Source organism: Ailuropoda melanoleuca, chromosome 6 (assembly GCF_002007445.2).
Source record: "Ailuropoda melanoleuca isolate Jingjing chromosome 6, ASM200744v2, whole genome shotgun sequence".
In the NCBI taxonomy this organism is placed as follows: Eukaryota; Metazoa; Chordata; class Mammalia; order Carnivora; family Ursidae; genus Ailuropoda; species Ailuropoda melanoleuca.
In genome coordinates, this window is record NC_048223.1 from 3,333,209 (window position 1) to 3,397,558 (window position 64,350).

The window sequence follows — 64,350 nt, forward strand, 5'->3', positions numbered from 1 at the left end:
TTCACATAAAAAGCTCTAACACATTTTAAAAGAAAATGTGTACTGTTTCTAGGCAAAAACTCAGGTTCTTTTTTTTCTTTCTTTTTTTTATTCAAGTGGCTTAATCTTGACTAATCTAGAATAATAAAGAATAATCTATAGAGGACGTTTTGTTTCCTTTTTGGTTTTTTTTGTTTGCCTTCTTTTGCCTTGTGAAAATGTGTAAATTCACTTTCTCCAAAAAATGTAACAGTTACGTTTTGATATTCTAGCTACAAATAATAAATCTTACTGGGATTCTTGGTATATGAAGTAAATGTTTATACTACTACTACTACTACTAATAGTCTCTATTTCGAGTCCCGACCACATGCTAGGTGCCATTAAATCACTGTTCAAAAAGCTTTCAATAATCATATTTTATCCTTAAAATAACTCTGTGATATATCTATCATTTGCTTCTCATTATAAAATGTCTGAGCTCCCTAAGTTTGGAGTTTCTGTCCTGTAGTTCAACTCACTGCCTGTGAATTCTTCTTTCAAACCCCTTTTGGATTAGGACTGGGGAAGCCAACACAAAAATGATGATACTCTGACTACTGCTACTGCTGTACATATTAAACTATCCATTGTCCCTAATCCAAGAGTCTCATGTCTTCTACCAACATCTATGAAACTATAGCAGGCTAATTTAGCTTGCAAATAGAGTAAACTCTCAGATTCTTCACAGTTCTTGACAACAATACAACTCTCCTACTTGAAGAGACCAATGGACCACTTGGAGGTATGTTGAATACATTGGTCCTTCCATGCTGGATGGCCAGCAGTCCATCCCTCTTAGAGAGATAGATGCCTGTTCTGGGTACGGGTTTGCCATTTTTACCTGCATGGTTTCCAGTAAGCATCAGTGTCTTGGGGTTTGTGGATTTCATATGGCACGACATCAGACCAGGGGACCTACTTTGCAGTGAAAGAGATATGGGATGAGCCCATTACCATAGAATCCAATAATCATATCATATACCAAACCATCTAGAAGCAGCCAACCTCACAGAAGGCTGGAACAGTTTTAAAAGTTTAAATTCAATACAGTTCAGAGGCAATTCTCTGAAAGAAAGGAATACCATCCTTTTGTATGTATTATATGCATTAAATCAGAGGTCTCAACATGTGTTTTCGATAATAAAAATAGCCTCAAGAACCAAAAGGCAAAAGCAAGAGTGACCCTATGTACTCTTACTTCCAGTGATCCAATGGGAATTTGAGTTCCATCCTACAATTGGGCTGTGCAGGAGTGGAGATCCTGAAACTCAAAACTAATATACTTTTACCAGTGGAATTGGCAATGCCATTATATCATAAGCTATGTCTGTCACCAAGGCACGTTGTCCATCAGAACCCCTTGTGTCTAGAGACACAACAGAGAAGAATGGAAGCTACCATACTAACAGGGTAAGTGACTCTGAGTGGCAGGAGAAGGTAGGGCTGCTTTTACACAATAGGGAAGAGAGGAACACATGTGGAACCCAAGTTTTCCAGTTGGGCACTTCTTGATACTCCCTTGTCCCGTTGACCAGATACATGTGGCAACACAAGCCTGAGGAAGGTATGATCATTGAGCATTCACACTCTCAGGAATGAAGATTTGGGTCACACCACCATATACGTAATCAAAATATGCCAAAGTGACAGGGAAGGGCAGGGAGATTTAGAACGGATTGTGTAGGAGGAAAGGGGTGAGTGAGTACCAGTTGCAGCCTAAGACCAACTGCAGTGTCTGGGGCTGTAGTTCATCACACAAATTTCACTCTTTCAAGTTTCCCCTCAGGAAGACAGACCCCAGGGGAACCATGGAGGATATTCTCCCCAAATAAGTATGAAGAAGTAAATCTGTGTGAAACCAGTGCTAGACTGTGGCAAGATGCTTCCAGCCAGAGATGAAACACAGAAGGGACTCCACAGATGGGTGAGTTTGGCTGAAACCTTCTTCAAAATGCAGTGTAAAACTTCCTTCATTTCTTTCCTCCCTGACAGGAGTATGAAGGCTCTCCCCACCTTCTCCAGCCCCTTCCTATTTGTACCTCTCAGATGTGTTCTCCAGTACATTTCTTGCGCATCTAATCCCATGTTGGTGTATGCCTTTTAGAGGACCCAAATTAGCACAGTGACATTGTGAATAAGTACATAAAGAATAAATGATAATAAAATAATAAATTATATTAGGTAGGCCACTACCAGCAATGTCAACAGTGATCTTCATCGGCTTTCATGGATGTGATCAGCATCAATTCTGTGAGTGTGTGTCAAAAATAGAAACTGACGGGGCGCCTGGGTGGCACAGCGGTTAAGCGTCTGCCTTTGGCTCAGCGCGTGATCCCGGCGCTATGGGATCGAGCCCCACATCAGGCTCCTCTGCTGTGAGCCTGCTTCTTCCTCTCCCACTCCCCCTGCTTGTTCCCTCTCTCGCTGGCTGTCTCTATCTCTGTCAAATAAATAAATAAAATCTTTAAAAAAAAAAAATAGAAACTGACTACCTTGACTTGCTCTACCACAGGGCACTTAAGTAGTTTGGTGGTGAAATTTTATCGTGATTTTCTTGAGCTTAGAGCCAAGATTAAAACTTTTGTGATCAAGAGGAACCACCCTCACGGTGCCTGGATGGCTCAGTCAGTTAAGCATCCGACTCTTGATTCTGGCTCAGGTCATGATCTCAGGGTGCAGAAATTGAACCCCATGACTACTCTGTGCTCAGTGTGGAGTCTGCTTGTCCCTCTCCCTCCCCCTCTGCCCCTCCCTCTGCTTGCACATTCTCTCTCAAATAAATAAGTAAATTCTTTTAAAACAAGAAGAACCACCCTCAGCCACTACTTTTGAATGCTGAATGGAGCTGGAAATAACTTTTTGCTATAGACCTGATAATACTTCATTGACCTAAAATTACAAGGCAAAATTATAAGTACTAATAACAGTACTTACATTTAGAGCCTATACTGCAAGAAGTTTGATGACCACTAATATTGTTTGAATCATAAGTTAAGTCAAGCTGCTTTATACACTTCATAGATGGCCAGAAGTTAAGATAAAAAGAAATACCTTCATTACCACAGTTTTGCAGGAGATACACATTTCAAGCTCAAACTAAGTTCCAATAGTCCAAGTTCAAAGGAAATTTCCACATCTCAAAATTCACTTAACTGTGTAAGTGAGGAGCTTCCCCTCAACCTTCAACTGGAAATGAAGAATCTGAAATGCAATAACATGCTAAGAGGCAAATATTTAGAGAAGAATCTAACAGGATTCTGGAAGTATCTTCCAGATGTTCATGGGTTAATATCAATATTTGGCAGATCCATCTCTGTGAAAAGACATTTTCAAAGATGAAATACATAATATCGCATTACGGATCAGCATTGACAGATAAACACTTGCAATTAATTTTAATGATAGGAAACACTAATTTGAATCCCAATTAAGCAAAGTACTATTTCTAAAGAAGAATTCCATTCTTCTAATTAGTAGATTTGTATTGTCAAAAACTCTTCAATTACTATGTTTTGAATGTTATCAACAAGCTTTGTGTGATTCTGTTTCCTTGCTTGCTATATACTGACTTCCATAATATTCTCAATTTTACCTCTTGGCCCACACAGCCTAAAATATTTATTATCTGATTCTTTATGGTTTAGGTTATAAGTATGCAAGATTGGAAAACAGCAACCATATACAAAATACTGGGGTTTTTTTCCTTGTATTCTGATATTAAGTACATACACTTTATTTCCCAGGGTTCTATTTGAAAACCATTCCATGATGCCTTCAAACACAAGCCTGTTTGCAACAAAATGGATGTGTAAATGAAAAAGTTCTATGAGGAGTTTCAGAAGGGTGCCATTTAGGGTTTTACAATTCAGACCCCCTAATCTCATACCACCTGAAGCCATCATTTGTGGCTTGACATGAGACAAAGTTTGAATTGTTCAGCATGCTCCATCATACTAGTAATCTTAATAGGGTACCATATGCACTATTAATCTAATCTGAATTAATTTAATTTTGCCTAAAATATTTTAGCTGTATTTAAAATACAAGGATATATCAATAATAGGAATCTAGAATAAAATATATGATTATACAGAAATTATATGTTTGGGCAGAACAGGGAGTTATTTACAAATTCTATGTGCCTTGCTCCTAGTTGTACTCTGGCATACTCAGATACTTTCATAAGTTAGTGAGGAAAAACACTAGGAGTGAAATAAATGTGAGGTTTACACTGAACAGAAGTTTAATAATATAACATATTAAATATACTTGGGCTCACATTAATAATCTTTAAATGATACAATGTTAGAACAATGGTACTACTAATAATGAGGCTTATAAGAAATATGCACACCCAAAATGAAGCTTTAAATTAAAAATAATGAATATTAGTTATATTACTCTTCTGGATGAATTTCAAGACTGTTATTAAAAGTATAAAACAAATTATATTGAGATGGTTAATGCTCTTTTTATTATTTTAGAAGATAAATGCTTTGCTAGAATTAAATTCATCTCAAACTTCTTCCTTCAGCATGCTAATTAATAGAACAGGATCATGATTTTGTTAATTAAAATAAGATACCTCAGGGAATTGAAATTAATTTTTATGTCCTAATAGATATCCTTATCTCACTAAATCTCCCAGATGTTTTGTTAACATTATATGAAAGTGGATAAAGGCATTTTTGGGCTGACTTTGGCAAAAATGAGAGGGAATTATCCATTTTAGGCTAATCACAATACATGAGGTAGATTAATGTAGTTTTTCATTAAGACTAACCTCCATGGATATGTTAGAAAATTCAGAATAAGCTTTCAGACACTATATATCTAAGTCATTTGTTCAAATGTGATCCAGTTTAATAGTTACTGAAAGCTATAACCATATGGCAGATGTTTTCTGGCCTATGTGAAATGAGTTGAGGGGCTCATTTCTGTTTCTATTGAACACATGTCCAGGTCACCAGAAATACCACCACAATTTGCACCCTAATTAGCCATCTCAAGCATGTTGTGGGCTACATGGTAATGGAACATGGGCTACTCTCCAATTTTGGAAATGAATCTATTCAGATACAAATAGAAATGCCCTTGTAGGGTCAGCATCAAGAGAGCTTGCATTTCTGTGTAGTGTAAATTTCAAAAACAAAAAGATGGGTTTTTTTTGGCTTAAGGTATTCATTTGATATTTTTTCTGAAAAATTCTTCTTTCCTACTAATAATTTTCCAGTTATAATATAGAACAAAGAGTATGTCATTGCGGTTCTTAACATTTTGAGAAAAACAGACCTCTCTGAGAATCTAACAAAAGCTACAAAGCCTACCCCATATAATTAAGTTATGTACATATACCAACATTTGTATACAATGTCAAAGACTTTACAGAATACGGTTGCCTTAATACAAGTAAAAATCTTAGAAATTATGAGAGAGATTTTTCACTGTAATGCATAGGCTAATATCAGTAAAGAAGTTTTTTCATTACAAAAACTGGCCCAATAAAAATACATGGTAAGAATTTTTTACAGATTCAATAAAATTGTGACTTCTTTCATACATGGAATGGTACAAAAAAAGTTCTAGATGGTTTCTTAAGTCGGTAGTCCTTTAACATCTGAGGTTATATCTCTCTAAATATATTTCTTTGGTCCCCGAGGCCATATATTCACTAAAAGTCACCTGTATTTTACATGAGTCCATTTTGTTCATAAATATCAATGCATACTTTGAAAGTGGGAAAATGAGCAAAGGAAACGTCATTTAAAATGCGGCAGAGAAGCCCTGAAGGGGGCGCTCTCGTGCACAGACGACTAGCTGCAGCCTGCATAACCAGCAAGAGGGAAGATGCTCCGTATCTTGACAAGGAAGGACACTTTCCACTCAGCAATTTTATCTCCTGCTTTTAAGAAAAATTAAGAAAGATCTCTCCCAGACCCGGGAACAACGCATTAACCACCTCTTACAGCCAATGAGAAACCTCCACAACCTCAAACTCTTGTTCTTCTCCATTGAATTTTTCTTCAAAATAACCCTCCTCATTTCCTCCTAAAATCTAATAAAACCTGTCTTTCCCTTTGTCTCTTTAGACTTGACTATGGTTTGTCATAGCTTGCTTGTTCCAAATTGCAACTCTTCTGCTGTTCCTAAGTAAACTCCTTTTGCTAGTAAAATAACTATTTTATTTTTAAGGTTGATAAAAAAAATTAGAATGTTTTTGACCTGCTAGAAAAATAATTACACAAGTATGAAAATGAAACTCTGGAAGACAAATAAGAATTTTCTTCTTACATTAAATTTATATACTTAGTTGCATATAAAGCACTTGGGAAAATCCATTCATTTAAGTCAACAAATCTATATTAAGTTAGAAAGAGACAGAGACAGGATGGAAGGAGTTCCTGTCCTTTTGCCACTATGTGTGAGAGATGTGCATGAGGAAACACGCAGATATGGCACAATGTGGTATAAGCCATGATGTGGAAGGACAAGATGGCACAGTAACCCTTAAGAGGTAAACCCAAGAGACAGTTTGGGGGTCTCTGGACCTAAGCTCCTGGAGGCCATGTTTGTATTTTACTGGATTCTTTTTTTTTTTTTTTTAAGATTTAATTTATTTATTTGACAGAGAATGAGACAGCCAGCGAGAGACAGAACACAAGCAGGGGGAGTGGGAGAGGAAGAAGCAGGTTCCCAGCAGAGGAGCCTGATGTGTGGCTCGAAACCAGGCCTCCCAGATCACGCCCTGAGCCGAAGGCAGATGCTTAACGACTGAGCCACCCGGTGCCCCGCGTATTTTACTGGGTTCTAAGCCTTATGCCCAGCATGAAGACTGGCCAATAGAACACCATATAATGGAGATTTTGTGTTGAAAACCTGATTTGTTCATTGAGGTGGTGGTGATGGTGTGTGTGTACAATTTATGGAACATCAGAGCTTTTTGACTGATCAATATACTTTTATAAAATTTGTTATACAAATCTAAAGACCAGAAGAGAGGTATGAACTAATGTGGATGTGGAGTTGATAGAGACTAAAACCACTGTGTGGATAAGATTGTTCAGGGAGACAGTATAGGGTGAGAAAAAAGAGAGAGAGATCAAGGATAGGATGGAGCATAGGTAACACTAAAATTAAAAGATAAGTAAATAAAACAAAATAAAAATTGTTATTAAAAAAAAAGATAAGTAAATACAGGAAATCCCCAGAAATGTAAAAAAAAAAAAAAAAAAAAAAACCCAGGGGGACATAAGGTCCAATAAGTCAAAGAAGGAAAGTGTTTTGAAACAAGGGAGTTGTTGACCTAGTCAAGTGCCAAGAGAGGTCAAACGAGTAAATTTCAAAGCATTTTTGGGTTTGGAAACCAGAGGGTCATGTGTTACCTTGGAAACAGTTACTTCAGAGGAGTGGTAGGTCTTTGAATTCGGCCAGATTGCTCTTGTCTAAGTAGAGAACATTGTGGGTAGGAGAGGAAGGGGAGAAGGCAAATATTGATATATTTCAGGAAGCGTCTGTTCAAATGAAGGAGACAAAGGGTCTGGTTGTAACAGACCCTGACATAAATGAAACAAATACTGCTTCAGATTTTCTTTCATGTGATAGTTAAGTGCCTGCACAAAGCATTTCACATAGATGTAAGAACTTCCTGCTGGTAAGGGCAGGTCAATTAAACATTACAATGAATTACTAGAAATGGTTTGCGGAACCACCTTTCCTCTAGGTTTATCTGTCCAAATTACTTGTGAAATGTGCCTGAGGGTAAGGAGATGAAGCACCTAAACCCTAGAGACCCTTTACAACTCTGAGCATTAGCGTTCCTTTTTTTTTTTTTTTAACTTTAATTAGCCTTCTGAAAAGCAGAAGGCTAATGTAACAGTTCTCAGATTCTTCCTGGTTATAAAGAATATAAAATATGAGGGGAAAATTAAACGGAGATAACATTCAAGCCCTTCCTTCAATTTCCTTACCTATAAATACAGTTAAAATCTACTACAATTTCCCCCATTCTTTCCTTGCCATTATTTGTTTGTCTCAACTTAAATAATTGGTTTAATTCAGTGAGTTCTCTTGTATGCTAATGTATGCAAATATAAATGTATTAAATCAGCCAGAGAATAAATTAGGTGCAAACTTGTGTTATCTGCCCCCCTTTCTCTGCTAAACATAACAATTTTTAAAACTGAAAACTCCCAAATGTAGCTTTTTTTACTTTGTTTAAACAAGTAAACTACCTACTCTCCTTTCCTTTGACACCCTAACAAAAGGGAGAGACCCTTCTGTGAGAGCCCCTGGAGTCTCCTACTTTGGTAAATCCATTTTATTAATAAACAAAAATAAAAACTGAAAATCTGCCCATTTGGGACAAACTAGATGGACCTTGAGGCCATTTTGCTAAGTGAAATAAGTCAGAGGAAGAAGAATACTGCATGATTTCACTTATATTTGGGATCTAAAAAAGTTGAACTCATAAAATCAAAGTAGGATGGTGGTTACCAAAGGCTAGGGGGTGGGAGAATTAAGCAGATGCTGTTTGGAGGTACAAACGTGGAACTGGTGGATAGATGAGTAAGCCCGGAGATGCGCGGTGCTGCATTACAGTCAACAATACTGCAGTATCGCCTTCAAAGTTGCTAAGAGAGTAGAGCTTAATGGTCCCCACCACGAAGAAGAAATAATTATGGGACGTAATAGAGAGGTTACCTTAAAGATTTGATGGTAATCATACCACAATCTATAAATGTACTAAATCAACACTTTGTACATTTTAAGCTTATACAGTGTTATATGTCAATTACATTTCAATTAAAAAACACATGCAATAAAGATCATATGAGAAAAAAATCTATTTCAAATTAATTTTCCCTCACTCTTTCAAGATGTCTTGGTGGCAGGGTCACTTAAAGGCTATCTGTGTAACTGAATAGGCAGAATTCACACCTTCACGTGCCTGGGCAAAATTACAGATCCCTTCTAGACTTAGCATTGCCATCAAAATGCAGAACTCATACAGTAAGTAGACAGATTATCCTTGCTTATTAATTCAACAAATTCCTCAAAGCTGTTCTCTTGATAAATGTACGACAGCAACCAAAAAGAGAGCCCCAAAAGAACAGACAAATGCCAGGTTTTAAGAAAGAACGTGAAAAGAATCTTTACACTGGGAGGTCACATTCTACTCTGGGTTTCTCACTTTCACTTTCTGAAAGAACTGCTTGTATCTGATCACATGTTTGTTTAATGAAGTGTCTGGCTTAAAATGAGTTAATGAACCTTTGTGGAGCAAAGGAAGCAACACTGCTTTTTATGTGAATAGCAAGCTGACTATTGCTTCATTTCTACTTAACTGTAATATAGTCTGGAAGGTTTATGCCAGTAACATATTAGAGGTGATTTTGTGTGAATATTAAGAAACTGATCATACAATTTTTAGAATTTCCAGGTCAGTTTTTCTTTTTTTTTCAAAGAAAATTTTGAAAGCAGATCACATCAAATTTCTCTGAAAGAAAAGAAAGAATCTGAAGTCTCCCCACCAGGCCTCACTCGGGCCCCCAAATCCTTCCCTGCCCCTCACACCTCAGAAATCCCAGAGACCTGTTCTTGGAACATGAGGATTTCCCAAGACACATTTTGAAATGCACTGATCTAGTTAGCCTACTACCTTCTCACAGTCCTCTCCTCTCCAGGCTTCAGGGATGTTATGCATCATAATCGCCTTCAACTGAACAGCAATCATAGAGCAACACTGGATCCAAATTTTGTAAAAAACACACACAGCAGTTTTAAAATAAAGGAAAAATTATTTGCCTTATCAATTTGCTGTGATTAACTAAATTAAGTTAAATATATATATTTGATTCTATCCCACAGCATCTAATGCAAAAGATGTTAAATGCATGTGAATTTCCTTCCTTCCTTCCCTATTTCTTCCTTCAAGTATTCCCTTTTACAAGTGAAATAAAACCCTAGTGATGTTCCCAGTTGCTTTTTTCCTAAAAAAGAAATCTTTATGGTCATAGTTTCTACGGTAAGAATCATTTTGTTGTTTCCCCAACCAGGGGTATAAATTTTCTGTAGAAAATGGTCTTTGAAAGACGTTTCAGGTGGTGGAGATTGAGGACCTACAACATGTTGAGACAGCTCCACTTTCTGGATTGATCTATGTGACCCTGGTGATGCCATGAAATATGAATTCACAATAGCTCCTTTTTATTGAGTATTGTCACACTGTAAGTAAAAGACACCATGCATGGAGTCCGGTCAGGTTCCTCATCCAAAATTTTTACTCAATTATAAGGCAGGAACCCCTCACTTTGCTGGTGGCACAGCACACAACGTCGCCATGTCTAAGAAGAGACCATTCACACTGTAGACATGGCAGATTTGTATATTGATTACAATTTTTCTGACAGATGAGAATAAAATCCCAGTTCTAACAAAATCACAAAAGGCCTGAAGATGGGAGTTACATGACAGGTATCTTCCTTTTGCCCCTAAAAATCCACTCTCTGCCCATCTCCACTTATCCTTATTCTGTTTTCTGCCCAGAGAAACTGACGTTTTTTTCTACAAAACAAAACTTTCATGTCTTCTGGCTTCTTGTTGAAGTTTAGCCAGGGAAGAGCCAAGAGATGAGAAGGTCAAGGGACGGTGAGGTCAGAATTGCTATCTCCCTGTCTCATCCCTTTTCTGGCAACCAACCCCACGTGACTGTCTCCTCCTACTACGTTCCTACTGTAAGTCACACACTTGACCTTGGGGGCTCACTAGTAAACGGAGGCGTATTCACCTTGGGTCCCCACATCACAAATTTAAAAATAAAGTCTTCATAAGTAAGATTCTTGATCTGGTTCTATTTTGAAGGTGTCATCTCTTCCTATTAGTACCCAGACTCCCAGGGGTCCCACCTTCAATCACATAGAGGCAGTTCACATGCTAGCCCTTCCACACGTTCATGTTCTGAAGCCAGGGCCTTAGTCCCACTGATTACACAAGTACATTCTTTTTCCCTCATAGGAGAAAAGGAAACAAAAGGACAATCTGGAATGGAGTATTTATGAGGAACAGGACTCTCCTAGAAAATCTAGCACATATGCTTATGTTTGTATTGAATTTAGAAAGAAATAAAAATTCTGAGACATTCTTTTTTTACTGTGAAAAACACCAATGCTAGCCCTTCCACACGTTCATGTTCTGAAGCCAGGGCCTTAGTCCCACTGATTACACAAGTACATTCTTTTTCCCTCATAGGAGAAAAGGAAACAAAAGGACAATCTGGAATGGAGTATTTATGAGGAACAGGACTCTCCTAGAAAATCTAGCACATATGCTTATGTTTGTATTGAATTTAGAAAGAAATAAAAATTCTGAGACATTCTTTTTTTACTGTGAAAAACACCACTCTACTATAAGAACAACAAAAATCTTGATTTGATGTTTATTTATAATGGTTAGTGTATAAAACAAACATCAAACCATATAAAAGTTTAAAATAATGAGTTTTACATCCTAACCTCCTATCCTGGTCCCCTTGGCTTTTTAACAATTTAATTTTTCCCCCTTTGGATGCATATCAGAAGATATTCTTAAAATATTTTAAAATATTCAAATATTTAAATATTATAAATACTGCAAATATTTATAAAATTATTCTGAAATATGTTTATGCTACAATTTCCTGAATTACCAATTTAAACAGTAGCAATTGATGCCTAACAATACCAAATTAGCTCTTTAATCAAATCACACTTTCTTTCACTGCACATTGTATACATAAAGATAAAATTGCTTTTATGTTCCCAAGGTAGCTATAATTTACCTTCTGCTTTTTATCCATAACCATGTCCTCTGTGTTTTATCCATAGGTTGATTATACAAATTGAGGACCAAAAATACCACTTATAATATCAAGGCATATAATAAATACTGCAGAGCCAAGTTGTATGGGGGGAAAATGCACGTTAAGCTACAAAATATGTGTCACTAAAGAGAAAATATTCTCAGCATCAAGGTCAAATTAATTCTCTTCAGACACTCAATCAATTGCTTAAAATATTACCACTTGAGTGTGCTTGTTCTTCCATCATGAACCATACATTCAGTTATTTATAATTTAAAATGACAGAGAATTAAAAATAAGCCCTAAATTATACACGAATACAGCATTATTTATGTTAAACTTCCAATGAATTCACTAATCTTAGGAAAAACTGATAATGAGAGAAATCATGGCTTCAGGAATGTTACCATGGTAACAGTTTGGCTTGGTTTCCATGGTTACAAAGAGTACAGCTGAGAGGCTCAAAGAATCACAATTTCCTTTGATTGGTAGATTCTCAAAAATGATGATTTGGAAAGTGACAGGGGATTTAAAAAGAAAATGATTTCCCTCATGAGGAACAAGACATTAAGTGTAATAATAGCACACTGATGGTCAGACACAAGACAGGTCTTTGAAATTTAATGAAACATCCCTTTGCTCCTTCATAAAAAAAATTAGAATATCTCAATTTATAACAGCATGAATCTGTAAATCAAAATCACTGCTCCTAATTAACTGGCCAAAATATGTTAAATTGTTTGTAAAGAACTTCTAAAAATTAGCATAAAAATTACTAGTTGACTTAAATTGTGAATGACCCAAAAGACTGAAATAAATATTTTTGACATCTCTGCATTGCGTTGTGGGTTTTAGCAGGAAAAAAAAGTATAATAGAAATACAGTTATAAGGGCAGTAAGAAATTTCAAGTCAGAGAATATCTCTGTAACTAGTTGTATGTACTCAGTCATAATATTTTTATTTTCAACTTGCATTTCTTCTTGCCAAGTATCTACCAGTGCTTACTATCAAAAATAACACAGAAATTGAAAACTACCTAAGTTACTGGTTGGGAAACCATGATTTTAAGATCTCTTTCTGTGCCTTGAATCCCGCGATTTTAAAATATTTTCTCCCAATATGAAGGGCAAATTGAAGAGCTGCTTAGGCAGGGTAGGAAAAAGTGTAAACCAAAGGTCGAGATACATAGCCCATCCCTACTACATCAGAGTCTCATAAGAAACAAGAAAAATATCTAAGACTCTTCATCTAGATTTCCCCAGCAGGAAGGATGTTTAAAGGAAAAATAAAATGAATTCTATTTCCCAGAACTGTGTCCAGCCGGGATGCAAAGCAGTCAAACACAGAGAATTAAAAAGCAAGGCAGATTGTCTGGGAGAGGGGAATGAAGCCTAGTGAAATGGGTGCACCAAAGGCTATGGGTCTAGACACCTTAATTGCAGTCTCTTAATCACCTTTACCATGCAGTGCCCCAATCCCTCAAACTCTAATGCCCACAGGCAGTACCTAGTCATTCTGGCAATCTTGCGGGCAAAAGCAAGTTTCCAACTGTGTTTCTGTCCCAGTGCTTGGGGAGCAAGCATATGGCAATGGCTGCTGAGGAAGTGCCAAGGAACTAACCTGCCTAATAGTCTCAGAAGCAAAGGAAGGCTCTAGGATCCCACTTTACTTGAGATAGAAGGTTATCTACCACAGAACAGAAACAGGAAACACAGCAACTTAGAGCATTGAGACTTGATAAAAAATATTTCACAAAAATGGAAAAAGGAACACAGAGACCAAATCCTCTGAATAAGACATCACAAAGTCTAGGTTGAATTCTTCTCTTGACTTTCATGGTCATGTGCTACATTAAAGTAATAGATAATAAAATACTGAGATGTTGAACTGAAGCTCTGTGAATTTCATATCAGGTTGGAAAGGAAAATCAAAGGAAACAGAAAGCCTTGACAGAGGTGGATGAAAGAAAGAAACATGTTAGCACTGCAAAAGGCTATTGAAAGAGGGGGAAAAAAGAGTAAAGCAGGGAGAGAAAGAGAGAGAGAGATGAAGGAAAGGGAGAAAGGAAAGACTACACTAGTGGAGAGAGAGGGAGAAATGATGGTGTAAGAGAAATGAAATTTCAAAAAATCAACTTTTAAAGAAAAAAAATTACCTAAGAAAAGCAAGAAAAATCTCTAACTGCTTTTGCTAAAGAAGAACTTAAAGAAAACAGAGATCTAAGATATCAATATACTAAGTTTACAATGATAAAATAGCTTAATGAAATGAAAACACAGAACTAAGGACCAAATTGAGGGAGCAAAAACAGCATTACGGGAATAAGAAATAATTTGAAACTAACAGGTAACTCAGGTAACTAGATTAAAAGAAGCTACATAGCAAAATGAATAATAGGAAAGATAACAGAGTCTTGAGATAATGTGAATTCAGAGAAAACAAAGTGCTTAAAACAATTAGAAAGAAGGTAATAGATACAGAGCACGTGATAATGAAGAAATCTAGGAGAATTCTTGTATCTGAAGTGGAGACCACAACTAATGGAACAGAAAAAAGAATATATTTTTAAAAGAAATTTTCCTTACATAAAAGAATATTTGAATGTAAGGATCAAAAGATTACGTGCTTCCCAAAGCAGTGTTACAAAACAAACAACCATCTAACATGTGATAGTCAACTTCTTGAACTGTGAAGCTAAAGAAAGAATTCTGCAGTCACTTAGGCAAGGAAAGCAAGGTATTTACGAAGCAGGGAATGCTTATTGTCTTCAGACAACCACATATATATTAAAAAAGCAATAGAAGCAGAGTCTATAAGGTTCTTAGGGGAAATGAAGCATAATTCATGAATGTTATACCCAGCCAATCTGTCAAGCAGGTGTAAAGACAACAGAAAGAAATTTTCAAATATGCATGAATTCATAATACACAATCCCATGAGCCCTTTTTAAAAACACAACATGAGGACACATGTAGCCACCGATCATGATATGGTGAAACTACTACGGTAAAGGGCTAAGCATTGAAAATTTTATATATAGAACTAAGACCAAATGTTATTAAGATACACAGCTATAGAAAATATCTTTACACTTTATTATAAACATATGCTCAGTATGTAAAGTTAGGCTTTATAGAAGGAGAATCTATAATTTTCAAGCCAAGAAAGGAAAAGAAACTGCTGGGCTTCTGGGGGGTGGTGGTTGTGTAGGAATATTAAATACGGTGATTAGTAGAGACTTTGTTTAAAAAGTGATATTTAGGCACAAATGTAAATGAGATGAGGGTGTTAACTACAAATATCTTGCAGAAGAATATTCTAGTTAGAGGGAATGTTCTGAGCAAAACTAAAGTAAAAGAAACCCAGGTATGGTCTAGCCAGTGGAAGAAGATCAAATGTGACAATAGAGATCTAGCTCATTCCAAGGTTTGAGGAGAGGAGTGATCTGATCCTATATTTTCAAAGGGTCATTCTTGCTGTTGCATTGAAAATTAACTATGAGACTACTGCAATAATCCAGTCATAAGATTATCATGGCTGGACTAAGATAGAAGCAGTGTTGGTAAGAACTGGTTGGATTCTTGACATATTTTGAAGAAAGAGTCAAAGGATTTCCTATATGAAACAGAAGGTATGAGATTTAAAGAGAGGAATCAAGAATGACCCACAAGATTTGGCCTAACTAGGGAGGTAAGATTATCATGGACTAGATGAGTAAAGCAGATTAGGAGTTCAGTTTGAACTTGAGTTTGAGATGTTGTTTTACAAGTAAGCAGTTCAGAAGCATAGCCTGAGCTAGAAATATATTTTGGAATAATCAACATATATAAAAGATTTAAAGCCTTGAGATTAGACAAGATCACCAAGGAAGTGAACGTATGGGGGAAAAAATGATTAAGGATTCAGATTTGGAGTGCTTCAAAATAGACATTTGAAACAGGAGGTATCACCAGCAAAACAGACCTGAGGAGTGATCAGTTAAAAAAAAAAAAAAGATAATGCTAAAAGCCTCTTGAGGCAAGTGTGTAAAAGAGGAGAGTATGATCAACGGTGTCAAGCATTGCCAGGAGGTCAAGCAAAAGAAGAAAAGGAAAACCAAATATTAATTCTTATATTCTATATAAGAATATAGAAATTATCTTTAACCTTAACAAAGGTAGTTATTTGTGGAATGGTTAAGGCAAAAGCCTGAGTGAAGCCGGTTGGGACAACATAGAAGGTAAGACATCAGAGGCTGCAAATCCAGAAATTTTTTTGAGGAGTTTTGCTATGAAAAGGAGCAAAGAAATGAGCTATGGCTGGTAGAGGAGTGGGTCAAGAAAAGAAAAATTTTAATGTGGAAGTCATCAGGGCAGTTTGCACACTAATGTGAAGAATGAAAACTTGATATAAGAGAAAGAAAGGAGGAAATTACTAGTTAAGTGCCCTTGAGCTTGCAAGAGAGGCTGGGATGCAGTGCGTGCTTGCTTGCAGGAAGCAGCGTGGGTAAATCATGTATGGCTACACGGAGGAAGACACATTATGTGCATGTGTGTGTTGTTGACAGGTAGTAGGAATTTTTGAAAGTCATCTTCTGACCGCTCCCATTTTCTCAGCGAAGTTGGATGCACAATCATAAGCTGAGAACAGGGTAGGATAGAAGGTATTGATGCTTGTTTGAGCGAAGGTGTGAAATAGTCATCCAAGAGAGTCAATGAAATGATAATCCGGCAGCATTGAGAGCCACTTGATTTTGAGATCATAAAGATAAAAGTGAAACGAATAAGCACTGTTTTGTGTGCTTTGTACGTGTTTAGGCACAGACCTAGAGTAGAAGAGTTGGACTTAACCAGGATTTTTTTTTTTTTGACTGAGTACTATGAAATAAATGTATATATTTAGGGATGTAATTATAACAATTCTCCATGGAATTTAGGCTGGGTGAACAAGAGAATGAGGACATCAAAGGGAGCCAACGATGGGTAAGATTGAAGGCATTGGTGCATCAAAAGTTTGTTCAGCAGAAGTCCCAGAGAGAATGAGCCAGAAATAGAGGATAGGATACATGAATTGATATTATGGAAGGGCTGCATTTACTAGTTACAAAAATATCTAAGATATACCCATAGAAGATACATCTTTTTTAAAGGTAGACTGAGGTTCAAATAGGAAACAAGATCACTGGAGGAAGGTAAAAGAGCATGGCATTGTTGGGATCATTTATGTGTATATTTTATTTTTCAAGATATAAGATAGAAGGAGTACTGGAAAGTGTGACAGAGAGCCAAGGTCTAAAATCAATGAGAAGAGAAAAGCAGTATCAGTAGATCCCAACAACTGAATGAACTTTGTTCTGTTCTTTTTTTTTTTTTTTTAAATAAACACTTTTGCCACTGTCTATGCAGGTTAATGTTGTGTACATCTAATAAATTCTTTCTAACAGTTGTATTCTATTCCACAGCGGGTATCTATCATATTTTGCTTATCCATTGCCCCAGTTATGGACACCTGAGTTGCTTTCAACTCTTCACTGTCATGAGTGTCCCTTTATGGACCTGTGGAAGAATTTCACTGAAGTATGTACTTTAGTATATAATCAAATACCACCACCTTCCTCTCTAGAGTGGCAGCACCAGTCTAAACACCACACCAGTTAAAAATGAGCATATTGCCAGGACCTAAGGATCCTCTTGTAGGTCTCTGCCTATTCACATATTTTTCTTTTCTCCCTAAAAGTAATTACAAATCTGATATTTGCTGTATTTTTTTTAAGTACAGTTTTAGTATCTATGTATGCCTTTGGTTTAGCCTATTTCAAACTTTATAGAAATGGAATCACCCTATATAAGCATTTTTTTGTGGCTTGTTTCTTTCATTCAATATCACGATTAAAAGAAATACACATATTTCATCCATATAGCTGTAGTTTATTCACTTTATGCGTAGTATTAAATTATGTAAGTATGCAACTATTTACCAAATTTTTGGTGAATGCACGTTTTCGTTGTGTTAAAGGAGGTCATCGAAAGGATGTAATCTCTGGGTGACCCTCAAGCTAGTCCCTGACAGAAGCTCTTTATCCCTCCCCCATCCTTGGAATGTGCATCCTGCTTGCCTTCCCCACAAGACACTGCCCCAAGAACACAGCCTTGAGAGAGTAAGGTATTGAGACCATCAGGACGGTATATGTGACTAAACCCAGTTAAGGCCTCTATATACACTTAAGAATCTGGCAGGAAGGTGCAGAGATTTACTTGTCTTGCAGTAGCCCAAGACAAGCCTTGGAAGTAAATTCCATTGCTTATTCAAACTACCACCTACCAATCAGGAGTGGTCTGCCTCTTCCTTTGGTCTCTCCTTGCCTTCTGTGGTAGGGGCCCAGTTTGCCAACCAATTGTTGTTTCCAATTTGGAGTTATAACGATGGCTGCTTCTATGAGTATTCTTACATATATCTCATGCTGTAGATGGGCAAGTGTTTCTTTGGGGTATATACCTAAAATGGAATTGCTAGGGCATTGAATCTGTGTTTCTTCAAACATGCTAAATAATGCCAAACTGTTTTCAACATATTGTAGCAAAACACACTCACTAGCAGCATATAAGAGCTTACATTGCTCCATGTCTGGCAACACTTGGTATTGTCAGTCCTTTTAATTTTTGCACTCTAAGAAGTGTGTAATGATATCACATATAATGTTTCTCTGTTTACTATTGAAGCTGAGCACAGTACAGGTCTCTTTGTATAAGATTTCATATGGGTAGAAATTCTAAATACATTGCCATATTCTAAATATAAAAGTATTCCCATATTATAAGCAGATTTTTTGAACTGAAAATACATACACAAGAGTTCACGCTAATTATTTTGGGGGAACCCTCCGGTGTGGGAGAAAAGATAAACTTCTACTTTATAATTTTCAGTATAATTTGAATTTGTTTTCCATACCAATGTGCTACTTTTATTTAAAAATATATAAATTAAAAATTGAAGTTCAAAATTATTTTAAAGCACATACATATTTAAATAAACACATAAGATTGATAAACAGCCTTTCATCTACCACCAGCCAAGTCTTTCACTGGATAAATCCACTAAGAGTCTCATGTCCAATATAGTAGTCACTAGCCACATGTGGATACTGAGCCCTTGGAAATCGGAGAAAGCCACACATTGAAATTATATGTTTGAAATAACTGGTTAAATAAAATATATTGTTGAAATTAACTTCCCCTGTTTCTTTGTCTATTTTAATGTAGCTTGTAGAAAAGTTTGAATTACATATGTGGCTCAAAATATATTTCTATTGAAAATATATTTCTATTGCCCTAGAATCTACTTAGTGACCTGAGAAAAACATGACTAAGGAGATTTCAAAAGAAAAAAACAAAACTATGCAAAACATAAATATACTTCACTTTAGGCAAACATGGAGTTATTTCTAGACATGCCCCAAACACAATAGCATACTTGTGTAAATCGTATTCAAATCACAACTGACTATAATTTGACGTTACGGGCATGATCATAAATCTCGTTCGTTCTTCACAGTTCGTACATTTGCTTGTCGACAAAATAATGAAAGGAAGATGGTCCAAACAAGTAACAATTCTGTTGGTGACCTCTATCCTACCATTCTTGCAGTTAACATTTCACGGATGCCCACAACAGGTCAGGACCTGCATTAGGCACCACCCACAAAAAAAATGTACACAAATAACAAAAACAGGCCTTCCTTTTCCACTCCCGTTCAGTGAAGCAACATTCTCCATGTCATACAGGACACATCCCACTTTTTTAGCCACCACTTAGCAAAGCATGCATTTAAAGGTGGTAACATTTTCTGGGTGATCTAGCCTGTACACAGCCCCAGAAGGACACACTAAACATGTGCTCTGCAGTATACGTTAACTCTAACGTATTTGCCTCTATGTTTCATGTATATTTGTTATAATAATTATCACAGCATCTTGGGAGCAGTGCTGTTGGGGGATCCAGGCTTGCAGAAGCTTATTTTCACCGCTGGGAATGCAAAGATGTGCGGCAGAGAACAGTTGGTGTGCTCTGGCCGGCACTGAGCCGCAGCCGCACTGGCTGTTGATATGGCTGCTGTCAGTGAAGGCCGTTGTATGCAGAGCACTGCTGCGCTGTCAGCTGCAGCGACCGAAGGGTTTGGTGCAGGATTCTGGTGATGTCTGAGATGCAGGCAGATGTTGGGAGGACAAAGTGACCACAAGGAGCAAGGCACAAGGTAAGCACACGTAAAGAAATGGTAGCGATCAAGAGATTTTCAAAACGGTAAAGTAGCTCTTGGTGGGGAGCACTGAGGTTTTTAACATTTAAATTCTCATCAATCTACTTAGTAGCTTCCGTTTCTCTCTCTCTCTCTGCCTCTGTCTCTATATCTTCCTCTCTCTCTCTCTCTCTCTCTCAGAAACGTGCATAAACATACCTCCTGAAGGACATCTAAATAAATAGTTGCCGATATATCATATGTTTGTACAAGTTTTATGCTTGTAATTTCCATCTCTTTGTCTAGTAATACACCCTGGGATGAACAAGAACCTCTCAGAATTCCCCCTACTTTTAGACTCTTTAAAGGAAAATACCATTATGAACTATTGAAAGTATGCGTTATGCGTAACAGCTCAGGCAAATGCCTGAAGACAAAGCACAATAAACACAGAATACTTTGAAGAACTCCATTCCGCTTAACTTAGTCCCACCTAAAGAAAAATGTATACGGCTGAAAATTTAAGAAGAACTTTTATACACAAACTAAACTTTTGCTTCTGCCTTGGGCTTTACAATCTACTGATTACGGGATGCCATTTGTCCTGTGAAGTCTGTGCACGGGACTCTAAATTAGGAGTATTTTCCATGTCATCTTGGTGAATGGGGACCCCTCTAGTTTGCTCCAGAACCAGCTTTATCTTAGTTTCACAGATTCTTCTCTGTATCCAGGATTCTTTTCCTTCTTTCCTAATCCTTTGGATCAATATCTTTTTAAGTATGCAGAATGAGAGGGAGTAAGAAATCTATCTTTTATTAACTGCTAAGAGGATGATCCAGTTTACTATCTTTTCATTATTTAAGAAAAAATATCTTACTAGTTATTATTTTTCTTTTTTTTAAGGAACAGAGGAAAGGAAAATTAGACATGTGTATGAAACAAGGAATTGCCCTTTTGAGTGATGCATTACTGATTCCAATTAGTTTCACTTTTCAGAGAGAGCATGAGTTACACCATTTATTTTCAGGAGGTTGTAGCTTGCCTTAGTTTAAAAAAAATAAAAAGAATATTGCAATCCTATATTGTGACACTCCACTGGAGCACACATTCCGCTAGAGTGGGGGCCATATCTTACATCTGAGTATACTCTATAATGCTACACACATAGTGAAAAGTTAATACATGCTTATTGAATGAATGAATAAGGCATTGTATCAAAAGGACAGATTCGAATAAGTTAGTAAATAAGTGCACTTTGATAGAAGGTTAGCAAAGTGTGGATAAATGGCTACTGAAGTAGGAGGCACACATTCCTAGGAAAGGAACATTCCCCAAGTTTACATTAAGGGATTGGATATTTCATACTGAACAGTATAGTTATAAATCAAATAACTCTGGAAAAAACATTTATAATAATGATATTTCTCCCTATATTTGTTTTATTTCCTTTCTTAATTTATTTGTATACACCTTGCCTTGTTCCACAACAAATTTTAGTGTGGGAACTTATAAACCCAGGGATAAGGTTTATGCATAGAAACGCGTGCCTTATGTACTGCATGGTTATTAAAAGTGGATTCACATTTTAGCTGATTATGCCATAAAACTCACTGAATGAAAGGAGCTGTTTTATCAATAAATTTTCGACCACTTACAATTATTAACCTATAGCAATTATTTTATAACCAGTTATTCATAAATTTGCTATTAATTATCTTACATGATACAGTATGAAAGAAACAGCTGAAACAAATAGATATGAAGGCGGTTACATTACTTAGTTACAATGTAGTTAAGACTTCTGGATGCTGTTTTCTTATAAATCAATATTTGGGAGTCCCTAGTTAATTCCACACTCTACTGACCATACCAGTGTTGGAAGGGGTATGTGGAAATGGGAATACTTACCCATTACCGTTGGGAATGTAAATTGGTACAAGCACACTGGAGGTCAATTCTCAAATGATCTCCAGTGATTCTTAAGTAATTTCTTAGTATTTGCTAAGTACTTGGTAAATGCTGCAATGATACTTATAAAAATGTGGATCTTCATACTCCATAAGCCGGCGTTTTCATTTCTGGATATATACCTTTTTTATGCATAAAAACCATTGCCTTATATCATGGAAACAATCTAAATTCCCATTAAAAGGACAATGGCCAAAAGTATAATAATATAAAATATTAAAAATGTATATCCATTATATCCATAAAATATAATAACAGGGAGTAACTAAAAGCCAATGTAATTTTATGCATTATAATGAATTTAAGAAAACATAATTTCAAGTGAATAAAATGTGTTTTGGAATTATACTTCAATAATATTTATATAAATTAATAAAAACAATTCCCTCTCATTCCATATATATGTGTATATATATATATTTGATTATATATGTACATATGTATAAGTTTATATACATATATATTTAATTTTTAGGAACACATACTTTTATAGTAAAACCAAAATAACCATGAAGTATTCCTAAAGCTAGTTATTCTCAGTGCTTGGTCCTTGGTCTTGTCCCAGACCTGCAGGCTTATATCTTACTCCATTCCCCATCCTTTCCCCAGGAGATGCTGTCTGAAGCTATTTTTGTCATAACAGGGAGCTTATCTGCAACTAGATAGATGTAAATAATTTGCAGTCTCTCCCTTTGTACTGAGAGACACTATTTTGGTGAGCCTTTTTAGACACGGAAATTTGAGCCAAGAATCTAACCATTAAATAATTAAATAATGCAGAAACTTCTAAACAATGATGTAATATTGAATAAACAGATCTTTGGGAAGAGCTGTGATACGTCCTGCAGAAAGGCCATGGGTAGTGAAATTATGATGCAGTTCCTCTCCATTTTCTTTTGGCTGGAGCTGAAGTTGGGGGTGGATATAGAGGCCCTTCTTTTTGAAGGGACAAGGACAGGCAAGGCAGAACATCCTGAGAAAGTTAGCGTGCCCAAGCAGCAGAGCGGCAGAGCGGAGGCTCAGGGGAGGGTTGTGTCCTGCAAAAAAGCAGGCCCATTGACTTATGTTTTCTGATATTCATTTTTAAGTCTCCTTTTTTGTACGGATGCCACTGTGTTGTCTTCAAGGCCCGGGTTATGTCTGTTGGACACGCCCATCTTGTATTGGCTATATTTCATGGCATCAAGCTTGCAGACCAGAAAGCTGCAGCCCGATGGCAAAGGGAACTGGTATTGATGCTGCTTGAAACAGTCCAGGGCTTCACAGTGCACAGAGCAGAGAGGTGGGCGTGAGGGAGGTCTGGGTGCTTCCGGGGAGGCAGCAGGTGCCAGGGGAGGGGGAGGGAGATTGAGGGCACCATGCAGCTGGAGTTGAAATGACAGCAGCCACCACAGCAGGAGAGGAGGTAAAGCCAGCTCTTGGCAAACCACCACCTGGCTGCAGGAGCACTCGGCAATAAGACACTCGAATGTCCCAGAGTACCATCAAGATGGTTTGTGAGCCTCACTTTGAGAAAGCCTGGGAAACAGAAAGGAATGAAGGGAAAGGGAAACCTCAGGTTGGTATCTGCTGGACATTTGAAAAGAAAAAGCAATATTGGTGCTGTCTTTGGGAGGACAGAGAGAGAGAAAGTGTGAAGAAAGAAATGGGCAGTTCCTACATTACATCAGGTTAGGTGGCCTGGAAATTCTTCTTTGCAGGTTAAATATTGAAAGATTTCATGAGTCAGCCATATGGCCATATCCACATACATGGATGGCTGGCCTGTGCAGGTCAAATACATGTTTATCTCACTCAGATTTTCATTTCAAAATTGGTGCTCTGTGGAAAACCAAAATTAATTGGTCTATTATGGCCATTGTTTAAAATACCAGGTTTGATAGTGTTAAAACAACTTAAGTTTCTTTGGAATAAAGTTTCTTCAAATGCCCATGATAAATGGTAAGAAATCTAGGAAACATATAATTTGATTAAAATACTAATCATATTGGGGCACCTGGGTGGCTCAGTCGATTAAGCCTCCAACTCTTGATTTTGGCTCACGTCATGATCTCAGGGTCTTGAGACCTAGCCCCTTCTTGGCTGCTCAGTGGAGAGACTGCTTGAGAGCACGTGCTCTCACTCTCCCTTTCAAACAAATAAATAAATAAATCGTGAAAAAATACTAATCATATTTATTCACCTTTTCTGCAAAATGACAAGTCAGGTAATGGCAGTTCTTCAACCCCAAATACTTCAAAACAACAACAACAATAAAAAAAATATCTCTTTGCTAAATAAGAACATAAACTTTTTGCTATCAACAAACTGTGAGGCTGATTTTATAATTTTTTATCATGCTCTATGGCTTATCAGGCTGCTTAAGTATTTTTAGAAGTAGACAGTGTTGCTTATAATGCAGTATATCTTGCAAGTGCAACCTTTGGAAATCATGCCATCCAGCACAATTGACTTGGGGAGCAAAATCTCCATGGTCACCTGGTCACCTGCATTTAGAAAGATGGGCTGTCCAGTCAAGGCGACAGTGCTTTCTCTTCCCCCTCAGTATGCAATGCAGTTAAATACTACCTGGATGTTTCCACTAACTTTGCGAGGTTATTGAAGGTTTGTATTTTCAAAAGCCTCTGGTTCATCAAATTCAATTAAAAATGAAAATACAGATTTTTTTATTGTATAAATAGTAAGGAATAATTCTCTTCTTGCTTCTTTGCTTTTGGGGGAGAGAACATGAAGAAATCCCGAGAGAAAAATAATATTAAATTTCACACCTTTTCAAAATATAAAATATTGTATTTAGAACTGTCAGAAACTTACAGAGGCTAGAATAATGTATCATAGACTCTGGCACAGAAGATTTCTAGAAGCTAGAAAAATAGAGTATTTCTGATATAATAGTGAATGCAAGGGTGTATATTCCAAGAAATAAAAAAAACAATAACTATGTGAAAACAAGACTCTTAAAATGAGTATTGCATATTTTCCTTTCTTGTTTTTATTATTTTCAAATTGTTCCTTCAGCCACCAAGAGATATGATGGTTTGAGTAGCGTTTACCTTTGGTGATAGCTTCGTCTCCCCCTGTTGTCTGAAGTGATAAAATACATCACTCTGGAAACAGTAAGGTGCTGCCTTCCTCTGTTATTTGTAAGCTGACATGAAGTAGACAGACACCTTCTGAAGTTTTATGCATGCTGTGTTTTCTCTCCTTGCTGCAACAAGGAGAGAAACTGGCTTTAACCTGGCTGCTTTTGAAGAAGTGACTCAGACATCTTCATGGCCTCTAAAGGTAAGAGTAAACATAGCTAGCTAATAAATTTTTCCTTATTTATGACTAAAAATACTTAGTTGTAGGGATTTTACAATCAGTGAGATTGATACTTTAAAACCTGTCATTCATCACTTTTGAACACTGGAATTTTTAACTTCAAGGAACATGTTCCATTAAATTTAAAAAAAAACACTATCTGATTGAATGTAAAAGTTAACATATAAACAATGTTTTAGTTATCATGAATATAAATATAGTGAATTAATAAGAAAAGCTTCATAGCAGAATCTAGAAGGGCAATATTTAATGCCAAACACAAGGACAGGTTGATATTCTAAGTTTAAAGGGATTTGAAGAAAACTTTTCACGCATAAGTTGAAAAGTGTTAAAGTACAGTTCAGTATTTTTAAATTTCCCATTTGTTGTTTAAAATGTGTGGTAAAGCCATTTATTATAAAGAATTCAATATTTGTTATTGGTAAATTCTAATACATTTAGTGGACTAGAAATAAATATTGCTGAATTATGAAGCAAAAATCTTCCAAAATTCTTTGATAGTAAATTATATATAAAAAAGCAGACAGAAAATACCTAATTTAAGTAAGCAGATTAATTAGGGACTTTGTTAGGGGGGAGCTAGGAATTTTTCCCTCAAATTCCTAAAACTGCATAAATATCATTAGTACTGTCTTACTTTAAATAACGTCTCAAAAGACAAGAGATATGGGTGTCTTTGAAAGTAATAAGTTTCAATCTCACTAAAAATACTTGTGAAATTATATTAAAAATGAGATTATACTGTGTTTCATTCCATTATCAGAACAAACCATTAACCTCTAGCCTATAATAAAAAGTTTTAGCATGAAGAATTATGATTAGTATAATCGGCAGAAACCTTTTTAACCTAATTACAAATAGGATAAGAGTCCACCAATTTAAAATATCCTAAATTAAATTAATGAAGCATTCAAAGAAGCATGTATGTTTATTTGGTTTCTTTATCAAAACACACTTTGGAATGCTTTTAATATGGAACGCAGGAGGTAATCTTTTCATTTTTCTTCAACATTTAACATAACACCAGTCCCTGAGAATCACAGCGAAAGCTCAAACAAATTGTAAAATACAGACATGAAACAACAAAATCATGAATGTTAATATATGTGTGCCTCATTTTTATATTTGAAAGTGAACAAAAAAAAATCTTGACAAGTTTTTTCTTTAAGACTGACACCAACACTTAATCCAAAACACTTCATCACTTTATAAGAGTTATAGCAACAACTGTAGCCTGTAAGGTAAAGAGTTGCAGAGTATGTGAAATATTTATAAGCTAGTTATACATTTTTAAAAGAGTAGATAGAAATTCAAAGCCAGATAGAAATTCAAAGGAGTTCCTTCTTCATCTGGTAGTCTGAGTCTTTGAAGGAACTTGTGACTGGAAAGCAATAGGAAGATCAAAATATGATTAATCTACCAAAAAAGCAGCGATGTTCAGTAATGATAAAGACTCGTCACTTAAACTTGGAGACAAAACTTCAGGTGGAAAACGAATACTCCTGCAACCTACTCAAATTATTTAGCACATGAAGTGGGTAAAACATCTATTAGAGACTCTATTCTATTGAAAGGAAATGAAAACAAAACTTCCTTTTGAATCAGAAATCTGACTTGAAAGGGCAAGTCAGATTATCATCATTATTTACCTAAAACATTTTTGTAGACAGTTTTCCTCAAATATGTTGCAGAACATTATTTATAACATCGTGAAAAGTCCTCTGGCCCATGAACTGTGTTGGCAAGGATGCACTTGTGTAACCACCAACAAAATTACAATATAGAACAATTTCTGGCACCTCATAAAGTTCCATTTTGGGTCAACAGTCATACACCTTCACACCCAGGATGAACTTCTATCCTAAATTATTATCATTATGAACTGGTTTTCCCTAGATCATAATTTTGCCTCTATTTTTCTCTGAAAGTCAATGACAAGGCTTTTGGCACTAAGCTAAAGAAAGGATTGTTTGTCCCGTGTTACTATTTTCAGTTGACCTTGCTGTATTGGTCAACTGCTCCTCTCCCAAATCATACATGGTGTTATGCAGTCTTCCTCCCCAGTTTACTGATGGAGGTTCCATTCAGGCCACCTCCTCCAGGGCAAGAGGAGCACTTGAGCCTCTATGCTTTTTGTCTGCCCACATCCGAGAAGTTCAGGATGGGTCCTGTGGGAAGCCAACTGCTATAATATTCTTGGTTTGGAACTCAATCTTATTTATTTATTTATTTAAAAGATTTATGTATTTATTTTAGAGAGAGAGAGAGCGGGGGGAGGAGCAGAAGAAGAGAGGGACTCCTGAAGTAGACTCCCTGCTGAGCACAGAGTTCCAACATGGGGTTCGATCCCAAGACACTGGGATCATGACCCAAGCTAGAGTGAAGAGTCAGCAGCTTAACCAACTGAGCCACCCAGGTGCCCCCATATGGAGCTCTATTTTAATGAGGCCAAATGACAAGTTTGTTTACATATGGTCTTAAACACTAAAGCATGTCCAAGTTGTAAATGTCACAGACCAGTACAAACTTAAACACCTATCTTCATCTATTTCTACAATCTGAATGTTAAATAAATAAATGAATCACCTGGCAATTGTTTCTCATTAACACCACATGTATACACAAACTTAATGAATCTATTATTACTGCAAATAGCTTATGTCAGTGTCCAAAGGACCATTCCTTGGATGCCCATGTTCCTTCACCAGTTTGTGTGTTTAATCCCTCTCATTCAGGCTATGCTTGAATTCTCCTAATAGTGGGGAATTTACTATCTCCAAAGGTAACTCAGTTCTTTCTTCAAATTAATTTTTTAGAGATTTAAAAGACTCTGAAAAATACACCCTCACATAGACAAAATTTCCATGAATTTGGGAGAGGCCAAGAGACCATTTTAATCTACTGTGAATTATATAGATACAATGAACGTACTTACTCAAATCTGTGTGCTGCTGTTATAAACTTTTCCTTATTGTAAACGATTTTCCTGTCCTTCCCATTCATATGTCTTTAGAATAGTGTTAATTACTTGTTTTCATAATGGCCCCTCTAATATTTGAAAATACCTACCAAATCTTGATCCATACCTATGCTCAATCTAAAATAGCATAGTGTTGTCAAACTCCAATAATTTATGGATTAATAAAGATGAGGAATAAAAACTCAGTCTTTGAAAAAAAAATGGTATCTAATGAAAGAGAAATCTAAATGGCAATCATGTGAAAAGAAAAAAGAGAAAAATGATAGTAGAAAGGCAGTAATTTATATTTTTAAAAGAGAAGATTTTTTCCACACATTATTATGTCTTATGCATGATACTACACAGGTTCCAGACTAATGCAAGATAAATAGCAAATCTCTAAATTTTAATCTAACAGATAATGGGAATAGTAATATTTTTACCTCACAACAATATAGAAAACAGGTGATTCTCAAAAAAAAAAAAAGCCAAACATTATAGAATTCTGTAATTATTTTAACTTTTGTAATATTGGGTAAGCTACAAAGGGATTCACACTGTTAAAAATGTTTGGATGCTTTTATACAAAATACTGAGAAATCAAATTCATTAGATATTATACTGCCCTTAAGCTGATAAATTAGTTTGAATATTCTCACAGTACGTAGAATTAAACCACTAGTTCTCAAAGTGTGTGGTCAGGCAGCAGCATTAGCTCATCTGGGAACTTAATAGAAATGCAAGTTCTCAAGCCTCACTCGCAAATCAGAAACTCTGGAGTGGGGCCCAGGAATTTGTGTTTTAACAATCCCTCCAGGTGAGGTGGTTCTGGTATAGCCTAAAGAGTTAAGGACCACTGAATTAAACCTAGCCATAGCAGTAGTATTGACAAAAAGAGACAAAATATTCTCAGCAATTACAAGGTACCTTCATAATATTTCAGGAAGGGAGTTTATGTCTTGAAACTCATAATTAAGATTCAAAACCGATGTCTAAGTTTATCCTTTTATGAGTAGAGAATATGCAGTTCTTTTTACCATCTCTTTCCCTTTTGGGGTTTATAATTTTTCAGCTCTTTGAACAGTTTAACTTGCTTTCAAAAAAATATATTTTTGGAATCATTTCTTTTGCCCAAATTATCCAACATTTTCTCACAACACTATTAGCCATATTCTGCATTTCTTTTTCTCTGGCTTAGGGGTTAAGTGATAGTAATAGTGAATAGGGAAAATGCAGGAGATCATTGACCCTCTAAATTCAGAAGTAACAAATACTATGAGAAAAACTCAGTGAAATGGCCTAAATTTAAATATGGGCTGGGATTTTCATTCTCTTGCAGATGCACAGAACCAAAGAAGTAGAGGTTTGCCTGGCTTTCTTCCTGGAGCTCCAGACCCTGACCACAGCTTTCACGTCTCACTTCCCAACACAGGGAACCAAGTGTGGCCGCCAGCTCTCCCTCCACCAGGCAGTCTCCCTCCTGGACTAGAATATTTAAGCCAGGTGTTTTTATCTCTCTCTTTCTACAAACGTTCGCCCCTTAAAATGAATACAGACTTGGTTTCTTGCTTTCTAACTATGCTTGAAGAACTTCAACAAATCACTTAGTGAAGTGAGAAAAGCAGTATAAATCATGAAATTACGAAAAAAAAATTATCTCTATTATTTGGAGAGAAATTAGTTCTCTTTTATTCCCACTTCTATTTTCCTTATTTATTTGGCAGAGTGATGACACTAAACATTTTTGATGGAGCTGTTAAGCACATTTATCCTCCTTCTGCTCATTGCTCAAGGTATAAGCAAATGCATCCTCAAGGAATTGTCTGACATGTCTAGTCACCTACAGCTATTTAATTAAAGGATATTTATTGAGTACTTGCTATCATCAAGACCTATAAAAAGCATAAAACCTAGTCCCTCTCACCCAAACATTCTGCAACCTAATTGGCATGCAAAAAATGTTGACAAAAAGTGCAAGGCTATGTACTAAAGACAGATAAACACACAGTTGTAATGTGTGCAGGTGTGTAGAGGAGAGAAAGGTTGTTAAGGATCTAAGTACTCAGGAGAGACTTCTGTAATGATCTGAGAATTCAGTGTCTTCAACTGAATCTCAAAAGGTGTCTATAAATCCAAGGCAAAGCAAGTTACCAAGTTACTGTCATTGTCTTTGATACTGTTGCATCTCCAGGCTGATTTGCTTAAAAGATCACATTATTATTAAATATAGTCATTGGAGGGTGAGCAGTGATTCAAGCCTTACAATAAATCAATCAAGAAATACCATCATCTGAATTATGTGACTCATAAAGAGCGATTATATTTATATATATTATTGTTGCTTTTGTATTTTATCCTGCAAAAGATTAGAAATACGCTAATATTGAGATGTCAGCACATCTGCTGCTATTTTCAGCTTGTTTGGCATTCTTTCAAACTATAAAGTCTATCTCCTTTATCAAAATCAAATCTCTGTGTTAATTCCCTTAAGGTACAAGAGATTTCTGTTATGCCTGATAGGGTTTAAGCTGCATGCAGCATATGTTCCTGGGAAAATGTTTATAATTGCAGATGCCTTCTCCAGAAACCCACTGGCAGACAAATGCACTTCAGAGACTGGAGAGCTCAGGGAGATATGTAAAAGAGCTGGAAAAGCTAACCTACCATCTTCCATCTGCAGAAAGGATCAGCTGTAATAGCTGACTAGAGTTGATTAACTGCTGCAAGCTGTTTGGGAATGTTGTCAGACAAGGTTTTGCCAAGTATAAAAGTGATATACCAGTGCCAGAGGGCTGAGGTTTGATGATCACATATGGTCATCACATATTCTTCTTCCATCCATGAATGATGACACACCCGGAGCCAGATGCTTGACATGAATACATTTTTTTTTTTACATTCCATAAATAGAGATATGAACCTATTGGCTTCAGTTCTAAAATGAAGTCAATTTTCCAGACATATACCTTTGGTATTCTTTTTCAGAAAATAAAAATATGCCACAAATTGGTGAATAGTTTACTTCAAAGGGAAACATAATTTATTCACCTTATACTAAAAGAACACTTGCTTGCTTTAAAGCAGTGTACTTATAAGAGGATAAATGAGCATTTTAAATGTTTTATACCACAAGTCTGTAAGATATACATATATATATATATATACACATACATATATATATAGTGAATTTTAGGTGTTAAATTTTATCTAAAAACCATAAGAATTAAATAAAATCATGAACATTTGAAAATAGTACATTCTTCAATAAACAGGAAAATATACAAAATATACAAAATCCTTCTAAATTAAAACAAAGTAAAAATGTAAAAACTCATCTATTCTCCTTTAATCAAGTCCATCCAATGACTAATGAAAATCTTGTTTTCATTAACAATTTGAAAATAAATTTTCAGGTATGTATATAAACATATAAATACATACATACACATGTACCTATATATTTGTGTACATGTGCATATATGTATATGTGTATGCAATATACATATATATGGATGTATATGTGTGTATGTGTGGGTGTGTGTATATTTACGTCATTCACATAGAGCTAAACCTAAGAATAAACTAGAGATTCTCTCTCTGAATTAACATGTTCATAATAGTCAATATCATTTTATCCTATTAGTGTCAAAGGATAATTATTATAATTTAGTCTCCTAGAGGTGGGAGTAGTGAGTTAAAGTCTACAAAGACACATGTATAGATCCAATTTATTTTGAAGTACAGATATTAAATGGAATCACTGATACCTGTAAACCTGATAAATTATACATGAGAATTTATTCTTAAGCTATATATCCAAGCCTGTCATTTGATTTCCTCTCTATGGCTTTCATATTTGAGCGCTTTACTTGCCCTGATACCTGAATATATGATTCAATCTGTCTAAAGTTTCCAACAATTCCTAGCCCTTCAATTAATAGCAAAGGGTGGAAAGGGATCATTTGGACCATGGTTTATAAGTGGCCCAGGACTACTTAAAGGAAACTGCAAGAACAAAACAAGACCCTCAAATCCAAGGGTTTGCCCACAGAGATACATCAAATCAAATATCACAGAGGTTGGGATGTGTATAAGAGTAGAGAAAATAGGAAGGAAAAATACTCAGAAGTTCCACATTATCACTTAAGAATTGCTTATCCTAATTCCTAAGATTAGTTTAGTGATGCCAATACAGCAGAGTAGAAACCACGTCAAAATTGGTGGCAGGCAGTAAGATCTGGGTTTAAATCCCACCCCAACCATTTACAAACTCTGCGATCCTGGCCAAACTACTTAATCCCTCTGGGATTGTTTCCTCACAGGTAAAATGTAATGATGTCTACTTCTCTGAGTTTTCATGAGAATTAAATCAAATACTATGTCGAAATATCTACCACAGTGACTACCTCATGGTAGCCCTAAGTAAACAACTACTAGTATTAGAGAGCAGACGGTACGACTTCCCTTTCCAATGTGGAGTGGATCGCAAATGATAGTCTCTAAATTTCAAGACTACAACTTGATCCATGGCACTAACATTAAATTTCCTAGACTCAAACTTTAGTCTTGCCCCCATAGTTCTTCCCCATCCCTAAGTTACCTCTAATGGACCCACCACTAAGGAATTGTGGGTATCCTTCGTGACTTTTCTCTCAACCCTCCATTTTTCTCAAAAGGGGAGAACAGAAGTAACAATGGTACACTACAAAAGACTGATTCTAATATTTAAAAATTGCCATTATTGTTCTTAAAATAGTTTTTAGAATCTCTTAAATCATAAATTGTTTATGGAAAATATTTTTTGTGAACCTTAAAAAAAGAGGCTACATGTGCTCTTTTACCAATAATAAGATTTAAATAGAGGACATGGCATGGGTTTTATCTACACCTCAGGATATACAAGAAGAATGTAGGAAATAATGTAACTTAAAATTTTCTCGGTTTGTGATGCCCAATCAACACCAAATATTACTAATGACTATTTCAGTTTAATGGTGACCAGTGAGTTTTAAATGTGAAGGGAGAATAAAGTGAAGAAATTTAGAGGCAAAATAGAAAATAAAGTGTTGGAGAAGACAATGGGCTTCCGGGGTCATGAATTTACCTTCGTGAAAAATAAAATTCATTCTAAGAACATGTTTTAATATTTCCTTTAAAATCTGCGTGGTATACTTTTAAAAATGGTCATTTCTTAACGATCTATGCATACTTTATCTCTGTAAACTAACTTCATTTTTAACTACATAAAGCAAATTTTATTATGTTAGCTGTTATGGCAAAACTTACTCTGCTTAAATGGGTATTTTCTTGGCATCAGTAGGATTTCTGGTCGTTGATTTTTTTTTTTTCTAGTCCAGAGGAAGGTATGAGTGAGAACAATTTATAGAATGACCTCTCTCAGCTTTAACAAAGACATTTTATTTCTGTGAGGAATGAGTTGAGAGTGAAAGAGAACTTAGACAGGGTGGAGAGGGGAGCCCAGGCATTCGGGTCATTGCTTAAAAAAAATGAGTTTAAAAAAAATAAGTTCAAAAATTTTTAGGCATTATTATTCAGAGACTGTTTAAAATCTTCAAGTATTGTTTCCAAGAGTTATTCTTTTATCCCCTTATCACAGAAAGAACACAGAGTTAAACACAGTAACTATTCTTATTCGGGGCAATTCTGCCTTGGAATTCTCAGGATTCTTAACAATTTTTTAAAATTTTTACTTGACTACCAAAGATATTATCTTTTTAATTATAAAATGTGAACTGTTTTCAACCATTTTCCTGATAGAGAACATGAAAATTACCCAGCTTCATGTGGTAAACAGGTTAACAGTAATATCTCTAAAGGTTTGCAAAGTGTGATGTAACTCTTTTTATTTCCTTTATGTCATTCTTCAACAGTTAGACCTGATAATTATACACCAGCAGGTGGAGCTTCTTGGAAGTAAGTATATTATATTCTATACTTATTAAAACTGTTAAAAAAATTTAGGCTTCAAAAATTTTGTTATATTTAAATATCTCATAAACAATAAAGTTAAATGTTGAAGATAAAATTAAATCAAAAAGATCAGTAGGTCTACTTTTTAAAATAAACGTTGAAAGTAAATTGTTAGTCTGATATAGATAAACCTAAAAGCATAAAACTCTGCAAGTCTTTGGTAATATTGTTATCAGGAATCTAACATTATTTTTATCTTAAAATCACAAAAGATATTTGATCATTTCCATGCTTGTTAATAATTTCTTAATAATTTCAGAAATGGAAATCAGGGTTGAGACTAAATAACAAAAATCCATTCTACTCCTGAAATAAATATTACACTGCATGTTAACTAACTGGAATTTAAATAAAAACTTGAAACAAAACCAAAAATAAATAAACAAATAAATAACAGAAACCCATTGAACAAAATTCAATTTTCATCATTGTGTCAGTGATTCATCAAATGATATGTTATTTAACAATACACAGACTTACAACGATGACTGAATTCAAATTACTTGAGTATTTTTTGTCCTTAATATTCTATATTATATCTAAAATATGTCAAAACTGTAATAAACAGCAGGATAGCAGGCAGCTGTAGATATACTGCCAAATAGATCTTAAACAATATCATTACTATGCTGTGAGTTGTCCCAGTAAATTCCACAGCAATGATAGATGGATTACTTGAGGATTTGATTCTTTACAGACTTGCTTCTTGAGTTGAAAAGTGGAACTACACGTTCCAAGTAGGTCATATATCTGGAATCAAAATTTAGTCATTGCATAGCTTTGTTCTCGGTTTACTTTGATTTCCATAGCTAAGTCCTCAAATTTTAGAGCACGGAAGTAGATTTGGGTGAGGAAGATACCATATACTTAATAATTAGTGACTTTGTTTTCTTTTAATAATACTAACCTTTTACTTATTTAAGATTTGATACTAGGCAATAGCATTGTTTTGCTGAATTTTTTTTTTCCTCCCTTAGTGATACTTGGCACTGAGACCTCCAACAAATATGAGATTAAAAACAGCTTGGGACAAAGAATTTACTTTGCAGTGGAGGAAAGCATCTGCTTCAATCGTACTTTCTGTTCCACGCTGAGATCTTGCACTCTGAAGATCACGGATAACTCGGGTAGGGAGGTGATTACAGTAAACAGGCCCTTGAGGTGTAACAGCTGCTGGTGCCCTTGCTACCTGCAAGAGGTTAGTCGTTGGCTATGTGTGTACTTTTATTTTTCTGGGTTTGAAAAAATTAGCAATTATTTAATAAATGAGATTCACCTGGAGCCATAAGGCAATTCACCTTCCAGTTGTTCGAATTAGTGGGTTGCTCCTTTAGGATCAGAATAGCTTAAGGATTTGGTGATTCACTAGCTTTTTTTTTTTTTTTTTCTTTCAAAAACTATAGTGGCTTCTGAGGACGGGTAAAAACAGCTAATGCGTCATGTAAATAGGACACATCCTCTTGAATCTCTGAATCAGGCACATAATTGTAATAGTTATGAAATCTGCCATTAAGCAAATCTACCCTTTGCATTCTCTAACTGTAGCAAATTTCAGAAAGTGGTGAGTAATACTAAAACTTCCAAGATGTTCTCTCGGTTAGGTATTATTTTTAGTACAGAATCTCACATCCCATTCATCCACGTATGACAAACTTCAAACTGTGACAAAGACTGTTATTGTTCTGAAGGGAGTCATTTAATTATTTTAATATATAATAGATTTTCATCGTTATCTAATAGATGTACAATAATGACTTTCAGTGACATAACACAGTTAAGTCGATATGGAACATTTACTTACTTTAACGTCTTGGATATCGTAATATCTGTATGAGCTAGAAAGAAAAGGTTTTACTCTCCACCTTTAGCAACTGAGAAAACTGGGGTTTAGGGATTGGAGGTAATTTACACATCCATGAAATATCATGAATGGGGCTTGCTAGTCAAACCCCAGTTTCTCAAAAAAAGAAAGAAAAAGTTTCTCTGTTGAGGACTTATGTTTAAGTACTCTACTTGGCAAGATAAGAAATAAATATTAATATGGATGGGGGTTAATTGAGGAAGTTTCTAGCAATATACATTGAAGCTAATTCTCCAAGTATTTATAGGCAGTTTCCTGGCTAAGTGATAAAACGGCAGAGGTACTCATACATGGAGTCCAAGAATATGCATCCTCCTACTGAGGATATTTAAGATTTAATATGCTCTAAGATGGTATAGTCAGTATAATGTATCTATTTGAAAGTTTCTGATAATTCATGTTTTATTTCATAGTAGCCCAGTGTCACATAAATGAAAAATAAGATGTATCTTGATACCCATTAATAATTTTTAAAAATTTGGTCAAAATCAAACCAGTTATTTTAAAAGTGATCCCGGAACAAATCTATATAATTCCTTCTTTTTAGTGTTTTTTTTAAAATTTAAGTATAGTAGAGGCATAATGTTACATTACTTTCCCCTGTACAACTTAGTGATTTGACTAGTCAGATCTACATAATTCTAAGCACTCTCATTGAAACCACCTCTGTTGATCCAAGAACACTACAGACATACACGTAAGACTATGAACTTAATAAATTAAAAAAAAGGCAAAAGGTAAACAGATTATAAGGAGTTGTTTTGATTTAAAAGCAAACAATTTTCATTATTTTTACCCACCTCTAGTTTATTTCACAACGGATTTGATTTGACTACATAAATATGTTGAAATACAATATGATGGAAAATAAAGAAATTACGGGAATGAAGGGAATGGGGTAAAATACTAAAGGAAAGCCTGAAAATACAATTGCTAGTCTGTAACACTTTAGAAGAAGTGAAACAGAAATCAAATTGGTATGTAAAACGGTACCTTCACAAGAAGCATTTGTTTTTAATTGAACACTGAGAAGCTAGAAGTTGACAGCCTGAAGGGAAAACAATCATGAATAGCTAATAATTGGTATGTGAAGGATAAAAATAGATGTGTGTTGTGGCAACACAGGAGAGGGAGTAGATTGGAAATACCTCATGGGAAACAGCTTCAGTGTTTGACCAACTGCCATACTCGGAACAAAGACAGCAAAGAAGCCAGCGTCCCAGGGTTAGAAGACAATTCTGGGATAAGTTCTCTCAGGGAAGTAAAATTAAAGACATGGACCTTTAGTGAATAATGCCAAACATATATCTACACAGTGAATTTCTTTGTTTCTATAAAATAATGGGAAAAAAATCCACTGCTATGTTTCCTTGAAGCAGATATTTAGAATATTTTGTAGAATACAAAAATAATTTCCTAAAAGTTGCTATTTAGAAGTAAATTGATATTGTTGTAAAATTAAAATACAATAACCTTAGAAAAATCTTATTTTATTATTGTCTCTTCTTACAGTTAGAAATCCAAGCTCCTCCTGGTACTATAGTTGGTTATGTTGCACAGAAGTGGGACCCCTTTCTGCCTAAATTCACAATCCAAAATGCAAACAAAGAAGATATTTTGAAAATTGTTGGTCCTTGTGCAACATGTGGCTGTTTTGGCGATGTGGATTTTGAGGTATGGATGACAGAATGAAGAAAGTTGTCACTTAGGTCCTGATTTTTTGCAACATAATTCAATTTTAAGATATTCAAATCCTGAAATATCTCTGAAATAAATTTAGAAGATAATATACTTGTGAAATAATGTAATAACCCTGTATAGTACATGCCAATAATAACTCATTATTTCAGAGATACTAAGTTCTATAATTTTTTTTAAAAACATGCTAAAACTTTTTTGATTTATGTGGAATTACAGCACCCATGGTATAAAGCAGATACATATAGTTTAGAATCACCCTAAATTATATCTTCTTTCCTGTAGCTCTGCTGGTTACATATCCCAGTTCAGATCCCGTCTAAAAAGCACACTGCATTAAAATATCACTAATTTGGAAGCTATGACCAGAAGACCAGCTAACTTCATTTTGTAAGATAATCTACACTTGCATAAACATATTTGTGTAAATGCAATGTTAAAAAACAATAGGTAGTTGCAAATTCAATTTTAAGAGTATGAACTATCTTAACTACCTTTCCCAGAAATACATTTTAGGCAAAGCAGATCTAATTTAAAGTATTTATTTTTCATTCCTTCGTTCTTTGTACATTTATGTATATCCCTCCTAGGACATTGAGTTTGAGGGACTTTAGGGAACACTATTCACCCAGAATACAATGTAAGTTTTGCAAAGTGAACTGTTCTAACTCCACTCCACTCTAAAAGGATTTGGCATGGCTTTCCTAAGACTAAAGGATAGGCTCCTGGTTCAGTGCAGAGTAGGCTTGTTCCTCTGCCTTTCCCTCTGCCCCTCCCCCTGCTCATGTGCCCACGTGCGAATATGTGGGCAGACTCTCGCTCTCTCTAATTAAAAAAAAAAAAAAAGACTAAAGAATAAAAATATGCCCTTTGATTGAGACTTAAAATTTTTAGTATTGGGACAACTGGTTGGCTCAGTCGGTTAAGCATCTACCTTCAGCTCAGCCCCTGATTCCAGGGTCCTGGGACTGAGCGCTGCATTAAGCCCAAGCCCATGTAAGGTTCCGTGCTCAACGGGGAGTCTGCTTCTCTTTCTCCCTTTGCCCCTCCCTATGCTCGCGCTCTCCCTCGCTCTCACCCTCCCTCTCATGAATAAATAAAATCTTACAAAAAAAGAAAAAATATTTTAGTATTTGTAGTAATGGATGTCCTAAGTAACTTTATTTTTATCTTCTCCAGCCATACAGAACATGAAAGTTCATACTGACTCACTTTCAGCCTTTGAATGAGAAACAGGGCAAGCAAAATAGTTGATAAAGTTTAATTGTAGACTTCTAGCCGAGAAGGACTAGAGATGTTTGATGTCAAATTAGTCTGCATTTCCTGTGTGATATATTTGCCCAGAGAATTTTTTTTTTTAGTGAAAAATAGGACTTCAGGTTATTTATGAAGGAATGACCTAGTAAATATTTAGTATAATATAAAAATGAGATTAAGCAATGGCTGATAATATTTAAATACGTTAGTAATTATAAAATCTTAGCAGTAAAAGTTTAAAAGTTTCCTAATTATACCTAGAAATTAATTTCTTCTAAATCTTTTCTAAAATTTTTATCAAAAATATTTTCTTTTTCTTTTCAATTGAAGAATTCAGGTTTGAAATCTGGACCTCAGGTGATGGAATAACCTTCAGGGTTAGACCATGTGATTGAGACTATGTACCTGCTGCCATCTTGTGGTAGCCGGGCCTTAATTATTTATTGCTATTATATTCCCAATCTGCATACAAAAAGCAAAAAAAAAAAAAAAAGGAATTAGGATGGATTAGATAACTGTAAGAAAAGCAAAATTCCTGAAGCGTGACTGTAAAGTTAAATCTACAAACTTATGTTTATATAAAGGAATGAATGACATGGAATTGTCTGAGTAAAACAATTCATCTCTCTCTTGAAGCAAACATACTAAGATACTTAAAACCGTTTGTTTTACCTTTAGATTTAACATCTTTTATTTTCTTTTCAAAGGTGACGACCATTAATGAAAAGCTGACAATTGGGAAGATTTCGAAGTACTGGTCAGGATTTGTAAATGATGCCTTTACTAATGCGGACAACTTTGGAATTCACGTTCCGGCAGATCTAGATGTGACAGTCAAAGCAGCGATGATTGGTGCTTGTTTTCTCTTTGTAAGTATGGTCTTAAAGAGTATGAGTGATTTATTTCCCCTTGCTTGTTCATTACTATGGAGCCAATCTCATTTTACACAGAGCCACGTTTACTCCGAGGAGGTTTATGCATAGAGGGCTAGTTTGGGACCAGCTCTTCTGAAGTCAGAATTTAGGAGCCTGCGTTTCTCATAGGTAGCCCTTCTCCACTGGCCCTCATATACCCTCTTCCTCAAGAATTTCTGCCCTGTCACATCCTACTCATCATTTCTTCAAAGCCTTAGTTACCCTTCTCTTTCAATTTCAATTGAGATTTTTGGCTTATTTTCGCTTTCACTGAAAAATATGTAAATATCACATTATTTATCCTGGGTAAAGTTCAGGACTGTTTCATTGTTTAACAATGAATTAAGTGCCATTCAGAATGTGAAAAGTACAGTTGTCTTGCCCTTGCAGTATGAACATGGATACATGGATTCACAGGGATGAGTGAATAAGTATCAGTTTCCATTATTACAAAGATATTATGTCTTTGTCCTTTTTTTCTAACTTATTATTCCATTAAAAATATTTTCTTCTTGGTGTGGAGATTGATGATAGAACAGAATTCAAGTGACACCTATGTGAAATGCTTGGCCGTCTCCTGTTCCTGGTTTTTCCTGTAGTATCTCCCTCATTGCTTACCATTGTCAATGCTCTGACAAAAAGTCATGGAATTTTAAAATAAATGTATGTTCTTCCTCTCATATTTTGTTGTTCTTCAGGGTTTTAGGATCCTAAATCTTATGGTTATATTAATGCATGCTGCTGTGGGGGAAAAATGACTCTACCTACTCAGTTTTTTCTAAAGACACTTGGGAAGTAGATTAACTAAAATTAATTCCCTAGTGACATTACTAATAGCTACTTAGGGTTTAATACAGAATATAGATTTTTCCAGGAATTTAACTTATTGTTTCCCTATCACTGGTAGGAGGTAGAATTCATATATTTGAATTGCTAGGTTTTCATACTTACCAAGTAGTCACTGACACTCAATTCCCATTTGCATCTATAAATCCAACCAATTCCAATCAGTCTTGCCTATGACATAATATTTCTTCCATTCCTTATTCTCCTCTATCCACTTGACAGGGCTTATAATTTGCCACTTCCTGCTCATCCTTCCATTTTTGATCATTCAGCACTCAACACCAATCCCTCCAAACATGTACACACACAGACACACACAGACGTGGACACACACACATGGCTTTTCCCAAAACCTTAATTTGGCCTTTCTGATTAAACTCCACACTTGATGTTTATATTAAAAAACAGTACCCTACCCACTTATATTATATAACAGGCTGACAGTAAAAATGTACTGTCAACAATTCACTATGCACTATAAATTGGAGAAACACTGATCCAGATAACATCCCAATCATCGAAAAGATAACTTTTTAATTTCATTGTCACAGGGAGAAGTATATTCACTGAGAATATCTAATACTCCCATCCATTTTTTTTTCATTTTTTGGGGGGAACAATATAGCTTTTAAAACAATTTCTTACATGTATTGCCAAGATAAATTACTTACTTCTACATATAATTTGATGGGAAAAATTATGTTTTTAATTTTTAAATGCTGTCTCCATTTTGTTACCTTGTGCTGAGAGAGAGACCATCAGAAAGCTGCTGGTATGAGAATACTCACTGATCCAAACAGCAAAAGTCACAAGTATTACCTCATGTTGGTCTCCTCTGGTTTGACGCTACCACTCCACAACCCACAGCTCGAACTACGCCTTCTCAAGTTCCCTCTGGTTTAGTTTTTGGTACTTCCTGAGACTACCTAATTACTAACCATAGAGTCCATGATGATGTATGTAATACTTGTTCAAAAGTCTGAGTCTATTGCAACTTCCTGCACTGACACAATGCCCTGCAAAGTCTGCACGGTCTTGATCACCCAAGATTTTGACTGATGATACCCTGCTGACTCAGATAAGATTTCCAAGTAACTTGTATTCTGAAAACTAGACATGTAAGTGTCATCAAGCTTAAAACTTTTTGATTTTCCTCCTACTGATAAATCACATGTTGCTGGAACACCACTGGGAGACATAATTGCTTTATATAATCAAAGCTTACATGTGAGACTTCTGATCTTAATTGTTGCCTTTTTGTAAATTCACTCATATTCACTTTATTTATTTGTAGGATTTTATGTTCTTTGAACATTCACTGGCTGGATTATAACAAGCAAGATGACAAAAACAATAAAATATGCAAGAACATATTTCAGTAAGTAAAGGAAACTTTAAATGATCTCTTTCCCTTTGAAGATGTCTATATTTGATGCTGTCTAACTCTTTTTCATTTTCTTCTAGAAATCCCTTGGGCTCTGGATTTCATTTCTAAATGGTTTGCATATTTGCTTTTTTGGTAACAAATGTTAATTATTATATTTATTAAAGCATAATGTAACGAAGCAATTATCTGGCTATAAATGCATGAGAGCTAAAGACAAGATTACTGGCCTGAGCACAAGGTTGCTTTGAGAGATTGTCATTCTTTCTTTTTAATCCTTTTGAAGTTATTGCATGGGTAAGCCTGACAAATGAGAACTAAGGCTTGCAGCATCACTGATGAAAATTCAATGTTTAGAGAGCACTTTGAAGTTTTTCTGGTACTAAGGCTGGTTACTAATCAAAAGGACTGGATTTCTAAAATATTTTTTCATAAGCAGCCTTTTGACGTTGTTTATTAATCTTATTGTAGTGAGACATTTTTACTGTATATCAGAAAAGCTGAAAGTTGGATAAATAATATGCTTAAAGATGAGGAGGAAGATAGATGAAATCAATTTGTTCTAGTGGTAAGGAACTAATGTTTCCATAAGGAAGCTAATATTTACAAACCAAAGTACGCTGTAAACACATATGCACACCACAGATCTAAATAAGCATATAAATAGCCTTCTCAGTTAGTAAAAGTAGTGATACAGAGCAGGAACTTTATATATTTACAGTGAGTTCAGTCAAGAAAGGGATGTAGGGCTCTGAAAAATGCACTATTCTAGGACTTAAAAATAAGCAAACAAAAACAAACAAAACCTTAACACATGAGTCAAATGCAGAAGTCAGGGCATACAGTCATCTCATTAATTAACGCCTTCTGCTTTAACGTTTTCGGAGTCCTCTAGATAACTACATCTAGTTATCCACTCATTTCCAAAGCCCACACAAGAAATTTTTAGAATTTCTTTCTTAGGAATGATGATAGTTCTTCCCTTTCCAAAATGAGGAAACACTTGTTTTAGGCAAAGCACCATGTAGCCATTTGGACTCTAATTTAGAATTATACAAATACGACCCAAATTTCTATCCACTTGTAAATGTATTCAGAGAAACTACAGGCAATCCCCCACTTAGTAACAGAAATGTGTTCCAAGTATCGGTTACTAAATTAATTGTTTGGAATTAGGAATCTCTCATCTAGAAATAGCACTGTATGTGTCAGTTACATTCCCAAGATATCCCACAAATAGCAATTTAGTCCTGGGCTCTGGGGTCAGGGCTCTAGGTTGTATAAGATGGAAAGGAAAACAATCACCTTTTTCTGAGAGCGCCCTCTGTTGGCACGCTGCAGCAAACTCTAGAAGATTGACTCGTGGAGCAGAATAGTTTAAGTATTGACACCAAAAAATAATCATGCTTCAAACCCAATCTTTCTCCTGGTGGTCCCATCCATTTTTTCAGTGTCACTGGTATGACCTGAGTGTTGGAACAGTACGGTCACAGAAGCAAATGGCAGTCCTGTGTGCGATAGACATTTTTTTAGCCTAGCTCTGCTGTGTGCTAGCCATGCATCTGTAAGTTAGTAGTACTACAGTCTTTCTTAACCTTTTCAGGTTTCCCATGTGTTACTTTGGAGAGCTGTGGTGACAGATGAGGGGACTGCAGTGTTTCCTCTCCTTCTCCTTGATCTATTTTGACTAATGTGTGTGTGACTTATTCATAACCAGCTAAGGAAATGGCATTTTAAAAGCTGATGCTTATTAACTAATAAAATGGGGGAAAATAGCTAACATTTTCTGTGGGCTTGTTACACATCAGGCACCATGTTTCATATGAATTCCTGGTGGGGTAACAAAATGCAGTAAAAACAAAGGAAAATCAGGCGGTATGTGGAAGACTGCCTGGACCCTATCTTTCCCCCTCCCCAAATTTTCTCCTTAAAGATGAACCTATTTTCATGTCTTCTTCTTGTATTTTTGATTTCTAAACTGAAAGGTTTTTGTAATTAATGTCACAACAGCAGCATTTGACACTCTCATGGTGGGGCAAAATGGGAGAAAAATACTACCTATAAATACTACATTTAACATGACAAATGTTTGGATTTAAAAAAATATTTAAATGAACCCTAAAACTAGTAAAAAGTTTAAAACACCTACTTCTAACAGAGACTCCCTAAAGATAAAAATCCTTCTTAGAATACAGCGCTTGTTTCAAAGTTGGCTATATATTATATAACAAAAACCTGCTGTAGTATTTTGCTCCTGAATTGGACATTACAACAAATTAAAATCCATCCTGTCTCCTCTTCCTCATTAAAGGTGAAATTGATCATTACATGTCTTCCATGCTCTACTTTTTCCTTTTCCTTTCCCACCAAACAGGAGTCCATGAGAGACTAGCGAGACTTTCACTCTTCAGTAACATTTTCAGTAAAAAGCTTGCAGCTCTAGAATGAGGAAGGTTCTCTGTACATCACAGTTTTCTGGTTTGCTACCTCTCCTTGGCCCCACTAACCTCTCAGAACACAGGCTCCAACTCTGTTTATTCTGAGATGTACCGGGAAAGACGACCAGTTTCAAATGTCTTTCTTTCTTTCTTTCTTTCTTTCTTTCTTTCTTTCTTTCTTTCTTTCTTTCATTAAGTTAATTAATATTTACTACTCTTTCCCGTATGCCAAAAATATAGTAACCCTGCCTTTGGTGGGGCGTATAGTTCAAAGAGATTGTTATTAATCCAGTAATGGTACACACAAAGGTTAGACTTCAAACATAAGTATTTACAGGAGATAGACAAGATGCTAAGGATGGCAGAGGTATTTGACTTGGTCAGGTTGTGAGGGAATGGTGGTAGATTTAATATATGAAGAATAAGTGGAGCAGAAGGAAGAATATGTTTGGCTTAGGTGTTAACATATGCAAAAGTTCTGTGATGGGGGAGGAGGAGGACATGGCAATCTCATGTGACTTGAAGAAGGCCAGTGACATGATGAGGATGAATAGGCCCTGTTGCCATGTTAATGATTCTAGACTCTGTCTCATCAGCAAAGCATCTGATGAAAGTTCGTAAGAAAAGAGTGAACTGATTAAAGATTGGATTGGGGAGAGTGCAGGAAAGGATGCTCACAGACTAATTAGTAGGTTACTAAAGTAGTTTAGGTGATGGCTATTGGTAGCCCAGACATGTGGCACTCACGTAAAAGGAAAGAAGTGAACAGGTTCAAGATATATTTAAAGGGGTAAAATCATCATTACTTGATGCTGGGTTGAAATTGAAGATTTGAGGAAGAAAGGGGATTTCTACACCATTTACTCACAGTGAGAAAATTAGAAGAGGATCTGGTTTGGGGATAAAGAGGATGGATTCAGTTTTAAACATACTGATTTTGTAATTCCTTTAAGTTTTCTAAAAGGAGATGTCAAATAGGCAGGTGGGCATCTTTTCAGCTAATGTATTTCTGAAGAGAGAAATGAGTATATATGACATATAAATGGACCCACAGAGATCTGAATAATCATTGGTTTACTTCAAGGACATCCCTAAAAAATATTTTAAAACATGCATGGTCAGGGACACCTGGGTGGCTCAGTCATTGGGCCTCTGCCTTCGGCTCAGGGCATGATCCTGGCGTTATGGGATCAAGCCCCACATCAGGCTCCTCTGCTGGGAGCCTGCTTCTTCCTCTCCCACTCCCCCTGCTTGTGCTCCCTCTCTCGCTGGCTGTCTCTCTCTCTCTGTCAAATAAATAAATAAAATCTTTAACAAAAAATGCATGGTCAATGAATATATTCATTCACTTATTTACTAATATTTTATGAAATTCCTTCTGTATACTGGGCACTATATTAGGCAGTGGAGATATTATGCTAAGTGGCAATTATTCCTACTCTAAAGATGCATTCAACAAATATTTATGATGTTATTATTATGTACTAGGCATCTATGTCAGCATGAAGTTCCAGCAGTGAACAAGGCAACAAGGTGCCTGCCCTCTTGGAGCTTATGTTCTAATGCAGAGGGACAATAAACCAACAGATAACAAAACATATGATGTAATCATAGATGATCATAAATACTGATAGAGTCCATCACTCAATATCGAAAACAGTAAGTTGAATTTATTGCTTGCTTAGGCAAGGAGAGCTGAGTTTATAAGACATAGTTTATAAGCAAAGGAGAAAGCTTACACGGGGTTTTGGAAAAGTAGGAAGTATAGAAGCTAGAGTGTTAACTTTTGCTATAGAAAAGTGTTTCCCAGAATAAGACTGTTTCTGACTGGGTGACTCTCAGAAATGTTCACTGGACTAAAGCTGTGGCTGATTACCTGATTTTTCAAAAGTAGATTGCAGGGAATGTTACTGAATTTTTTTCATACATGTGTGCACTTTTGTAATCAATCACTGATTAAACAAGTTTAATACTGGTTTTGATTATTACTCATTGCTATGATGAACAAACAGTTTTTTCATGAAGAAAAGTAATTCAGAGTAAAGAAATAGAGAAAAATGGAACTGCTGTTGCATTTGAGCAAAGAAAGGGAAAAAGGGCAGTAATTCGTTAGAATGTGTGGAAAAACAGAGTTCCAGACAGATGGAAAAGTGAGTTCAAGGGCTCAGAGTTAAGAGCCTACAGGGCAGTTTTGAGAAACACAGGTAGCCTGTGCAACTGGGATGTAAATGGCTCATGCTAGATCATATAGTCTTGCAAGGCAAGGTACGGAAAAGGAATTAACAAAACCTGGCACTAGATATGAGATGTAAGGAGTATTAAGAACTCAAGGATAAGCCCCAGTTTCTGTCCAGCCCCAGTTTCTGTCCAGCCCCAGTCTCTGTTGTGGGAAGCTGAAGGAATGACTATACCATTCACCATAACTGGTACAATACAGTATTACAGGTGCTATGATAAAAGAACGTACATGAAGGCACAAAAATAGGAAGCATTCAATACATTTAGGATGAGAGATTAGAGCCCTAGAGAGTGGATAATAACACAAGAGATGAGTGTGTGTCCCCCTTAGCCAGGTGGGGTCAAAGACAGGAAGTGAACACCTAGGAGAACATCCCAAGCCAAGAGCACAGTGCCTGGCTGGCTCAGTCAGAGGAGCATGGGACTCTTGATCTGGGGGTTGTGAGTTTGAGCCCCATGTTGAGTATAGACTTTACTTAAGAAAGAAAAAAAATGCTATACCAAGAGCACAGCACAAAGACAAAGGAGTTAGAAACACTGTAATTTTCATCAAGAATGAAGAGACTCTGGGGCACCTGGGTGGCTCAGCTGGTTGGTTAAGCCTCCGACTCTAGATTTTGGCTCAGGTCATGACCTCAGGGTCATTGAGTCCCACATTGGGCTCCAATCTCAGCACAGAGTCTGCTTGTCCCTGTCCCTGTGCCCCCACCCTCTGTTCTCTCTTTGGCTCTAAAATAAATAAAATCTTAAAAAAAAAAAAAAAAAACACGAAGAGGCCCCATGAGTTGAGGATACACCTAATAAATCTAGGCCCTTCCTGAGAAATGAGGCCACCCCTTTCCACTCAGCTGTACTGTAGCTGGCCCCCAATAGTAGTGCTACATCATGATTCAAAACATTGCTTCTCCTCAATGTGTTTTGTCTATACTTGACCAAAGCATCCTCTGATGGCTTTGAAATTATTTAGAAATTAGATTGAACTCAGAAACAGTCCAAGTGAACAAACAGGAACTGGAAAAAAAACAATCAATAACCTTGAATATCCCTCCCTATCCATTACATCCTGGAGGAAAGGAATTAAAACTCATTAAATAAGTCACCCACATTTCTCTACAAAAGAGAAGTTTTGATAGATGACCTGAAGAATCAGAGTATAGCCCGCAGTGTCTATAGCAGTTCATTACATTTCTAATTCATTGAGGTTATATATTTAGATTTGTTGTTTATTATCAAAATGAAAAAACATAGCAAATAATATAAAATATTAATACTTCACAACTTACTCTTATTTTAACATTCTGTCATAGTTTTTTTAATAGTCAAAATGAGAGGGAAAAGAACCTATTGTTTATAATATTTTGAGTTCTCAAGTTCAGCAATTTTTCTTTATATAAACTTTTATTTTTTTTCTTCTAACATTTTGTTTTGGATTTGTGGATTATCTTAAAAGAATAGGCCTTTTTAATAAAAATTCTCTGACTGCAAATGGATTTTGTTTATTTCTTATGCTATGACTTTTTTTTGTCATAAAAACAATTGATCATTGTACTTAGTGACATGTACTGTAGTTTATCCATCTGTCCAAGTGTTCAATTGAGGCATCGCAGATTTAAGTAACTTAAGTTTTGTAATTTAAGGAATCTATGATATATTTTAAAGAGAAAAAAATAAAGTAAAAATCTTGTCAAAGAAAAGGAGATAATCATACTAGGTTTTGTTGACTGAGCCAGTATTTTATGACTATCTGCCAAATACCATTATCGAAATAAATGAAAATGAATTTTCTGGGCATTTTCCACTTAATTATAAATATCAAGTTTTTAATGATCAATCACAATAGAAATATAAGAGATTTAAAGTATGAATATTTGGTATTTTGCTCAAACAAAACTAAGCACGATGAAATGATTTGTTTCATAAATGTATAAAAGCTAACATTAGTGAGCATGTTGCAGATATAATGCTAGACTTCTCACATGCAGTTCTCAGTGAACTGCAGTGCAACAACACAACAAAATGATTACTATAAGCACAAAAGCACAGGTGGGGTAATCAATACTCAGCAACGTTAAGTAACTTACAAATTTCACAGGGCTGTTAAGTTTTTGTCTACCTTCTACAATGAGAAATATGAGTGGAAAAGAAATGGCAAAAGGATAATTTTTTAAATACATAGAGAATTTAGAAACCTAGGAGAGAAATGTTCTCATCCCCCTAAGGCCTCAATAAGTAATATTTTCATCAACACTATGTGTTATCTCTGTTTAGGAAAGCAGCATCTACACAACAACTTAAAATCTTTCATCCACTGACAATATATCTCTGGTATCCTCTTTGTGGATACCTGCATTACTAATCTATATATAATTAAGAAAGTAATGGGTAAACCTGAAAAAAAAGCTATTTGAAAAAAGTTTAAATTTTATTGGACTGATTTCTATAAAACTTGACTAAACATAAACGATTAGAAAATATTTCCTGGCATCAATGAATCATAAAGGCTATTTTAGTCTATCGTTTAAGTGTTTGCTCAAAATTAATTTCAGCATAATCAAATAATGAAATATAATGTCAGTATTCATTTTGGTACCTATATCATGTTCACAGATACTTGGAATGCTTTAAAATATATTATTACATTTTTAAGTACGTTTAAAGCTGGCAGTAGACAACAGAGAAATTAAACAGTTCTTACCTTTTAAATAAGCAGTTGTTCAAAACCCAGCTATATATATATATATATATAGAACATGCTTTTAATAAGTCTTTCACGCTGCAGATGGCAGCAACACTTCACGTGACCAGTTCCGCTTAGCTATACCAGCAGACATGTGGACAGACAAATTTCTATTGAGTATTCACTTTCTTCTTTCTATAACCTGTAAAAAACAAAACAAAACCAAAAAAACACTGATTTTGTATATAAGAGGGTGAAATTTGATGTTATTTTTCTTATTAAACAAGAAATGGGGTTTTTTGCTTATTTTTTTTAACGATTTTATTTATTTATTTAAAGAGAGAGAGAGCACAAGCAGGGGGAGAGGCATAGGGAGAAGCTGACTTCCTGCTGAGCAAGGAGCCCAATGTGGGGCTTGATCCCAGGGCCCTGAGCTCATAACCTGAGCTGAAGGCAGACGCTTAACTGACTGAGGCTCCCAGGTGCCCTAAACTGTTTTTATATATGCATTATGTGCAACACAAAAGTTTAGTAGTTACTGTTTTTGATGAACAGACTATATATATTTTCAGTCAATTCAGTGAATGCATATATTCCTCTATTTCCAAGGAAACTGAGTAACATTCTCTTATCAAATAGTTAAATAAAGGCAACCATGAAGATTAAGCATATAATTGAAAGTAGATTCCCAAATCTGATTTGCTATTCCTCATTTAAAAGCTAAACAATCATGACATAAAATCTAAAATTATTTAGATTCATTTAGGAAATTTCTTCACTTTGATCATTTGTATGTTGCATCTTGATCATATTCACAGGAAATGTAAAGGCACTGCTGTGGCACATAAATGGAGCCAAATCTCTCCAAGCTTTGGTGATTCCAGATCATCAAGCAAGGGTGAGTAGGTCTGATCAAGGATGCCCCGCCCTTTTAAAATAGATAAAAAAGTGATAGGAACACTAAAGCCATAATGAATATTCTATCCAGAATGGTGCAAGGAGGGGGAACAAAAATGGGGACAATGCATTGTAAAATATAAAGAAACCAACTTTTTAAGGGTGATTTTCAATCCAGTCTGAATGTACAAATCACATTTTAAAGATACCAATGTGGAGAGGTTTTTAGGTACCAATGCCCAGGCCCCATTCCAGACCAATTAGACCAAAATCCCTAGGTATGTCTTCTGGGTGATGTATTCTTTATTAAAAATCTTCCCTGTAGTACAAATATGCAACCAGTGTTCCAAACAACTTCCTACTCAAAGCTAACAAAATTGTATAAACTTTATTTTTATGTCCAAATCCCAAATGTGGCATTCAAAACCTTCAGTAATCTGGCTGTGCTTTACTTATTATATAAACCTACCACTAGTCTGAGTCCTTTAGAGTACAGCTGAGTTTCTCTGGGATGCCTGTGCAGATCCCTAGTCTATTGTCTTAAACTCAAGTTTTCAATTCACTGAGTGATTGCAAAATCACAACAACAGTAGTAATATCAGCTATATATTGGTAGAATTCTTTAGAGTATTTCAAAGCAATTCCACACATATGAATGACCTGAGCTGGGCCTCACAAGACAACAGAGGACTTTAGTTGTGCATAACTTTGGAGATGACCAGGTACAGCTCCCCTATATTAAAATTATAGAAAATGAGAAGTAAAAAAATTAAATGACTTTCTTTAGTTCGTGTCCACAGGTCTTTTTATCATACCAGATTTTACCTTAAAAGACTATTAATAAGTATGTAAAATGCTCAACAGTGATGAATTAATAGATTATGGTGTGCAAATAGAATGGAATTCTCTTTTCTTAAAAATGAATTGTAAGTCTGATGGATGATAGAATACATAGATATATGGACAGATAGGATAGAAAATATCTATATTATAGGTGGTGAAGGAAAAACAAGTCCCTTTGCAAAAGTATGCAGAATTATGATCACTTTTTTGTAAAATCAAAAATAATTACATCTGGGGTGTGTGTGAAAAGACAAAAGAGAGAGAAGTGCAAAAGTTTAAAGTTTATTTGCTATAGCAGAAGCACAGGTATGCAATCATAAAAGTCATACAAAATGCTTTTAGCTATATGTTTAAAAAGCATGACAGCCAGAATGGAGGTCTATCTTATAGACCTACATCTATATGAAAACTAATTTTTAATAGTTATTATTTCAGAGTTGGGACCAGCATAATATATTTCTGAAATATATTTTGAACAAAACCCATTACAAGCATACGTACATACACTTACCTCCACGCCCACACACACACAATGGTTAACGTGCTACTCTCTTTAAAAGAAATTATTCAGATTTGCCTCATAAGAGAAAATTAGTGACTTTTGAATTTATACAACAAAAAAATTAAAAATTAAAATTAAGAAAAATAATGACTCAGTTTTTTTCCTTTATGACTACTCTTAGTCTTTTCAATTGTGTTCAAAATGAATCCATCTTTTATGCATACCTACTTCAATTTTTTAAATTGATTTATTTGTCATAATATCCAGCCTATAAACATATATCAGATTTCCTGGGATCTATGACACTACCCAACATATTTAAATTCCAGCCTGTCAATATTCCCCTTCACATAATTCAATAATAGTCTGATTTGAGATGATACCAATGATGTGAGCACTAGATATAGGAAAGAAATAAATATCCTTGGGTCAAAATACTAAATAGGACAAAACTTACACTGTGAAATAACTTTGTATCTAATTTATCATTAGTATACATTATAATCTTTTTTGTTACTAGTTCATTTTCCATCCACATAAGAATGCAGACAGAAGAGAAGTTAAAAAAAGAAATTAATCTCTTACTGGATTAATTTTGAGGAGATTATGGAACATTGATGTGAAAAATATGGACAGGTATCTGTCAGGAGAAAGCTCTAGTTAAAAGGTTTAAGTTTGGGACCTGAAGATACTTGCGAAGATGGCAGAGCCCAAGGATGCTAAGCTCACCTTGTCCCATGTTTACAACTAGATATCACTCACATCTGAGTAAACAAACTGGAGAGTGATCTGAAGACTGGCAGAACAAACTCTACAACTAAATGTAGAGGAGAAGCTGCCTCAGAGAGGTTAGGAGGGGCAGAAACAGTGCATGGGTGCTGCCTAAAGGAGGGAGAGAACTGCAGTTACAAAGACAGGAAAGCACCAGGGAGCCCACATGGGAAAAATGAATTGCCATAACGTCTGACCTTGAAAACCACAGGGGCTGCATTCTGTGATTTCGTAAAACCAGCTGGACTTGGGGCCTGGAGCTTTAAAAGTCAGCTGACTCAGCCCTGGGTGAATGCGGAGGACAAATGATAGCTGGGTCCCCACCCTTAAAGAGACAACAGCCCAATGAGAGGCAACACAGAAGTGACAACTTGCACAACACAAGGAAGATCTGACTTCAGAGCACACTAGGGAATTCTCCAGGAACCAAGGAGCTGGCAGGTGCCATTTGCCTCCTCCCACCCCAAGTATAAACACAGGGCCACCTTCTGAGAGGCACCTCTGCATAGATACTTGCTAACTGACTTGCTAGCAGTGTACCCTACCCAGGAGTTCTCCTACTGGCCCTGGGCTCAGTGCACATTTTGCTAACTCTTCACACACACCGTGCACCAACCATGCTTCAGGGGATCCAGCCGAGGACTAGTGGCTCAGTGCAAATTTTGCTAACACCACCATCCCACTCATGAGCTCTTCTGTGGTCATGTTCTCTCAGAGCCAGCTGGCCTGTGTCTCACTAACATCACAGAGAGCAAGCACAGCCCACAACAGGCAGAGAGTCCATGCAAGTATCCAGACTGAAAGGCAAAGTGACTCAGGCATAATAGTGGAATGCAAACAACACACATAGGTGACTCCTCTAAAGTGCCAGGTTCTGATGAACAGGGGACACTGCACTGTAGGGCAGTACAGAACTTCTTCATAATGGCATTATGTTCAAGAGCAGAAGATGTAACTGACTTCCCTAACACATAAATAGACACAGAGAGATAGGAAAAAATGAGGAGACAGAGAAATATGTCCCAAATGAAAGAACAAGACAAACTCACAGCAGGAGATCTAAGTGAATCAGAAATAAGCAATATACCTGATAGAGATTTAAAGTAATGATCATAAAGATACTCACTGGACTTCAGAAAAGGTTGGAGGGCATCAGTGAGACCCTTGACAAAAAGATAAAAAATAATATATCAGAGATGAAGAACTTGATAAATGAAATTAAAAACACAATGGATGGAATAAATGGTAGGATAGTAGGCTACAAGAAGCAGAGGAACCTATCAATGACCTGAAGGATAGAATAATGGAAAGCAATCAAGATGAACAAGTGAGAAACAAATACTGCATAAGAATAGACATGGAGAACTCAGTGACTCCATCAAGCGTAATAACATTCACATTATAGGGATCCCAGAAGGAGGAAAGAAAGAAAGAGGGGCAGAAAATATATTTCAAGAAATAATAGCCAAAAACTTCTTGAATCTGGGAAGGGAAACAGAGATCCAAATTTACGAGGCACAGAGATCCCCCAACAAATTCAACCCAAGGAGGTCCACATAAAGACACATAGTAATTAAAATGGCATAAATAAATAAATAAATAAAGTAAGTAAGTAAGTAAAGGGCAAAAAATAGTGATTAAAAAAATTTAAAGGTTACAAGAGAAAAGAAGACAGATACATAATGGAAACCCCAAAATGCTATCAGCTAATTTTTCAGCAGAAACTCCATAGGCCAGAAGGGAGTGCCACAATATATTCAAACTGGTGAAAGGGAAAAATCTGCAGCCAAGAATACTGTATCCAGCAAGGCTATTATTCAGAATAGAAGAGGAGTAAGAGTACCCAGGCAAACAGATGTTAAAAGGATTCATGACCACTAAACCAGATCTACAAGAAATGTTAAGGGGGACTCTGTGAGTGGAAAACAGAAACCATAAGAAAGAGTAAGAAAAATAGGAAGCATGAAAACAAAATAAAATTAAGTATATCTATAAAAATCAGTCAAAAGAAGCACAAAATAAAAGGATGTAAAATATGATAATCAAATATCTGAAACATGGAAGGGAGAGGAATAACGAATGAGTTAAATTAAATTAAATTAAGTGACCATCAACTTAATATAGACTGCTATATGCATAAGATGTTATATATAAACTGAATGGTAACCACAAATCAAAAAACAGTAATAAATATGCAAAAAATAAAGAGTAAGGATCCAAGTATACCACTAAAGAAAACCAGCAAACCATGAAAGAGAGAAAGAAAAGAAAAGATCAAAGAAAAACTACAAAAACCAAAAGCAACCACAAAACAAGTAACAAAATGGTAATAAATACATATCTATCACCAATTACCTTGAGTATAAATGGGCTAAATGCTCCAATCAAAAGACATAGGGTGACGGAGTGGATAAAAAAATAAGATCTGGGATATCTGGGTGGCTCAGTTGGTAAGTGTCTGACTTCGGCTGACGTCATGATCTAAGGGTCCTGGGATTGAGCCCCATGTCAGGCTCTGCACTCAGTGGGAAATCTGCTTCTCCCTCTTCCTTCTGCCCCCCTCCCATTCATGTTCACTCTCTCTCTTTCTCTCTCTGTCTCTCTGTCAAATAAATAAACAAAATCTTAAAAAAAAAAAAGACCCATCTATATGCTGCCTATAAGAGACTCATTTCACACCTAAAGATACATGCAGCTTGAAAGTGAAAGGATGGAGAAACATTTATCATGCAAATGGATGTCAAAAGAAAGCCAGAGTAGCAATAGTTACATTGGACAAAATAGACTTTAACACAAAGTCTGTAAAAAGAGACAAAGAAGGACACTATATAATAATAAAGGGAACAATCCAACAAGAAGATATACTATTGTAAATATATATGCACCCAACAGGGGAGCACCAAAATACATAAAACAGTTAATAACAAACATAAAGGAACTAATTGATAGTAATACAATAATAGTAGGGGACTTTACATTGATGGACAGATCATCCAAACAGAAATTCATCAAGGAAACAGTGGCTTTGCATGACACACTGGGCCAGATGTATTTAACAGATATATTCAGAACATTCCATCCTAAAACAGCAGAATGCACATTAATTTCAAGTGCAAATGGAACATTTTCCAGAATAGATCACATATTAGGCCACAAAACAAGCCAAAACAAATTCAAAAAAAGCAAAGTCATGCCATGCATCTTTTCTGACCACAACGCTATGAAACTAGAAATCAACCACATGAAAAAAATCTGGAAAGACCATAAAAATGGAGGTTAAACAACATGCTACTCAGCAATGAATGGGTCAACCAAGAAATCACAGAAAAAATCAAAAAGTACATGGAAACAAACAAAAATGAAAACACTACAGTTTAAAACCTTTGGGATGCAACAAAAGTGGTTCAAAGAGGGTAGTTAATAGCAATTCAGGCCTACCTCAAGAAGCAAGAAAAATCTCAAATAAACAGCCTAATCATACACCTAAAGGAGCTAGAGAAAGAACAACAAACAAAGCCCAAGCCAGGAGAAGAAAGGAAATAATCAAGATTAGAGCAGATATAAATGACATAGAAGCTTTCCAAAACTGAGGCAGGAAGAAATAGAAAATCTGAACAGACCAATGACTAGCAAGAGATTGTATCGATAATCAAAGAATTTCCAACAAACACAAGTCTAGGACCAGATGGCCTCAGATACAAATACTATCAAACATTCAAAGAAAAGTTAATACCTATTCTTCTTAAACTATTCCAAAAATAGAAGAAAGAAAACTTCCAAATTCATTCTAAGAAGTCAGTATCACCCTAGTACCAAACCAAATAAAGATATCACAAAAAAAGAGAACTACTGGCCAATATCTCTGAGGAACAAAAATGCAAAATTTTTCAATAAAATACTAGCAAACAGAACTTAACAATACATTTAAGAAATCATTCATCATGATTGGGTGGGATTTATTCCTGAGATGCAAGTGTGGTTTGCTATATGCAAATCAATCAACATGATATATCACATCAATAGGAGAAAGGATAAAACTATAAAATCATTTCAATAGATGCAGAAAAAGCATTTGTCAAATTACAGCATTTGTGATAAAAGCCCTAATCAAAATAGATTTGGGGTGTACTTCAACATAATGAAGACCATATATGAAAAACCTACAGTGAACATCATACTCAATGGGAAAAAACTGAGAGCTTTCCCCCTAAGATCAGGAATAAGAAAAGGATATTCACTCTCACCACTTTTATTCAACATCATCCTGGAAGTCCTAGCCACAGCAATTAGACAAGAAAAAAAAAAAGTATCCAAATTGGTAAAGAAGAAGTAATACTGGCACTATTTGCAGATGACATGATGCAGTATATAGAAAACTCAAAAGACTCCACCAAAAAACTGCTAGAACTAATGAATGAATTCAATAAAATCATAATACACAAAATCAACATACAGAAATCTGTTGCATTTCTATACACCAATAGTGAAGTAGTAGAAAGAGAAATTAAGGAATGAATTCCATTTACAATTGTACCAAATCCTTGAGATACCTAGGAATAAACTTAACCAAAGAAATGAAAGACCTGTACTCTGAAAACTATAAAGCGCCAATGAAAGAAATTGAACAACACAAAGAAATGGAAACACATTCCATGCTCATGAATTAGAAGAACAAATATTGTTAAAATGTCTATACTACCCAAAGCAATCTACATATTTAATGAAATCCCTATCAAAATACCAACAGCATTTTCACAGAGCTAGAACAAAAAAATCCTAAAATTTATGTGGAACTATAAAAGACCCCAAATAGCCAAAGCAATATTGAAAAAGAAAAGCAAAGCCAGAGGTATCACAATTCCAGACTTCAAGTTATATTACAAAGCTGTAGTCATGAAGACAGTATGGTACTGGCACAAAAACAGACACATAGATCAATTGAACAGAAGAGAAAAACCCCCAAATAAACCCAAGTATATGGTTGATTATATTTGACAAAGCAGAAAAGAATATTAAATGGGAAAAGATAGTCTCTTCAACAAATGGTGTTGGGAAAACTGGTCAGCTACATGCAAAAGAATGAAACTGGATCACTTTCTTATACCATGTAAAAAAATAAACCAAAATAGATTAAAAACCTAAATATGAGACCTGAAACCATAAAACTCCTAGAACAGAGAACAGACAGTAATCTCTTTGACATCAGCTGCAGCAACATTATTCTAGATATGTCCCCTGAGGTAAGGGAAATAAAAGCAAAAATAAACTATTGGGATGACATCAAAATAAAAAGTTTCTGCACAGTGATGGAAATAATCAACAAAACTAAAAGAGAACCTATGGAATGGGAAAAGATATTTGCAAATGATGTATCTAATAAAGGGCTAGTATCCAAAATACATAAAGAACTTAACAACTCAACATCCCCCCAAAAAATACAATTAAAAAATGGGCAGAAGACATGAAAAGACATTTCTACAAAGAAGACACACAAATGGCCAACAGACACATGAATAGACGCTCAACACCACTCATCATCAGGGAAATGCATATCAAAACTACATTGAGATATTACCTCACAGCTGTCAAAATGGCAAAATCAAAAACACAAGAAACAAGTGTCGGTGAGGATGTGGAGAAAAAAGGAACTGTCTTGCACAGTTGGTGGGAATGCAAACTGGTGCAACTACTTTGGAAAACAGTAAGAAGTTTCCTTAAAAAGTTAAAAATAGAACTATTTTTAATACCTAGCAATTGCACAACTGGGTATCCACCCCAAAAATACAAAAACGTTAATTTAAAGGAATACATGCACCCCTATGTTAATAGCAGCATTATTTACAATAGTGAACTGTATGTCTTCTTTGGAAAAATGTCTATTCATGTCTTCTCATTGCAAACTGGTGCAGTCACTCTGGAAAACAGTATGGAGTTTCCTCAAAAAGTTAAAAATAGAACTACCCTGCAATCCAGCAATTGTACTACTAGGTATTTACCCAAAGGATACAAAAAATATTGATTCAAAGGGATACATGCACCCTGCTGTTTATAGCAGCATTATCTACAATAGCCAAATTATGGAAACAGCCCAACGGTCTATTGACTGATGAATGGATAGAAGATGTCGTGTATATATATATATATATAATGGAATATTACTCAGCCATCAAAAAGAATAAAGTCTTGCCATTTGCAACAACATGGATGAGCTAGAGAGTATTATGTTAAGCAAAATCAGCCAGAGAAAGACAAACACCATATGATTTCACTCATGTATGGAATTTAAAAACAAAAAAAATGAATGGGGGGGAAGAGGCAAAAAAAGAAACAGACTCATAACTATTGAGAACAAACTGATGGCTGCTGGAGGGGAGGGGAGTAGAGGGGATGGGTTAAATAGGTGATGGGTATTAAGAAGGGCACTTGTGATGAGCACTGGGTATTGAATGTAAGTGATGAATCATGAATTTCTATACCTGAAACTAATATTATACTGTATGTTAACTAACTGGAATTTAAATAAAAACTTGAGAAAAAATGCAATAGCCAAATTATGGAAGCAGCCCAAGTGTCCATTGATAGATGAATGGATAAAAATGATGTGGTATGTATACATAATGGAATATTATTCAGCCAGAAAAAGGAATGAAATCTTGCCATTTGCAATGGCATGGGTGAAGCTAGAGTTCAATGCTAAGTGAAATCAGTCAGAGAAAGACAAATGCCGTATGATTTCATATGTGGAATTTAAGAAACAAAACAAACAAGCAAAGGGGAAAAAAGAGAGACAAACCAACAAGCCGACTCTTAATAACAGAGAACAAACTGATGGTTACCAGAGTGGAGGTGGGTGGGAGGATGAGTGAAACAGGTGATGGGGATTAGGAGTACACTGTGATGAGCACTGGGTGATGTACGGAATTGCTGAATCATTATATTGCACACCTGAAACTAATATAACACTGCATGTTAACTATACTGGAATTAAAATAAAACAGAACAAAATTAAATAGGAACATTATATAATATGCATAGTCTAAGATTAACCCTCCAATGTTTAACTCTTAAAAAAGTAAATAAATAAATTTGGGAACTGAAGACATGAGTGCATGACATAACCCATGGAAACTATATTGCATAAAGAGAAGAGTGTTAAAAGTGGAAGAAAGCCTTGGGAACCGTACTTCAAAACTGCAAAGAGGAAGAAGAGTCCCCAGTGGACAGAGTGGAACTGCCTAGAGACCAGAAGGAAAAAGGAGTATGATGCTATAGAAATTAAGAAAAGAAAGATTCCTATGAGTTGAGCAGTAATTGAGTATGCTCAATGCTACAATGAGTTACCAAAAAAAAAAAAAAAAAAAAAAAAGATGTTTAGTTATTTTTTTTTTTCGGATCTAGTTCTTCAAATATTATCAGGTCTTAAAGAAAGTAGTATTAAATGAATTTTATTAAGCGTACTAAATTAGTGCATTTGGGCATGATGAAAATAAAGGAAGCAGAGAAAATGAATGAAGAATTTTGTAATGTAACAGAAGTAACTTGGAAGTAATATAGAGAGCAAATATCAGCAACCATGAGGATCTGGAAGAGGGTGACAATATCAGGTCTGTTAGGCAGGTCTTATTATCCTGCAGAAGCATTATGGAAAGTAACAATGTAAGCAAAGCCCATAGAATACATCAAAAATAATACACCAAAAACAGGAGAATAAACTTCTTATTCTGATAAGAGTGAGGTAGTTCTTCCAGAATCAAAACCATAAATGTTTGATTAATATGAGTTAAAAGGTTGAGCCCCCAGATATTATTTTATGAAATTATAGAAAGAAGATGAACAGCGAACAGTTAGAAGATGACTTCCTGCTTTTCAGTGAATTGCTCCATACCCTTTACATGTAAATCCAAACATCTTGGCTCCATATTAGATTACAGAAAATATAATGTATCAATTAAAGTCAGAAGATCAAATTTTAATTATTTAGAATCTAATTTTGTATACAGTTAGAAAATAATTCTGGAGAGACATGTAGCCTGGAGTTCTACATATTGTTTTTATGTGAAAATTATGTCTATTGGTCATGCAAAAGGAAGAAATTATTTCTTCCTGTGTATTCACAACAGTCAGTGACAAGCTGAAATGCTATGCTACAAATTCTGTCTTCTTTTTACCTCTTACTTCATCTCCATTTCTACTGTCCCTATCTTTTCTTGGAACCCACTTACTTATGTCCCTGGTATCAGCCTTCCCTTCCTACAGTCCATTCTCCATATAATGGATACATTGATTATTTTAAAACAAGTGTCTCAAAATGTCTCTTCCAGTTCGAAACAACTAAAAATAAGAACTTATCTCCTCTTTCTCCTACGTGTCTAATAAAATTACAGCAAATGAAGATACTGGTGGAAAAACAGAATAAGCAAAAGGCAGCCCAGTGTACACATTAACAATCTACAATGGAGAAAAGACCATATCCCATGAAGGTACCCGGCTCAAAGAGCAGCATCATGCAAGGTGGGAGTAGAAACCCCTTAAAAACAGTTAATTGAAAGTCTGTCTACTGAAATATTATGCTAATCAGGTGCCCCACGCTCACTTCACTTCTAAGCCATCCATTTCCCCTGTGCTCATTGAGCATTGCAGCCCAGTATTATATATTTCCAGGTGTCCAAAAATAGCACTTGAATAATTTTAATTAACTGCATAAGCATATGATTTCTAATATTGCTGGAATGGCTTCCAGTGCCACAAAGCAAACCTTTCCTCACTTTAGCATTCAGAGTAGTTTCCCCATCTGCTCACCCTAAGGATGACAGGCATTATTTCAGTTCTGAGCTTCTAATCCTAGTGCTACAGTGGGAGAGAGCTAGAGAGAAACAAGCATACAAGAGCAGAGAAAAATGAAAACAGTTAGCCATGTTCCTTTCTTAAATATGAATAAACTAAGACTACCAGATATATAACAAAATGAAAGATTAAGACATATAAAAATTGCTGTGCAAAGAGGAAACAAATCTATGCCAGAAAACAAAAGAGAATTCTAAAACAAAACACCAGTGTATATCGAGGAATTGGAAAAATTAATATATCCACTAAAGAATAGCAGGGTATGAAAATAAATGAATGTTTAGAATTCTTGAAAAGTAACATTACTATATTCCTGGGACCCCTGTGATTAAGTATCATAATCTAAAGAAAATCTGAATTTTTCTATTTCAATTAAGAGTTTTAGCTCCTTTTCCAAAAAATTTTAATTAGGAGCATAATTAGCAAATTTTAAATATTAACTCTTTTAACTCTCAGTTGAAGGTAAACAACAGCAATAAATGTATCAATAGCCAAAAGGAGAAAAGGTAAGCAGCGCCATATAATAACTTGCTGAATTTTTAGTTTACATATGCTTAATAAATGTACCATTCACTGTGCACTTTGGCACAAGACTTGGGAGCCATATTTGTGTATTTACAAAAAAAAAAAAAGCTCAATTCTTTTTCTGTATTATTTCATAATATTAGAAAAGAAGAAAATTATAAATATATAATTATATGAATTATCCATATAAATAATTAACAAACCACTAGTTATTTTCTTAGACTCTAATATTTCTATTTCTGAAAAAATGAAAAATTCTAACAAATATGTTATTAATTTTTTAATAAATTTTAATGGATAAAAATTGTTCATTAAATCATTATAAAAAAGGGATATGGTGATTGACTCTTAAAGTAATACTACAAAGTGTTAGGACTCCATTGTGGGAAGTAAAAGATATTTTTATTCTTGATATATATGTTATAGTTCTATCCCCTTATTCTAATAAAATAGGTTTACTATGTGCATTTATGAATGCAGAAAACATCTGCATGCATGCATCACTTACTGGTTTATGACTGGTGGTAGCTTCCAGGGGATGCCAAAATATTAATCCTTCTGCAGAATGGAATATTTCGATTTTTCAAACAGCAAATGGGACACTAGTGAAGGCAGGGAAGGCATCAGGAATCACCACATTGGTGGCAGACTTTGATTCCTGCACTTCATACAGTTGTGGACAATTATAAAAACAAAAACAAAAAAACCTACACATCTATTAACTTCACAAAGGAGGAAAGCAGTGAAATCTCACTATTAAGTTAAAACATCATCATGAAATTTTTGAAATTTAATTTTAAAGCAAAAAGAATGAAAATATCTAGATTTTACATAATCTTAGGTTGATGTCCTTTATTCAAATTTAGCTATGCTTGAGGCACTTCTATTTCCCTACATTTATTTATACTTTTCCCTCACCATGGCACATTTTCATATTTCTCTATCCTTTGCTCTTCATTTTTGAATGCCAAAATCATTTCTTTCTCAAAATAGCTCTCTAATTTTTGTTCAGTCTGATTTACTTTCTCCATTTTCTTCATGTCAAGATATAATGGTAATATTATTAAGCAAATTAGCACATTGTACTGTACATATTAGGTATTTGTCTTCTGTTTATGATTCATATTATTTACTAGATTATAAGCTCCTTCATGGCAGGCTCTGCCTTTGAACCATTTTTTGTATCTATCCTCAATGACACAAAAAACACTGTTCCTTGTATATAATTAATTTCAATAAATATTTTCTTATTGTGGGATAAATGAAAATTTTTTGAACAGATACATGTAACATGTCAGACTTGACTAAAAATTATCTTCAAGAATTCAAAGTGGAGGTTGTATTAACATTTCATATAATAGAATACTAAGGCTCTTATTTAACTATAAGCTCGAGTAACTATTAAAAAACCAAAGTTTTATTAAGATGAATTGATAGATATAATGTCCATAACAAAAGTGGTAGCTATGGCGTTATGTGGGTCATAATCCTCTATCCTGGGTGCTATAAACACTATACCAATAGATTTCAAACTTTAAGAACACTGGCAATTTGGAGGATATCTGGAGAAGAATGACTTAAAAGATTAAGACTGAGGGGTTACGGTTCAAGATGACCACACAGGAGGCTCCTAAATTCACTTCCACCCACAAACACACCAAATCTACAACTATATATGGAACAATTCCCTCTGAAAAAAATCCAGAAGATCACTGAGTGACTCCTACACGTGAGGTGAATGAGATACACACACACATAAATACATACACACATATACACACACACTGAAAAAAGTAAGAGAGGCTGAGACACAATCTTACCGTAAATCCCATTCCTAGTGCAGGGATAAAAAAACCAAGAGAGAACTCACAACTCCCAGCTTCTCCCTGAGGAGTGAAGAGTTTGGACCCTACATCTAGCACCAAAACTTATAATACTCCTACCTGAGAGATGGATTCCCAAAACATCTAGCTTTAAAAACCAGTAGGAGGGGCACCAGGTGGCATAGTGAGTTAAGTGTCCAACTCTTGGTTTCAGCTCAGGTCATGATCTCAGCGTTGTGAGATTGAGCCCTGTGTCCAGCTCTGTGCTCATCACAGAGTCTGCTTAAGACTCTTTCTCCCTCTCCCTCTACTTCTCTCTCTCTCTGAAATAATCTTTAAAAAAAATGAATAAATAAAAGTCAGTAGGGCTTACAGCCATGTGACCCACAAGGCTATAGTGAATTCAGAGACAGTTGCTAAATGGCTCATGTGCCTCACCATGGCTAACTCTCCAGGGTACAATGTAGAGAAAACAGACTGAAACTTGCCCAGTCTTTCCATGAAAGAGGACTATTAGTTT

The 64,350-nt window shown here is 35.5% G+C and overlaps 1 protein-coding gene across 1 annotated transcript; it reads left to right on the forward strand.

Moving 5' to 3' along the window:
- The first annotated feature begins 25,310 nt into the window (after positions 1-25,310).
- Positions 25,311-42,229, forward strand: PLSCR5 (phospholipid scramblase family member 5). The gene is made up of 7 exons (XM_002919166.3): positions 25,311-25,323; positions 29,661-29,824; positions 34,213-34,255; positions 35,290-35,510; positions 37,686-37,847; positions 39,836-39,997; positions 42,183-42,229. The coding sequence occupies exons 1-7, from the start codon at positions 25,311-25,313 to the stop codon at positions 42,219-42,221; spliced, it is 804 nt and encodes a 267-aa protein (XP_002919212.1). The 3' UTR covers positions 42,222-42,229.
- The last annotated feature ends 22,121 nt before the right edge of the window (positions 42,230-64,350 follow it).

Excerpts from the sequence above, each read along its gene's own strand:
- PLSCR5 (XM_002919166.3), top strand. Across the intron at positions 37,848-39,835 it reads TTGGCGATGTGGATTTTGAG|GTGACGACCATTAATGAAAA; the intron begins GTATGGATGACA and ends TTCTTTTCAAAG. Across the intron at positions 39,998-42,182 it reads TTGGTGCTTGTTTTCTCTTT|GATTTTATGTTCTTTGAACA; the intron begins GTAAGTATGGTC and ends ATTTATTTGTAG.